General features: G+C 38.9%; 4 protein-coding genes and 1 long non-coding RNA gene across 7 annotated transcripts; all 5 read left to right on the top strand.

The window, feature by feature from the left end:
- The first annotated feature begins 2050 nt into the window (after positions 1-2050).
- LOC119882528 (deoxyribonuclease-1-like) lies at positions 2051-10544 on the top strand. Its single transcript, XM_038692566.1, has 8 exons — positions 2051-2180; positions 5072-5172; positions 5306-5415; positions 6460-6614; positions 7382-7394; positions 7728-7823; positions 7946-7996; positions 10428-10544. Exons 1-8 carry the CDS (start codon positions 2119-2121, stop codon positions 10542-10544), a joined length of 705 nt encoding a protein of 234 aa, XP_038548494.1. The 5' UTR covers positions 2051-2118.
- A 723-nt stretch (positions 10545-11267) lies between these two features.
- On the top strand, positions 11268-16948 carry LOC119883353 (deoxyribonuclease-1-like 1). Its single transcript, XM_038693957.1, has 6 exons — positions 11268-11439; positions 14520-14605; positions 15427-15521; positions 15910-15996; positions 16394-16497; positions 16838-16948. The coding sequence occupies exons 2-6, from the start codon at positions 14525-14527 to the stop codon at positions 16927-16929; spliced, it is 459 nt and encodes a 152-aa protein (XP_038549885.1). The 5' UTR covers positions 11268-11439; positions 14520-14524; the 3' UTR covers positions 16930-16948.
- Positions 16949-18056: 1108 nt separating this feature from the next.
- On the top strand, positions 18057-20153 carry LOC119883354. Its single transcript, XR_005440627.1, has 3 exons — positions 18057-18645; positions 18768-18920; positions 19966-20153. It is a non-coding gene; the product is annotated as an uncharacterized LOC119883354 (long non-coding RNA).
- A 972-nt stretch (positions 20154-21125) lies between these two features.
- On the top strand, positions 21126-29209 carry LOC119883351 (deoxyribonuclease-1-like). Of its 3 annotated transcripts, none has more exons than XM_038693956.1 (12): positions 21126-22056; positions 22143-22194; positions 23008-23090; positions 24123-24255; positions 24371-24459; positions 25314-25400; positions 25644-25756; positions 25844-25956; positions 27006-27160; positions 27237-27333; positions 27420-27552; positions 28337-29209. In XM_038693956.1, exons 4-12 carry the CDS (start codon positions 24175-24177, stop codon positions 28441-28443), a joined length of 975 nt encoding a protein of 324 aa, XP_038549884.1. In that variant the 5' UTR covers positions 21126-22056; positions 22143-22194; positions 23008-23090; positions 24123-24174; the 3' UTR covers positions 28444-29209. The 3 variants fall into 3 exon arrangements, with proteins under 3 accessions (XP_038549884.1, XP_038549883.1, XP_038549882.1); XM_038693955.1 differs by having other exon boundaries at positions 22988-23090; XM_038693954.1 differs by having other exon boundaries at positions 22143-23090.
- A 394-nt stretch (positions 29210-29603) lies between these two features.
- Positions 29604-31812, top strand: LOC119883350 (nuclear factor 7, brain-like). Its single transcript, XM_038693953.1, has 2 exons — positions 29604-29833; positions 29909-31812. Exon 2 carries the CDS (start codon positions 29926-29928, stop codon positions 31306-31308), a length of 1383 nt encoding a protein of 460 aa, XP_038549881.1. The 5' UTR covers positions 29604-29833; positions 29909-29925; the 3' UTR covers positions 31309-31812.
- The last annotated feature ends 30432 nt before the right edge of the window (positions 31813-62244 follow it).

Here is a 62244-nt window from a genome sequence, read left to right as displayed (position 1 = left end):
GAATTGTTGACTTCCTCTGTCAACAAGCAGCAATAACAGTGCGTCATTCACCCTATTGGAAGTCATGCACCATCAGAAGGATTTTGAGCTTGTTAGTTATATAAAGAAATTGCCATACTGTTGCTTTAAATGTATCCAAATGTATTCACACTTTAGGCAAAGCAAGGCAAGTATATTTGTATAGCACATTTCAACAAGTTAATTCAAAGTGCTTTACATAAACATAAAAGCAACAGGGAAATATAAAAAAGTTTAAAAGCAACATAGGGAAATTGAAAAAATACACATTAAAATAATAAAAGTTACAGTGCAGTGTGCAATCATGGTTAAAAAGTTAAATGGAAAATAAAAACAGGCTGAGCAAATAATTGAGTTACAATTATTTTGAAAAGAGAATAAACAGAGAAGTACACTTAATCTACTCTCTCTAGCCAGTCTGTACTCGGGTCCATAGCAATTTTTGGGTCCACTGAAACTCCCAAAACCCTCGGACACTACAGAGACACCAGGACATGTCTGTCAGCAGGCCACTTTTTATCCAGTTATACTCTGCACCCACCTGCATGTTTACAGGTGGACAGATGTTCTTGCAAATCACTCAGGCGTGAGATTTAAGACCACTCTCCTTATCTTTTCACTCAGTTACCTACTCATTTCTCACCGTGTAAATATTTAATTAAAAGCAATGGTAAAAAGCTAAAAACAAAGAAAAAGAAAACAGGACAGTAAATGTTACAGTGCAGTATAAGTTATCAGTCTACTAGTTAAAGACAGTGGTAAAAAGAAAAATCTTAAATATTTAATTAAAGGCAGTGGTAAAAAGAAAAGTCTTCAGTCTTAATTTAAAAGAACTGACAGTTTCAGCAGACCTGCAGTTGTCTGGGAGTTTTTTGCAGATATACGGAGCATAATAACTGAACGCTGCTTCTCCTTGTTTAGTTTTGACTCTGGAGACAGAAAGCAGACCTGCCCCAGACGACCTGAGAGGTCTGGATGTTCATAACGAAGCAGAAGATCAGAAATGTATTTTGGCCCTAAACCATTTAGTGCTTTATAAACTAACAGCAGGATTTTGAAATCAATTCTTTGACATAGGAAGCCAATGTAAAGACCTCAGAACTGGAGTGATGTGATCCACCTTTTTGGTCTTAGTGAGGACTCAGCAGCAGCGTTCTGAATCAGCTGCAGCTGTCTGATGGATTTCTTAGGGAGCCCTGTAAGGACACCGTTACAGTAGTCAAGTCGACTGAAGATAAATGCATGGATAAGCTTTTCCAGGTCTTGCTGAGACATAAGTCGTTTAATCCTTGATATATTCTTCAGGTGATAGTAGACTGACTTTGTAACTGTCTTAATGTGGCTCCTCAAATTCAGATCTGAGTCCATGACTACACCAAGATTTCTGGCTTGATTTCTGGATCTTAACATTACAGATTGAAGCTGAGCACTAACTTTAAATCGTTCTTCCTTGGCTCCAAAAACAATAACTTCAGTCTTATCTTAAACACATTGTCATAACAATTCATTTAAAAAAAGGCTTTATTGCGCATGTTATTTGGTGATTATTTTCTTTTTGTTCATCAATAATGCATCCGGTGAGTTTTAGTCTTTGTTGAAATTATCAACATGTTTAAACTCAAACGGAGAAATGTTGATGACAGAAATTAGAGAATAATGAGAGTTACAGAGACTGGCAGAGCAGACCTGGACTTTGTCCCTATACGGATTAAATCTAGCTTTTCAATAAACTGCAGAATATCATTACATTTATATTTAGCTAACACTCTTATCCAAAGTGACTTACAATTGCTAAGTATGTCACAAACCTCCTTATCCAGGGGTAAAGTGTCTTGCTTAGGGACATATTGGTGGATGTGTCAGAGTGGGGATTTGAACCCGGGTTTCTTACAACAAAGGCATGTCTCTTATCCACAGCGCCATCACCACCCATTCGCAGCAGTATGAATGATGTGACTAAAAACTTAAAATTAAACACTATTGGACCTCTTCACGCACACAAAGCTCCAAAATTAACCAACGATTCAATGATTAAACTGTGTGTTTCAGTTTCATTTGTTTGTGTTGTTTGACAGAAAGAACAAAGGTAATCCATTCTGCATGCTGTGCAGTGAATCTCTGGGACGAACATCCCACAAGGAGAGGTTTGCCTACTTCTACAGGTATGAAATGGATAACTCAATGTCTTTATCTGCTCATCACAGTGTCATGAAGTTTCACAAATGTCCAAAATCTCCAAACTAGAGACCATGGATCACACAAGCCACATGGCTCATCAACATGTTGATGTCATAACCCACTAGCACTCAGTAGTCATGAGAAGCAGTGACTGACAGTCAAAAGCAGTTGGTTGGTTGATTCTGAAAATACCTAATTTTGACTTAAATTAACATTACCTAATGTGAAATATCAGATATTATTGCATATGAGGGGGGCCAGTGGAGCCGAAGCGGCACACCTGGTCAGACAGACATATAATAAGAAACATCCCCCACACACACACAACACACACGGGAAACCAATACCAGCCACGCTGTCACAGCTGCACAGTTATCTAAATCTCTTTGATTCATTAAATATTTTTAACCTGCTTGCCTCTGTGTCTGCATCAAAATGAATAGTTGTGCAAAATTTCAAGTGAGTTATGTTGCTGTAGTGCCACCTATAGGTGAAATGCATAGGCTGTATATAGAGTTTGGCTGATAGGGTGCCGCCATGTTGAGTTTTTGCAACCAGTGGCACCAGACGTGACCATATTTGGACGGGACGGTGGAGCTAACAGCCATGTGCAGAGGTAGCTAGCTTGCTTAGGTACAACTGAAACATACTCTGCTTTATGGTCTATTTTAACATAAATGGGACTATAACATACTAAATGAAGACTTGAAACTCGCGATTGAGATCATAAACTCATTATGAAACTGTTTACTGAGGTAATAAATAGCTGAGAAGTAGCCTCATTTTACCATTATTTCTAATGGAACCCGACTTCTTTTTGCAAACAAACCTGATGGTCGTTCGATAGAATGCAGGTTTTAGGAAACTTCCATGTTTGTCTCAGTTCTCTGACCGGAAGCTTCCCGCTTGGTGAAATTCCATCACATTTGAGTTGATAAGTGCACGTGTGTCTCAAATAGTTCATGTCTACATGAATTTGGTTACTAATTATAGGAAAACTGTGATTTTATTCAAATATTCTCATCCAAAAATGTTTAGTTTTTGTTGGTTTAGGGTGATTCTGATTTGAACCAACGTTCTTTTCTCCCCTTTGGTTCAGGAGTTATGAGACAAAACCTAAAGTGTTTTAAAAATGACCTCATGGTGGTGCTATTGGACCAAACACCTCATACTGGCCATGTACTGTATCTTAATGGTTCAGTGTGTAAGATTTAGTGGCATCTAGTGGCGAGGGTTGTGAATTGCAACCATCTGTCCAGTCTAGGGCCCAATCCCAATGTGCCCCTAAGTTCTGCAGACTTTGGCTGAGGGAATTGCCCAAAGTTCATAGCGGTATGACGTGAAACACGGGGGTTACCGGGGAAGCCTGGAAGCGAGAGAAATATCATGGCAAATCTGCATTATTAGAGAATAAGAAAACAGTAAACAAACAAGCATCAACACCTACGCTGTTGTTAACATTGTTGAAAGTTTTCTTAACTTATGATGGTACATAGACCACATGAAGTCAGATGAATGCAATCATGTTATTACAAACTACTTATTTTAGTTTTTGCTCAATGATGCTGTTTTGACCAATAATAGTGTATTGATTATTGACAAATATATATTGACATTTACCTCTCCTTCACTCTGTAGGGCCTACAGGATTTAAAAATCAGGCAAACACATAAAAGTGTGCAACATTTTCAGCGTACTATATTATTATTATGTATTATATTTACTTAATTATTCAGTAAAACCATATATTATTGTGACTTGGCCCCTGACAGATAAAATGGAAAATGTAAGCCAAGAGTGTGAAACACTGTTTCTGCACCACAGTCCATTGTAAAGCACACATTAAATAAAGTTTATATAAACACTAACAAGGGAAACATTGATTCTCTCTGTGATTGTGGACCATCGCCATAACTACCTGCCAACAATAATATCTGACCCGCGGCCAGATTATGGTGCTTTGATAGCGGCAAAAAATATAAATAAATAAATACTTTGATAGCAGTGCTGAAAAAGATCTCAGATATGACAGCAACTCAGTTACTCACATAATCACTCCCTCTTTAGCAAAATAAAAGCGCAAGAAGCTTGTTTACTGCAATGCAGTATTTGGAGTTGAATTGAGCTTTTACTTTGAAAAATTATGAACGACATTAAAGGAGTCTGTAGCCTGCTTGACACACCTCTTAAAGAGCTGTCAGAAAACATGATTCCCCTAAATGTCCTCTGCCTGGAGACACTGGCGAAATGCAAAGGCGTCCGTAGGTTAGTGGATGAGGATCAAACACCGAAACAAAAACACTGCAGCACATGCCGTGATCTGAGAAACATTCGCTGCAGAATCCAATTGTTGAAGACAGAAAAAAAAATTGTTGTCCTGAGTTGGAATCCAACACTCAACCCTTGGGTTGCAAGTCCTGCATCTTAACGACTGAACTAACCAAGTAATGTTGATGCAGGTCAGTAGAACAAGAAAAAAAGTGCGCTCTGTAGCGCTGTCTTTCTGTTTTCAGCTACTATAGAAACATGACAATGCAATGTGCCGACGTTATGTAGATATAAATGGTTCATTCTAAGGTAATAAAAACATAATGGTTTATTATGAAAGGTTTTTACACACCACTGAAAACATAGTTATGGATCTTATGTTGCATTTCTGTCGATGGATCCTCAGAAATATTACACACTGAACCTTTAAATATAAGTTATAAAAAGATAAAAGAGATACCCTGCTAACTATTAAACAAACAGATAAATAAAATTAACAAACATAAGGAGGTAATCAGTAGTTTCAAAATGAAAAAAGTAATGTCTGTCTGTACATAATGTTTGTGATATGTGTGCATGCATCTGTGTGTCTGTATGTGCTTAACAGAGAGCATGAGGTCAGGATTATCGACTCCTACCAGTATGAAGATTATGAAGATGTCTTCGCCAGAAATCCGTTTATTCTGTGGTTCAACTGTCCAAAAACAGGTAGGCTACTTTTAGGTTCTAGGAAATTTTGTATGTCAGTTAGGTTCCTCATAAGTGTAGAAATGCAAATGCATACTGTATGTGTGTGTCCTCCTATTAAGCCATACCTTATTGGGTGTGTTTGTGCTTCCAGTTGTGCAGGACTTGGTGCTAATCCCAGTCCACACCCAACCAGAGAATACGCCGAGAGAGCTGGACGCTCTGGATGATGTGGTCGAAGCTGTGAGGCAAAAATACACTAATGTGGGTTGGTAATGAACAGAATAAATATAAAGTATGGTTATAGTTGTTACTCGGTGGGTCTGAGTGGAATAATTCATGAAATTGTTCTTTTTGAACTGCAAAACTTCTTTCTGTTACTGGCATTTTACACTTAGGTCTATCTCTAGACTGACCAGACGTCCCGAAAAACATTCGGGACAAACCCGAATTGCGAGCAGATCACCCGACTCCTGTTCTGTTTGTCCCGAAAATCAGACTATATTGATCGTTGTGTGGTTCTCAAGCTACAGCAGGGGCTACAGGGCATCTGTACGTTGTGTCAACAGCATTGTTAAAGCCACAAAGTAACACTTTCTACTTTTTTTGTTCTCTAGTGTAGATGTAGCTGCAGGCGGCCGCTGTCTGACACACACACATTGCGCAGACAGATGAGACAGGCACCGCACTGATAAAATTAATAAAAATAAATAAATTGTATGTAAAAATAAATAAAAAACTCTGTGCCAAATTTCACCTATTCTCATCTGGTCACCCTACTTACATCCCTTAAAGGCTTTCACAGAAGAGGTGGCCATGTTTATAGTTAGCATTACATATTTTTAATTGTAGACTAAAACAGTATGGACAAATGGACAAAGCCAAACAAGCTGTAAACACAACATTGGCGTATTATCACCTTGTAATGTTATGATGAACAGTTGCTTATTTACACAGCAACACGGAGAAACATTCATTTGGAGTCGTGGTTGTGTCGATTATTCTCTCTCTTTTAGCTCTGTTTTTGGTCTCCACCAGCTCCTGAGGGAAATATGACTCCTTAGCTGTTAATGCTCCACTATGCTCGCCAGCTTGTCTCTAAATGTGTCCGTCTGCTGATATATATGTATATTGATGATCGATACCGCTGGTTCACTAGTGCTCCTGGTTGTTGTAAGGACAGTCGTTATGGTCTGATTGGTTTATTGCCCAGAATATTTTCTATATTACTTGTTACTGTATGACTCTGGAGGAATATTGGTTGTTATACTTGTGTTGTTACTGATGATGTTTATGGTTTTTCTGCAGAACATTATGATTTTGGGGGATTTTAATGCAGATAAGCCTTACCTCTCCAAGAGGAAGAAGAAAAAGTTATGCATCTGCCACTCTCCGTATCATTGGCTGATAAAAGATGGTGTCAAAACCACAACCAGTGAAAAAACTGACCACACCTATGACAGGTATTTTTAAATCTTGATCTGTATTTTTATGTTTTTAATTGGGGAACTACAGTTTATTTTACTAAAATATCTGCCTCAACTAAAATTGAGTAGAGGTGAAAGGAAAATATTTCTAGGCAAGAAAATGTTGGTCAGTCTGCCACTTTGGTCCAGACTGAAATATCCCTACAACTACTAGATGGCATGTCATGAAATAATTGCCACTCACATCCCCTTCAGGATGAACCTCACTCTTTGAAACCTTAAGAGATGTGCTATAGCAACAGACGCCCATGTGTTTTAGCCTCCTCGTATGCATGTCTGCTTCCCATACCCAAGGTCGCAAGCCAGTTACACATACTGTACATCACTGCGTTGACTACAACCACATAAAGCTGGCTGTAGACTCTTTTTCAGAAACGGTGTCCCCATTAGCTACATAATCCGAAGCCCTGTTTGGCTGGTTCAGGGAAAAATGTAGGGAAGCGGCTCTGCGCTGCTTTTTGGTGAAGAACTAAATCGTACATGCGTTAAATCTTCTTTTTTTTTTGCAAAACCGAAACATACTTTTTTAAAACACTTCTGATGATAAATCTCACCTTAGCAATAACATAACTGTCATTTCCAGGGTAAACAACTTTTTTCTGTGTAAATGTCTATAGGTATATCTTGTAAATATAATTTAGTTTTCCTTATTCCCTCCCCTTTAGTGCTACTTTTACTTTGTTCTGTTTTATTTTATTCTATTCTTATATAAATTTTTTTCAATAAATGTTTTGTGTGTGTAGCGTGGAGGGGGCTGTAACTGAATTTTATTGTACAATATTGTATAGTATAAGGACAATTAAAGCCAAATCTTGTCCATTTATGATTTGTGCTGTGTCATCTATAGTGCACCAAGCCATATTGGGCTCATTACTCTGCAGTTAATTTTTCCTTAATGTGAGCACCATAAGCAAATGTCTTTCTACCTGCCTGGTAATGATGCAAGTCAGTCACCTCAGACATTTCAGCATGGCTACTAGAGGTACAGTGTCAGGTAGAAAATACTTATTTATTAGGTGAACTGACCCCTGACATTTTACAATTCGACATTTACAAATAAATTCCTGATACTGTATTTTCTACCAACAGGATTTGGTGTTTGGTGATCACATGTATGATGCGGTTGTGCCCAACTCAGCCCAGCCTTTCAACTTCCAGGAAGCCTATGACCTTTCTAGTCATAGAGTAAGACTGTCTGGGAATTTACATGAGCTTTTGGACTGAGATCATTTATAACACACTCATATAATAACGTAATTTCTCCACCTTGATGTTCTGCAAATACATTTGTGACTTTTTTCTTTCAGACTCAAGCCATCAGTGACCATTACCCTGTGGAGGTGGAGCTGAAGGAGGAGGTGAAAGAGGATCAAGAAGAGGAAGAGCTGGAGGAGGAGGAGGAGGAGGAGGAGGAGGAGGAGGAGGAGGAGGAGGAGGAGGAGGAGGAAGAGCTGGAGGAGGAGGAGGAGGAGGAGGAGGAGGAGGAGGAGGAGGAGGAGGATTATTCACTGTTTTAACTTTAGTGGAGAGCGGGGTAAGTTGTCTCGTGTAAGTTGTCACACTGCTCATACTTACTGACTTCTTGTTCTATGGTCAATTTTTTGCTTCAAAAATAAAACATTTGCACTTTACATTTTATGTAATACAACTTTGTTAGGTATGAATGTTAAAATTTTAATTTTGCACAATTTAGAGGAGACAACAATTTGATATTTCAGCTGAAGTGCTATGTTAAGCTAACCCTGAGATTTAGCCAACATTAGCACACGTCAGTTTGGGGCATGTTGTCTCAATGACTTTGGGGCAAGTCGTCACAGGTGACTACTTCATACAGTCATTAATTTAGTTAGGCAACAAGGATCGTAGACAAATAATTAAAAATATTATTAAATAATATATTAAATTTATTTGTAATTGTAATTAGGAAATGTGTAATTAGGAAGAAATTAAGATTGTTAGAAATTATCAACACAATTTCAGACAGTATGTGGGTGAAGTGTGTGAAATGCAACAAATGGGCCCATGATGCTTTCACAGACACAGATATCCCTCGTACAAAAATGCACATTAGTTGCATTAGTGTTTAAACACCACATCTGTTTTGTTAAGAAGTTAAAGGAGACCTATTATACTGAATTTCCAGCGCTATAATGTAGTTCTAGCTTTGAATGATTTGCATGAAAGCATGTGTCATCCTGCGCTGACACATCGCTAGCCATTTCTGTGTGCGAGACTTTAAAAAAAAATACAGACTATGGCCCAAGATGGCAACAAACACAGCGCAATGAAACTGGAAAAATATATATATATTTGGGAAATAATGGGTTATTTAGGGTGATCCGTATAGACAGACTGAGCGTAGCAGTTGCCAGGAGGAGTGTACAAATGACCATATATGAAAAATCGGCTCTGTAGGACATCATAAGTAACTGAGAGTAGAAGAAACAGAAAAACCAAAGCATTCAGAGCAATGGGAAATCAGAGGTTTTGGCTCACAGGGATTTCTTTTAATATGTTTACCTAATTTTTTTGAAGGTTGGCCGCATTTAAGATGAACATCTGACATTGTAGAGCAACATAATAGATATGATAGAAAATACAGAAAAGCATAATAGGTCCCCTTTAAACATTTATGCAAGTTATTTGCAGTATTCCATTCAATTACCATAGATCTATTTGCACTCCAGAGAATGATTTTAAAGTAAGGTGGCCACTGTGTGCTCTGCTAGCATTTTAGTTTTGATTGAAAGGACCGATTTCCAGATTCTCTAGTCAGGATTGTTTTTACTTTTAGTTCTTCTATGAATTTTTAATTTTATTGAAAGGACCGATTTCCAGATTCTCTAGTCATGATTGTTTTTACTTTTAGTTCTTCTATGAATTTTTAATTTATATATTAAATTAATATTCACAATTAAGTAGTTGTATTGTTATTGTTTGATAATACAGTGTGACAATTTACCTGCTGATGGGGCAAACTGTCACAAGTGCACACTCTCGGTTCAACAGTCTACAACTCCATAATGAGATAAGATATGAAGATGTGATGAATACAAAATATGTGCCCAATACTTCATTCTTTGATTTGGTATGAAATTTGTGCCATGTAGATGTACGGTGTCCAGTAAATGTTAGACAGTGTGAAAAGTGTGACAACATACCCCGCTATCCCCTACTATTATTAATTCATTCTTTCATCTGCACTATGTGGGAAACACATAATTTGCTTTGTTGCATTAATAAATTAAAAGTCGGAAGTGACTTGAAGCAAGAGCGTGTTCTGTATTAACAGTTACCATACAGTTAACCATAATCTTATTCTGACCTTAACCAAAGTTTCTTTTGTTGACTGAACATAACCACATGCAGGACTCAGCATATGAGCCTCAAAGTCTTCCATTGTTGTAAGCCAACCATATGAAGTCCCTACAACTCATGTACACAAACTGCTCAGCAGACTATATATATTGCATTCATCAGGTGACACAAACACAACTCTTAATGAATGATCATGTTGGTGTGTACTTACAGTAGGCCTATATAAAGTAGAAGTAGCCTACATAATGCACGCAATAATGGTTTCTGTAAAACCTTATATCATTAGGTCTTTAATGACAATGATTACTGTAAGCAGCCATTTCAGCTCCGGCCTGCTGTCTTGTTAAAATACTGGTCAGGGGCTTTAATGCTCACTTCAGCACAAGAGATGACATCAGTCCAGTCCTCCAAAACCACTGGCTCCCTCTCAACACAGAATCCAGTTTAAAATCCTCCTCATCACCTACAAAGCTCTCTGTAACCTCACCCCCTCCTACCTCACCGACCTCCTACAACGTCACTTCCACCCGCAACCTCAGATCCACAGATTCCAACCTCCTTTCTCCTCTCACTTGCCCCAAGTACTGAACCTGGGGGACAGGGCCTTCTCCATCGCTGCCCCCTTCCTCTGGAAAGCTCTCCCTCATCACCTCAGACGTGTCACATCACTTACAACCTGCTTATTTTATGTTTTATGCTGTTTTACTTCACCTTTTTAATAATTAGCTCTAGTTGTTTTTATGATGATGTTTTTATTGTCTTTTTTACCATGTAAAGTGCTTTTGAGAACCTTTTTAAAGTGCTTTATGAATAAAATATATTCTTATTATTATTATTATCAAACATCCATGGAGGGGCTTACTGTTTTGCTACAAGATCATGGACATATGCAGTTACCCAACAGTGTGTGTTGTGTGTTTTCTCCACTATATTTATTTTACAGCCATAGTTACTAGTTACTTTAAAGACTAAGATTAAAAAATACATTGTAAACTAAAAATAGCATGCTCAATTACAAGTAAACAGATCCCAACCTAGTGGTTGCTACCCTCATATGACCCTCCGAGGGGTCATGAGATGATTAATGGGAGAGTAAAGAAGACAAAAGTCCTGCCAAGCAAATTTAAATTTATTTGACTGTTGCTTTTTCCTGAATTATTGGATAATTTGACCTTTCTGAGCCTCAGACAGATGTAGATTGATATGGTGTTGCCTGAACACAGTACTTGAGTAAATGTAATGACACGCCCCTCTTTTACCTGTACAGCATTCAGCAGAACAGTTCTGACAAAGCTCCACCCTTCACCTAACTCACCTGAAACAAACCAGGAAACATTTTGTTCTCCTTACTCACTACAGAGAGATGCAGACTGAAAAGCAGACGTTTACATTCACCTTCAGACCAAGCTAACAACTTCCTCTAAGTTCAGTTACAGGAGAGAAAAGTAGAAAACTGCTGCTTCAACCTGCCATTTCAACACTGGTGAGTTTGACTAAAAACACCATTCAGAGTGAAAGTTAGTAGAGATGGGAGGGGAGCAGTGACTGACTGTACTTTCTGTCTGCTGTGTTTATTTGGCAGATTTATGCAACCTAGACAACCTCCACATTGTCTACCAGTCATGTGTCAATGATATTAATACACTGAAATTGTTCCTTTATTAGAGCAAGTCAGCACGACTTTAGCAGAAATAACAAAATTGTACACATTTAGGATAATAACTCTTATCAGCTAGTCACAGTATTAGTGTCTGTGACAAAGGAGAACAGGATTATTTCTGTTGTTTCAAACATCCAGGAAGGAGCTTCCTGTCTTCCTGCAAGATCGTGGAAACATGCAGTAACAGTAACTCTGTGTGTGTGTGTGTGTGTGTGTGTGTGTGTGTGTGTGTGTGTGTGTGTGTGTGTGTGTGTGTGTGTGTGTGTGTGGGCAGCAAGGAGGGAAATTAAATTTCAAATCGTTGGACGGTTTCCTCCCGCCACTTTTTAAACAAATCAATTTCCACCTGACGAGACATCCATCCTCACTGTAAAACCTCATAATCAGTTTAATTCATGACCAACTCATTTCTTTATCATGATCTATCTAATCTTTGTAATTTAATACAGTGAAGTTAAATTTAATTGTCTTGTTCTCACATTCATCCATTTCAGAAGTTTTTGACTCAATTTGACTAGTTCATACACTATTACATCTGAGAGGATAAATATTGTAGTTTCTGACTTTCTTTTTATTTTACAGCCATATTTACTAGTTTGCATAAAAAAAACACTTACTAAAAAATAAAGCCTGCTCCATTACAAGTTAAAGGTTCCCAACCTATGGGTCGCTACCCTCATGTGGCCCTCTGAGGGGCTGTGAGATGATTAAGAAGAGGAAAAAGAAAAAGCCCTTCAACACAAATTTATGTTTTGGACTGTCAGTTTTGCTTTTTTCTGAATTATTGGATAATTTGACCCTAATTTGACAGATATTGTAATGAAACCTTTTGAGTTTAGAGGGGAAATGTGTTTTTGGTGAAACGCCGAACATCTCACAGAGATTAGAAACATGACAAGCAGCCCCAGCTGCTTTTGTCAAGTATTTTTATGTAAAATCTCAGCAGTAACTGGGAGCTTTAGCTGTTAAATACATGTATTTCCCTCTGAAATGTAGTAGAGTATAGTAAGTACAAGTACCTGAACACAGATCTTTGTACAGTTTGAGTAAACATACTCAGTTACATTCCACGACTGCTTACAGAACTGGCAGGAAAGAATAATAATTATTTGTCTCACCACATTTTTTTGTTGATATTGCATGGATTCACTGTCAGACATTGATTATGACACGACTCTGTGTGTTTGCGCGCCAACTTCTTGGCTGGCAGAGACACTTCCGGTCTCTCTCAGTTAAATAAGACTCTTGGCAGGAAGTTTTAGTCACATCTGTCTGTGGACACTGCTGTTCCCTGCTGTTTAAACATTTGATTTTGCTCACCTCAACCAGATTGGTGAGTATTTTTGTGTTTGTACTAGTTTTCTTCTAGCTTTCAGTGCTAAAAATACGTTTTAATCTAGCAGATATTTCATTTCTCTGACTTTTCCTGTTATTGCATGATTTCCATGGAGTGATGTATTGGCGGGAAACCTGCTGGACTGACATTAAAAAATTTTTTTGTAGGTTGTAATGATGAAAGTATCACAATCCACTCCTTTTTTCTTCAGGACTTCTTATGTGCATTTACTGGGATGTTAAAAAGATGAACACATTAGGTTTTTTTGTGGGGTTGTTTGAGCATGTTAGCAGATACTCCAGATTTGTACATCTACATATGTTTTTTTTTCTTGGTCTGCGCATGGATATGTGAATTGCAAAAGATTTATTTTCATGGTATTTCTGTGTATTGTGTAAGTGTATGTGCACACATGTATGTCTGTGTAGGTATGTATAAGACAACACATGTATAAAATAACAATAATAAGTACTTTAGTGCCCTAACACTGTTTTCCAGTTCCCTGCCTTTCAACCACAGACAGTGTACAGATTGATAAGAGCAGAGTAATTCAGAGATATAATATGGTAGCTAATGTAAAGACATTGTTATAATATTATGTTTATTATAATGATTTCTTCTTGGGTGAAGGTGGAAGATTTGGGGGAGATGTGTGAGATCTGTGAGAATGATGTTATGTGTATTAACAGTATGATGTTTATACATCTACTCTGTGTATTAAGGGAAATGTTGTGCAAAGGTTAACATTAATATATAAATAGATAAAGACAAAACGAAATCAACCTAACAAGTAGGAAATATTTTCCTCAAGACTTTTATTCAGGAAATGAGTCAGTTTACTAGAAGGAATTTATTTCCTCACTATGAAGTACTTTTCCTTTCCACCAAATATTTCCTGATATTATAGAAGACTTTCATGTGATTCTTGTTGTATCTTTGAACAGCTGGATAAAGTCAACTACTGATGTGGCTTCCCTATTTTTCCTTTTTCATCTGCGGCCCATTTCTTTTTTCTTCTATATCTTATCTTATTGGCCTGATGGTCGGTCCACCACTTTGGTCCAGACGGAAATATTTGACTATTTAATTGATTAAAATTAAATTTGGTACAGATATTTGTGGTCCACGGAGCTCCTCACTTTTACTCTAGCGCCACCAGGAGGTTAATATATTTTGGTATTGAAGTGAAGATTTGGTAAACACATTCATTTCTTTGGTTTAAGACCAAATTCCTGCAAAACAAATGACATTACCATCAGCCTCAGCTGTATATCCATCCATCGTCAACCGCTTATCCTGCGTACAGGGTCGTGGGTTCAGCTGTATGTTTAATGCTAATTAGCAAATGTTAGTATTTTTACACACTAAACTAAGATGTTAGACATGGTAAACATACCTGCATCAGCATGCTATTGTTCTCACTCTGAGCCAGTTAGTATGCTCATGTTTGCATTTATCTTAAATACAAATATATAAGTACGGCCCCACAGCTGCTAGCATGGCTGTAGACTCCTTGTCTTGTTTAAATCTCTGAAATTATGTGGATATTGTTTTGTTTTTTTTTTAGGAAAAATGAAGATCGCAGCCTTCAATGTCCAGAAACTGGGACTGGACAAACTCAATAATCATGTTGTGCGGACAAATCTTATCAAGGTAACTTACAGTGCTGGATCAGGGTGCGATAAAATCCCTGATGTTAAGTATATTGATTTATTATATTTCATATTTTTGTGATGCTCACACTGTGTGAAAATACAATGAAAAAGGAGCTATGTTTTGTCATATGACTACCACACTGTGTGACATCAGCTCAGATTTGGTGGGACACCTGCACAGTTTCTGTAAAAAGTATGTATTGTTGTTAAAAGAGTCAGAACTGAAGAAAAAATGTCTTCTAGTATCTTCTACCAAGTCCAGTTGCCCTTGACCTCAACCTTCTTTGGATAACTATGACCTGGATGACTGAGAACCTTCACAGACATCTTTAAAAAAAATGCTACTCCTACAAACACATTTTATTATTACTGTATTTGGCTCTGTCTCTTAAATATTAGTATTCATTTTCTATTAACCTTTTTCACTGAAGACATTTTGGCATGAAAATCTAAAAATAATGAAAAAATGATGTCTGAATTCCATTTAGCTGCTCACGTTTCAGGGTCCTGGTGTTGTTCATGCTGGCTCACTGGCTCACAGTCACGGCTTACTGGTCAAAAGAACAGAGTTCATCATTAATGTTGTAACACCCGGGCTTTTCCTTCTCCTGTGACGAGTCAAATTACTGCTGTGAAAAAGTTCTATTGTGTTCTTGTTGCTCTTTCAAACATGTTTATTTATTGTTCTATTGTATTCATCTCTATACATCTTCCACTTTCAATTCTAAGTCTGTTCTAAACTAATATGTAACGCTGGTGTTTTTTTCATACTTTGTTTCATTATATGAGCTAGAGGTGTGTTGGCTTTGTTTGTTGCAGATTGTGTCTCGGTACAGCGTGGTGGTGTTGCTGGAGGTGATGGGTCAGGGTGGCAAGGTCATGTACGAGTTCCTCACAGAACTTAACAACGATAGGTGAGTTCTCCACATGGACAGATACAGTGCTTCCCAGGGGCGTTTTTGGAGATAAACAGCTGAGCAGCAGATGCTACCAACATAATGAGATGACATCACTTATAGAAATTTAGTCCTGCTTAAGATTTTGAAGAAGACAGCTTTGTGCAACAGATGCATTAACACATCTATCTGAAGTCTGACTGTTGATTAGATCTAAACTACAGTAAAGGTGTATCTTTGTGAAACCGGCTGCTACTGAGTAAGTCAAAATAGCTGCTGTCATAAAGGTCTATTTTTCTAATGCAAGTGAGACTACTTAAATGCTTCAAAGAGTATTCACACTTTAACATACATTTATCAAGAAAAGCTGTGTGTCGCAGTTCCATTTGTTTGTGTTTTTGGACAGAAAGAACAGACATCAACCATTCAAAATGAAGTGCAGTAGATCTCTGGGACGAAGATCCTACAAGGAGAAGTTTGTCTTCTTCTACAGGTAAGAAGTGAATAAATCACCCCCACTGAAAAAATAAAACTAAATCAGTATCTGTTCATCGCAGTGTCATTAATTTTCACATGTCTGACACGACTCACCTCTGCCAAATCTGCACAATCCTCGAAATCTGTTGACGTAATAAAACATTTCATAAAAAAAAGTTGTAGTTGTAATTTGATCATGCTGCTGTGGCACCACCTATAGGTGAAATACAATCAAATATTTCAGAATGTGTCTCAAATAGACGTCTCTTTGAATATGGTTACTAATTATTGGGAACGATTTGATTAGATGTACTATAATATACAGTAATTGAGATTATGAGCAACAAAATTACAATCTAGTCCATATATGTGAAACTATCTCGCTAGCCACTGTGTGTGTGTCTCTATCTCAGAAAGGATGAGTTGAAGGTGATCAAGTGCTACCAGTATAAAGAAGGAAAAAAAGACGTGCTCGCCAGAGAGCCTTTCATTCTGTGGTTCAAGAGTCCAAATACAGGTAGGGGTGTTCTTGAACGCCTATCTTTGTGAGGACCAATTTCAGTTTTAGATGTTGGGGGAGTGAAGACATTTTGCTGGGTCTTTACTTAGGGACACACAACTTCAAAGGACTGTCTGGAGGTGTTGGTTTTAAGGTCAAGGTTAGAATTAGGTTAAGGTTAGGATCAGGGTTGGTCATTAAATATTAGGGTATGGCTCTATGCCTCATGTCAATAAAGGTCCTCACAAGAACAGAAGTACAAATGCATGTGTGTGTGTGTGTGTGTGTGTGTGTGTGTGTGTGTGTGTGTGTGTCCACTAGCTAAGCCATGCTTTATTGGGTGTGTTTGTGCTTCCAGTTGTAAAGGACTTTGTGCTGATCCCAGTCCACACCAAACCAAAGGATGCGGAAAAAGAGCTGGACGCTCTGGATGATGTGGTCAAGATGTGAGGCAAAATGGCGCACTGATGTGGGTTAATAATGAAAGAATAGAATAAATATAAAGTATTGTAGCAAAAATTTTAAAATTTGTTAACTACAAATCTACTTGCTGTTACTGGCATTTTAAACTTGCATTCCTTAAAACAGGGGTTGGCAAATACTGTAAAATTGGCATCGGCCCAGTTTTGTTTAAGCCATTAGATGCCGACTAGAACATAGTCAAATTATAGTTTAAAACTAATTGTTAGAAGCTCAATCAGCAGTGCACAGGCCTCTAAATTAGGGGAATTTGTGTTCAATCCCCACAGTACACAAATACAATTTCTCTCCCTCTTCAACAAAGGAATTATGAAGAGACTGCTGAGCAGGCTGGCAACCAAACAATAAAGTTGTGGGCCATAAAACCAAAACGATGAGCTAAAAGAAGCTGACAAGCTCTGCAGAGCTGTGGGGTGTGATAATCATCAGATTACATATAATTTTTTTTGTTTGTTTGACATAGAAAATAATTGTGAAGCAATTTCTAAGAATTTTCAGAATGTTTAGGTGTTGTTACATGTGGTCTTCACCGCGAGGCGGATCAGCTGTCCTGCCTGTCTCCCTGTAGCGCTTTTTTAGGCATCTAAATGGTACAGAAATACTAATTTATTGCCCTGGCAACGTCGGCAGTCCTTATGCCTCCTTGCAACATGCCTAAGGCACATTCACGCAAGTGAGCAGAGACCCTTGGTGACCTGTAACCTAACCTACTGTTTTGTTGTAGTAATTTGGATTTTTACAGAATTATCTTTAAAGTATAGTGTCCTGAAAAGGGCATGTTTCTTTTTCGTTGAGTTTAGTTTGGTAGTATGCGGATAGGAGCAAACCCAAATGTCAGACTTGATGTGGGGAGGCTATGGCTATTGGCTATAAACAGTATTACTGCAGATCTGGTAGATAATCTGATCCAAAATGAATCAGTTGTTTGTTATTGTACTTCTGTGTGGATAATATACATTACTTAATGTCCAGAATATTTCCTATATTAACTGTTGACTTATGACTCTGGAGGATTTAAATACAATTGACTGTTATACTTTTATGTTACTGATGGTGTTTGTGGTGATAATTATGTTTATGTTTTTCTGCAGAACATTATGATTTTGGGGGATTTTAATGCAGATGGACGTTACCTCCCCAAGAAGAAGAAGAAAAAGCTGCTCATTTACTCTCCTCCGTACCAGTGGCTGATAAACGATGATGTCGACACCACGACAAGTGACAATACTGACCACACCTATGACAGGTACCTTTACATCTTGTTTTGTAACTACAAGACATTAAACTTCATGTCAACTGAGGAAATATAGTTTCTTTTACTGAACTTACAACACAACAGAAGTAAGTGGAATTTATTATGTAGTGTTTACAGCAGTGAAACACATCATAAAATATTTCTAGGGATTGAAATGTCGGTTCTTCTGTTGGTCCACCACTTTTGTCCAGACTGAAATATTCAACTATTGGATGGATTGCGATGAAATTTGGTACCAATATTTCTGATCCTAAGAGGATGAATCTTAATGACTTTAGTGAGCCCATGACTTTTCATCTAGCGCCGCCATCAGATTGTGACTACATTTTCTGCCAACAATCGTGTTTGGTGATGACATGTATAAAGCTGTTGTTCCCAACTCAGCAAAGTCTTTCGACTTTCAGAACGCTTATAATCTGCCTGATGCCAAAGTAAGACACGTTGCATTGAGGTTTTGACTCAGAGTAGTTACAAAATTTTAATAAAAAAACATTTAAAGTAATTTTTACACCTTACTGGTCTGAAAAGAGATTTTTGACTTGTTTTCTCTCAGACTCAAGACATCAGTGACCATTACCCTGTGGAGGTGGAGCTGAAGGAGCTGGACGGGGATGATGACGATGATGACGATGATGACGATGACGATGAAGAAGAAGAGGATTAACATCAAACAGATGAGCCCAGAAGACACCCAACAAGAAGAACGGTAGTATTTTATTTTAACGAAACTGTATCAGTAATTGATTCCTTCACGTGTGTGTCTGTGTCTGTGTCATTTGTCTGTTTAGACACTCTACAATGAGTTTATCATCAAAAAATCATGGTCTTAGTTTAATTCATATAAAGTTTATAATGAGCAGGAGTGTTTGTTGTATAAACAGGTAGTCGAAACCACAGCCTTACTCTAACTAACCTTACCTAACTAAAGTGCCTTTGTTGACTAAAACTAACCACATGCAGGACTGAGGATACGATCCTCAAAGGCACGTGTTTTTGTACGGCGACCATCCAACCTGATCACCTCCCTACAACACCTGGATCCTACATAAATGCAGCACTTCCAACATTACAAAAATATTACCTATGATCAGCAGTAGACGAAGTATTCAGATAGCAATACCGCACTATAAAAGTACTCAATTACAAGTAAAAGTTCTGCATTGAAAAAGCCACAGTACACGACCTGCTCAGCAGCAAACAGCCGACAGACTCAATTAGCGATTAGCTGGATCATTTAGGTATTTCCCTCATAAGCTGGAGACTAAAAACAGAGCTACAAGAGAGAGAGAGAGATCATGTTTCTCTGTAAATACTGGAGGTCAACACATAATTCAGTTATTGCAAGTTTAAGCAAAAACATGCAGGTTTTAACAGCAAAAATGTATGTAAATATATTTAGGCTACTACAGGTAGTAGTACTGAAATACTGTGTGGCATGAAATGTGAAAGAACCTCATATTTGTAGGTACTTTCTTGAATAAATGCACTTAGTAACATTTTACCACTGCCTGTGAATTATAATCCAAACCGCAAGTTTGGGGAAACAAATACAAGAAGCTGCTTGTTTGTCTGTTTCAGCCTGTGAATGCTGTCGTTTTTTAATTCTGCCACAAGGGGTCATCAAAGTCAGGAGCTTTAATTATGGCTGCTGGTCTCAGATGTTGACTGAGCTTCTCTAAAAAAAAAAAAAAAACTTGACTCAACAGTTTTTTCTGTTTGTTTTTGTCTTTTTGTAAATTAACCACTAACAGTCAGAGAAGGAAGGATGTCCCTACAGCTGCAACGATAACCTCAAGATGATGACACATACGCAGATGCATGGCAGAGCACATTAGCCTAAACACATACAGCATTATATCACTACTTACTTATAATCATCCTCATATTGCTTATGGCTTTGGATTTGTATTATCTGAAATAAACTAATCATGAAAGGTTTTTTTGTGCTTTCTTTGTTTTTATATAAAGACTGTTTCTGTTTCATTGAAAAGTTCTCTGCTGTGTTTAGTTGTTCAAAAGAGAACATGGCTGTTTTTAAAGGCTTGGTTTACTCAAATTACACAAATATCTTTTACCTCTTGTGGTATAAACTGTCCATTGTAAGTTTAGGACATGTGGCTTGTTTAATAAAATCAAACACAGATGCAGGGATATGACCTACACTTAATAGGGATCAGCAACAATACGATCTTACATATTGTAGTACAGTTTTTAACCACATATTGAAGTAATTGTTTCCACAGTTTAGCAGTGACTTCGAGTAAAATGTCGAAACTGCAGAGTGACAACAACTTTTTGAAAAGCAGCTCATAGTTTCTCCTCATAAAACCACTTATAGATTTTACATTTCTGTTCATTTATAGATTAAACAAACATGATACATCATGTTTTTGAGGTGTATGGTGTATTATCAAACTTTGGCTGTATCGGTACTAGCTGTTTCCCCCTGCCTCCAGTCTTTATGCAAAACTGACAACGTCCAGATACAGCTGTGTACACGTGAAATTTATAATGATCTTCTCTCTGAAAGAAAGCAAACATGCATATTTCTTCATGAAGGAATACATTTTAGTTTTGATTAAGGATCAAGGTAATTCATTTATCATGTTATAAGGTTGTACAACGAAATGAATCCCTTCATGCTACAGAAATCTAACATAACAGATAATCAAATATAGGCTAGGCTACATTAAAATATGGGAACATACAGAATAAAATACAAAATAGCCATAAGCTATATTCATACACGTGCTCACGCAGGAAATTATTCTGCAGTAATTTAAATTTTGCCTGGGAGAATGTAAACAGCAGCAACAAGATAGTCATGATAATGTTGTGTTCCCGCCCCATCCAGGCAGCTATTGGTCGGTTTCCACAAAGGTGATATTGAAGACTGCATCGACTTCGTGAAAAGTTGAACATGTTTTAGCAAAAGGACCCGATGAGGCAGACCTTCCGTCCTTGTAGTAGGCTATTTTCTCTTTGGATGCTCTCTACTTTTAGGGTCACAAACGCTAGCAGCTGGTAGGGATGGATTTTACCTTAAGCTTTGTTGTGTTATCATCTGACTCTATTGGTTTGCTCTTTGCGCCGTTTTGGAGCCAGGCTTTGTGAGGTTAATGTTGCTTAGACACGCTGCCGACAGGGAGAAAAGCAAGCTGGCGAGAAGGGGAACAGGTGAGCGTAACGTGGTGCCCCCTGGGTAATGCAGTTTATTTAGGAACCCAAGGAACCTGAGATGGAAAGGGAAGAAAATACAGACAACCTGGGAGAAGCGCTGGAAAAAGTCGCGGTAGGCCTACACCAGAGGCTTCACTGCGACCAACTTCATGAGGTTATCTGATTACCCGTTGCTTGGCCAGCCTGAGTCCTTGACAGGTATCGTCCTCTCCTCCTGGGCGATCAGCACCCGCCTGGTCCGGTACACCTGGCCTGGTGGATGCTACTCCTAAAGCCCCTGCTTTTTAATCCAAAACCTACTTTTCCGGTGACCGTAGGCCATATAGGCCTAGTTTTTTTTAGCACAAAAATCTAATAGACCTGATCCGATTTTCAAGCCATAAATAAGAAACACTGACCGCATTTAATTTTTAATCTGTCCGATGTGTGTAACCAGGAAGTTACTTGACTGAATCAAATAATAAGCCTATAGACCAAACCGATTTTAAGGCAGGCCTAATGAATATAGCCTATGAGCTTGAACGTCAATGTTTTTTTCCCCCTCAATAAAATATTTTGTAAAATGTCGCGTTAAAAATCTTCACTTGCGTGAACAGATAAACTCGTACAAGAAGCAGGAAGTATAGGCTACTGTTGCCTTGGATACAGAGAGACTGCGGAAGGTGAGCCACGTTTTTGTTTACAATGGTGAAAATTAAGTTCGCCGAATTAAACTAATAACACTTCATATCATGCTGTTTGCCATTAGGCCTCAGAGACCAACGGGATATCTTTAGTGTTCCCGTTTGGATACACACACAGTGAGTTAACGTTAACAATGTGTGCTGCAAATTGAGCCTCGTTTTTATTTTCCCAAAATACTTTGTTGTTGAATTGTTCTAAATGTTCAGGATGGTAACTAATAATAGTAGGCTTATCGTGTTGAAGAGATTTTTATTGTATTTGACGTTTTGCACTTCAATACAATATTTTGTCCACACATGTTTACTTATTTTAATTTGTTCTTTTAATCCATGAAGTTGGTGCTTCATACTGTGACTGCATTTGCATTGTTTTCTTTTGTATGTAACCTGCTTTTGGAGGCATAATTTATTTTTGAGGACTGAATAATAAACATATATATATGGTCTACATATGTACGGTTGTTTAGATCTATTTATCTTTTGAATTAAAATTTTAAACACATGAATGTAATAAACTGTAAGATAGGCTGCTGCAATGTTATTTAATGTTAATAATGTAAATAAAGTAGACAAAGAAATGGCAATGCTAGGTTGATGCTATTCAGATGTGTGTGTCAAACAAGTCTGGACACACCACTGAGTTAGAAAGAGCAGCACCTGCATGGCAACCATTGCCATAGTCAAATAAACTGCCAAATAATCTGTTTTCTACAGAGTTTGCAGACAGCAGAGTGCTGTGGTGTTTAAGGTAAAGGCCCAGCAGCTCTTACAGGCAGGAAACACTTACATGTCTTGATAACGTAAAGCGACTGTTTGGTGTGTTATAGATTGCAGCATGCTGTGTGTGTGTTTGTGCATGTGTGTGTGTGTGTGTGTTGATGTGTGTGTATACCAGTTTTGTGGCCAACAGAGACACTTCCTGTTTCTCAGGGCTTCTTCAGTTGCCCTGTTGTCAGCAGAGTTCAGTATCACTCTGTCTGCTGATAGGAACTGCTGCCACTTCAAACAGACTGGTGAGTTTGTTTTACTTTCTACACTTTTCTGGACTGAAAAGTACTTTTGAATCTTTGTTTTTACTTGGTATTTTACACTTGATAAAACCTCTAGTAACTTTGTCCGCGTTCGACTGAATGGAAATCCGAGTACTTACAGAAAAAAAACTGCTTTCAGTTCAGTTTCATTTTAAAGACCGCAAAATGAAACTGAATTGCTCTTTGTTGTTGTATTTCTTTTTAATCATCACAATGTACAGTTTTAAGGGAACTTAGGTATGAAGTACTTTGTTCTTTTACTGTACTAAATTTCAGAGGGAAAAATGTACTTTTCCCTCTGAACCACATTTATTTAACAGCTGTTGTTACTAGTTACTTTACAGGTTTAAGAAGCTAACACCAAACATGCCATTATCTTGTAAAATATGAGATGAAAATGCCCATAAAGTTGTTTAAATTTGCACCAGCTCGACTAGCTGTGATGTTAAAATCCTACTTGTATTTATTGTAATGCAGTATTTTCAAATTGTGGTATTTTTTAAGGACTTCTTCCTCCACCAAGCATTATTAAGGTTTCAAAAAAGCATTCAGCCCTTCATACCTATATCAAAAACAAAAAACTGCTTGAAGACACGTGTTAAATAAATCGTGATCTTACAGAAGTTAAAGTGAAATCTTTTAAAGTCTGATGATGTTCCTACCTGCATGTGGAGGTAGTGTCTCATTATGCATAATACTTCCTCTCAACTTGATTAAGGTTGATTGTAAAACAAATATTCAAAAATGTTTTCTGCATGATTCCCTTTTCACTTCAACTCTTATCTTTATAAATAAAGTCACCTCTGCTGTATGCTGAGGCCATTATCACAGGTCTGACCTAGATTAGATTTACTGTTAAAGTGTCACGCCGACATTTTCACTTCCAACAAAACCAGCTGCAGTGTTTTTTTATCAGTGTTGATTTTTTAGTTTCACATGCCTCAATTTCTTTTTTATTTTGCATCTGTTCCCCATTTTCTCCCTCTATCTATATATTTTTTTCAATTTGTACAGCATTTTCCTTTTATTCATCTTGTAAAACATCACAAATCACCTGAAGTGAAAAATGAAGATAGCTGCTTTCAATGCAAAGAACCTGGGAATGAAGAAAACCGCAGACCAGGCTGTCGTCAAAACCCTCACCAAGGTAACGCCTTGATTATTACTTTATTGATAGGACACTAATGATAATGACAACATATTCACCCAGTAGGCCTATGTGCAATGCGTAGCATTAAAACAACATGTTGTGTTGCTTCTAGATCATGTCTCAGTACAGTGTGGTGGTGATTCTGGAGGTGGTGGATAAGAGCGGTAAGGCCATGGAGAAGTTACTTCAAGACCTCAACAGGTGAGTTCTCTGTGAAACATGAGCTCTTTTTTTCTTACATGTTAAACATTTCTGTTTTCCACAATTTAACAACTTAGAATATTATAATGAAGCCCCAAATAATTGAAAAAAAGTGCGGTTGATTTGTTAGTAAAAGAAACATGATGACAGACAAGGAGCACGCCTGAATAAAAAAAACTAAATGATGTCTGGCAGAGCCTTAATTTCAGGCCAGCAAGTATAAAGAGGCTGAGTAGCTGTAATGTTAACAGAAACATTTTGATCTAACAGAGGAAATACTGATGATATAGCTTTCAGTTTGTCTGGGAGTTGGAACTTCAACACATGAACTCATTAAAATCATCATCAGGTCAAACAGTTTTACTTAAGTTTATGACTAAATAAATACCTACAAAACCAATGACATCCCCCTCTTCTTCAGCTGTACTTTGTGTTTAGTGCTAATTAGAAAATATTAACTATGATGATAGATGTCATTTACACTGGTGGCGCTGGGAAATGTCCCCTCCACATTTTGAAGTGGCTGATTTTTTTCCCCCATTACTTGAAAGCATTTGTTAAAAATGTTCTGAAAAATAACTTGCACCAAGAAATATTAATTAACAAATTAAAATGCTTTGAGAAAGGTGTATTTGCACAATAAGAAAACCTGCAATACAATTTGAATATAGTTTCCCTTCATATAAAAATGACATTTCCCCCGTAAATTGGTGCAAAAAAATGTCACCACCACCATGTCGTTGTGGTATTTAAAACCACAAACTTAGTAAAATGTAATTACACATCTGACACACAATCAAACGTCATGTAACATTATAGAACTCTTCTTTGGTGTTGTTTCTGTTTCCCCTCAGCTCCAACCAAACCCGTCCCTACTCCATGACCTCCAGCAGCCAGCTGGGACGAGACACCTACAAGGAGAAGTTTGTTTGTTTCTACAGGTACGAGAGCCAGCTTCACTGTCTACCCTCTAAAGCAGTAGCTCACTCGAAAATAAAAGCCATTATGAAGTGTAGCCATATGTTTGCAGCACATGTAGTTCTCTGGTGCTGGTTATGATATAGCATGTATTGAAGAGAGGTTGACGGCACTCTAAGCTTTTATTACAGATGGTCTTTGTCAAAGCAAGTTCATGACACGTATACAAATATATCACTGTCTTGTTACATATGTGTGTGTCTCAGAAAGGATGAAGTGAAGCTGACAGATTGTTACCAGTATGAAGATAATCAAGTTGGAGATGTGGACGCCTTTGCCAGAGAGCCCTTCGTTCTGCGCTTCAGCTGTCCAACTACAGGTCGGTGCTCCACACAATCTCTGTAAATATTATATCTTTTTGTCTGAAAGCATTCGTTTGTTTGTATACTGTGTCTGTCTATTCCAGTTGTGAAAGACCTGGTACTGATCCCCGTACACACCAAGCCAGAGGACTCGTTGAAGGAGCTGGACGAGCTGCATGACGTGGTCGATGCTGTCAGGAAGAAGTGGGGAACTGATGTAGGTTTGATAGTTTGACTCTGTACAAACCAAACATGTGAGGGTGGAACGAGTTTGTTGCGTTCGTGACTCAGAATTTACTGCCTGACTCCGATTACACCTTTTTCATGGTATTCAAATGAAATTCAAAGCAGGTTAAATTTACAACAGAATGTTTTTCACTGCTGCTATAACAACAGATTTGCTTACCTAAATTCTTACAAAACACTGAACTCAGAGTCACATTTTGGGCTCTATTTCTGTGTAGCAGCTCAGTGTATCAGGGATGCAATTTTGTTGTGACGTACTTGGATGCAGGGTGGGATCAGAAAGGCTGTGACTTCCATGGCAACACTATCAGTCTCTTTCTCACACTCAAGTTGCTCATCACAGCCACGTTTCTACAGCTGTCGAATGCAACTCAATGTTCATTTACTCAAGTAACTGTACGACTGCAATTTTGACATACTTTTATTATTTCAAGGGGAAATATTTTACTTGACACAATTGACACAAAAAATGTGATATCCTTAAATAATATGATGCAGTACTAAACTACTAATCTAGCCAGTGGTCTAGAAAGTTTCTTAAATTGGCTATAAATTGATGATTTACAACATTAAAATGCATTTATGAATTGTTAGTGAAAAAAATAATAATATAATATACTATATTAAATAACACTGAATAATGAGTACATTTGATACTTTTAATTGCATTTTGCTGATAATACATTATTTTCTGTCCAGCTCTGCAGGACCATGAGTTATTCTGACCCTCACCTGTACACACACACACACACACACACACACACACACAGGCAATCACTGTACAAAAGTCCTGGTACTGTTATTTAAAGACTTAACTTTAAACTTAACTTAACACCAAACCACTGGAGGTCAACAAAACAAGTTTTTCAGGGGCGATTAAGTTAGTGTTTAATGGATGCCAACTTTAGGAATGAGCATCAGCATCTATAGAACAACTTATGATAAAATAATTGAAGTAATAAATTCCCGAAAAGATTTGTTTCTATCATGACATTATTATACAGATTATTTCTTTCGCAGAACATAATGATTTTAGGGGACTTTAATGCAGATGGACGGTATCTCTCCAAGAAGAAGAAGGATACGATCCGCATCTGCTCCGCCCCTTACCATTGGCTGATAGCTGATGATGTCGACACAACGTCTAGTAACCTTAATGACAACACCTACGACAGGTAAGCCACATCTCATTGCATATTTTTATCTTGTGTAATTGATAAATTGTTGTTAAAGACTGTGATGCATCAACAGGATCGTGGTGTATGGACAGACCATGCTGGACGGCGTCGTCCCCGGCTCTGCCAAGTCTTTCAACTTCCAGAAAGCGTTCAACCTGACTGATGAGGAAGTAAGGGTGACTCATGTTTGTGTTGATCACTACAGTTTAACACCAGGGCCAGGGTATTGAGAATATTTCTTTAATTGCTTTACAAGACCCTCGGTGTGAGTGACCACTACCCTGTGGAGGTGGAGCTGAAGACCAACAAGAAACAGAAAGCACCAAGACAAAGGAAGACAGCTGTTCCCGCAAGGACAACATCCACCAAAGGAAAAACTCAGAAGAAAGGTATCACTCACATATACTGTGTTTATATTTGGCTTTCACCTTTTTGCATTTCACATTTTGCATGAGTGGAATAATTAAATGAAAAGAATGAATGCATCATACATGATCACACTTCTATTAGATTCCATTTAATTCAGTTTGATCGATCACAGTATCAATACACTGTGATGCACAGTGGTGAAAGAAGTACTCAGATGTTTTAATTAAGTAAAAGTACCATGCAACAATTTAAGAATACTGTAGTTACAAGTAAAAATACAGAAGTATTATTATATCAAAATATCACAAGTAAAAGAAAAATATGAATTATTATTATTATATTACAGATTGTTAATGCTGATGCATCAATTTTAAAGCAGCATTTTACTGTTGTAGCTGCTCAAAGTGGAGCTAGTTTTAATATATGAAATCATCGGAAAAGTTTAGTGGGGAATTGTATTTGTAGTGGAACATCTGTGAAGGCCAACCAAACACTTTGTAAGGCTGTAATGCTGGAAACCAGTGGTTTAATCTTGTTTCATAAACGTATGTTTATGTATAATCTTAATCTGTATCAGATGTACAACTTTGGTAAAAAATTACTACATAAAATTAAAATAAAATACAGTTACAGTGCAGTAATAAGTTCCCTTAAACATTCATCAGAAACTAAACTCACAGCAGCTTGTGATACTCACAGACAGAAGAATAATTAAACCCACCATTAATGCTTTTAATGTTTGAATTTTCATTATTTACTTTACATTTCAATTGTGTTCTGTTAATGTGAATTAAACACTAACAGGACCACAGAAGAAGAACACTGAGCCAGCAGCACCACAGAAGAAGAGAAGACAACAAAAGGGAACAGAGGACAGTCATCAGACGCACCAACAAAGAGAAGACGTTTGAACAAATGAAGAACAGACTTTAAAGGATGTTGCATCAACCAGTAATTTTAAAGATGTCTTACTGTTTCAACATTATAATTTGGAGGGTGTTGCAGCTTTGATACCAGAAAGTACAAAAAACCTCCAAATAAATCTACTGTGACACTTTGATAAAATAAAAAAGGTTTAAAGATACCTGCTTTAAAAGCATCATCTAGTCAGAGAATACAAAATGACAAAGAATCTGGACATTCTTTGTCAGAAGTGTAAATTATATTTTTTCTAGACATTTGTATTCATGATGAGCTTTTTGTCCAATTGGCAAAATGAAATGTCTTAATGTTTAAACATGCATATTCTGTAAATTAATGTAAAATGGAGACATCCAGGTGGGCCCTGATAGAAATGGTCACCCTTCCAAAATTCTCCTGATCTGTATGTTGATGAGCAGTTGAATGCGTTATGAACGAGAGATTAGTTCTCCAGCTCCCGGAGTTTAAAGGAGGTTTAGATCCTCCAAATTTTCACCATTACCGCTGAACCTGTAACATCGCTAGACTCGTCTGTTGTAACACTTTTTTATTGAACATTCATTCAGTGGTTGTTTGTGCTATTCATCTCAAACTTTGATAAAAAGCTACCCATATTCTTATTTAAAAGAGTTTGTTATTTAGACATCGACAACATAATCCCAGAATGTGGGATTACTGTTGCAGCGTGTTTCTGTTTCTCCAGTAACACACCAAGGTGTCTATAAAAGACAAATAAAATAAGCATACATAAAAGAACGGTTTAAATTAAACAATTGGCCTTTTACTTTGATAATTGTATAAAAGAGACTCATGAACGCTGGGCGAAGTTTAATGTGATTTTGACTGACAAAGACCAAGTCTGGGAAGATGTAGATTTAGAATAGTTTATTGCATGGTATGGAGGTGAGCCGAAATGATGCAGGGATGGGGAAATGTTCGAGGGGTGATGGATGAAAGGAGGAATGGGGTCCGTGGCTTTTGGATGTAGGAGGGGGTTTGGGGAGGGATGTGAAAACTGAGTCAAAGGAGAAGGGAACGAAAAAGGGGTTCTTAAGTACTTTAAGAGCAGTGAACACCATCCGTCTACATTGTCAGCAGTAAATCAGTACTTTGGAATGGACACACCCATGTGAAGTGACAACATTCAACAGAGGAGGTCTGAAAAAGCTCCACCCCTCACCTGCCTACCCAGAGATAAACCAGGAAACAGTTTGTTCCCCTTCTTCACTTCACTTAGCTTCAAGAGAGACACGCGGACTGAAGAAGAGATGATCAGACTCACCTTCAGACCAAGCTAAAGACTTCTTCTGAGCTACAGGAGAAAAAATAAGAAAACTACAACACTGCTGCTTCAACCTGCTGACGCTCCACACACTGAAGGTGAGTTTGACTAAAAACACGATTCAAGGTGAAAGGGAGGGGAGCTAGGACTGATTGTCCTTTCTGTGTTTTCAGCTTCACTCAGAGACAAAATGGCTTCCAGGTCAGTGGAGGAACTCTGTTGTCCAGTCTGTCAGGACGTCTTTAGAGATCCTGTTCTTTTGTCATGTAGCCACAGCTTCTGTAAAGACTGTCTGATGAACTGGTGGAGACAGAAACAAGCACGTGAGTGTCCAGTTTGTAAGAAAAGATCTTCAAGGGAAGACCCACCTTGTAACCTGGTGTTGAAGAACCTGTGTGAGGCCTTCTTTTTGGAGAGAGATCAGAGAGCTTCAGAGGCTCTCTGCAGTCTGCACTCTGAGAAACTCAAACTCTTCTGTCTAGACCATCAGCAGCCAGTGTGTGTCGTCTGCAGAGATTCAGAAAAACACAGCAACCACAGATTCAGACCCATCGATGAAGCTGCACGACAACACAAGAAGGAACTTCAGGAAACTCTGGAGTCCTTAAAGGAGAAGTTAAAGGTTTGTGAACAAGTTAAAGTGAAGTTTGATCAAACAGCAGAACACATTAAGGTCCAGGCTCGACACACAGAGAGGCAGATTAAGGAGCAGTTTAAGAAGCTTCACCAGTTTCTAGATGAGGAAGAGGAGGCCAGGATGGCTGCACTGAGGGAGGAAGAGGAGCAGAAGAGTCAGATGATGAAGGAGAAGATGGAGGCTCTGAGCAGAGAGATAGCAGCTCTTTCAGACACAGTCAGAGCCACAGAGGAGGAGCTGAGAGCTGAAGACGTCTCATTCCTGCTCAGCTACAAAGCTGCAGTGGAAAGAGTCCAGCAGCGCCCCCTGCTGGATGATCCACAGCTGCCCTCAGGAGCTCTGATAGACCAGGCCAAACACCTGGGCAACCTGACCTTCAACATCTGGAACAATGACGAGGTCTCTTACACTCCTGTGATTCTGGATCCAAACACTGCTCATCCAATACTCATCTTGTCTGAAGATCTGACCAGCGTGAGACGAGGAGAGAGACAGCAGCTTCCTGACAATCCCGAGAGGTTTGAGAAATACTGGTCTGTTCTGGGTTCTGAGGGCTTTAAGTCAGGGACTCACAGCTGGGATGTTGATGTTGGAAACAGTACAGACTGGGAAATGGGTGTGTTAGCAGAGTCTGTCCAGAGGAAGGGACTCATACAGTCTGGATTATGGGGAATATGGTTCAATAAAGGTAAATACTCAGCACGGTCACCACCAGCTCCAGTCACTTCTGTAAGAGTCCAGACGAAGCCCCAGAGGATCAGAGTGAATCTGGACTGGAACAGAGGAAAGCTGTCGTTCTGTGATCCTGATACTAACACACACATACACACCTTCACACACACTTTCACTGAGAGGCTGTTTCCATACATTACAACTGGGGATGAACTGAAGATATCCCCAATGAAGGTCTGTGTGACCGTAGAACAAAGCAGTTAGAGATAAAGATTACGGTTATATTCATTATGTTTATTTCTTAAAGGGGAAAGTCTCAGAATTTAACCTGTTCAGCTGCACCAGCTCCCCCTGCTGTCTCATTAACCAAAGATATTTTTGTAACATATAGACAAATATGTCACCACCTAAAACATTTGTGTTGTGTAAAATCATATCCACAAAAATACAGTGTTATTTGCAAATACACACAATTTAATCTGTACAATTTATTTGTGTATATATTTACAGATCTCTGCAGTACACATTGGACATAATTACACAAATGTGTAAAAAGAAAGTTACACATGTAACATGACCCACAAATTGACAGGAAGTAATCTGCAAATGTGTAAATACAGTTTTGTGAGTACACATCACCATGTGTTTTTGTGGATATGATTTTATACATCACAAATGTAAAAATACACATTTGCAGATAGTGAAATATTTGCGCATCATTGTACACATTTGTAGGGGTTACAAATATTAAAGTCCAATTAAAACTTCCATAGTTGTCGACCTTTTCCTATTACAAATTATTTCACTTAGTTTCTGCTCTTTAAGTTTGGTATGTTTAGCCTTTTCTTTAATCAATAATGTGTCATTTTAAATTGGAGCCGTGAAAACCAGCAACTACTTTGTATAAACTGAAAAAAACAATTTCATGTGTTCAATAAAACTTTATTTTAAATGCTAGTCCAAATCATAAAGTTTCCAACATTAAAATGAGTAATTACAAAGTATACGTATGAAATATTTGTACAATGTTCTGTTTGATGTGATAAAGCGATGGCACGGCAAGCGTTTGTGTAATCTTGTGAGACTTGGTGCAATTCAAACACGGCAGTGCACAGCTAAACAAACATTTCATTAAAATAAATAATCCGCCAATTAACAAATAATAGTAGTCAAACCACACTGGAGGACCTCGAGGATGAGTGTTTGGAGGACCTTGAAGTTTACATTGACCAGTGTTTTCACCAAGTGGTCATGGGGAAATGAATGAGAAACCGCACTGAAGACTCACCTGGAGCCATAAGCAGAGGTAGCGTGGGAGAGGTAACTTTCTCTGTCAATGACTGAAGCTAACGTTACTGAAGCTAATATCAAAACACTTACATGAGAGGATGATGTGATAAAAGAGCCAGGAGTTGTTTAAACACATTAGGTGATATATATTATATATTATATATATGGGGGCAAGATGGCTGCTGGTTAGGAGGGCTGTGCAGTTCAGCTCTGCAATCTATCGAATATCTCAAAGACAACTTGACATCCAAGTGTTTGTTCATGATCTGCACATAGATGTTTAAGTAATGCTTGAACTTGCAGTATTATTTCTGCGGTTTTTGACCTTCTAAGCACTTTTTTACAACATGTGCTTGGGTAACCAGCAAAAGGCCTACTGAATTACCTGAAGTCTCAGCAACTAACAATCAGCAACAGATAAGCCTAATGCGTCTGATTGGAGATATGCAACAACTGAAAGCGATCATTAAAGAAAAGGATGAGAAGAAGCGCTGGAAAAAAGAGTGGAGGACCTGGAACAGTACACAAGAATGGTTGATGTGGTGATATCTGGACTTGAGACTACTCATCGCACTTATGCACGGATAACAGCAGGAGACAATGAAGGGGAGGACGCACCACCAGGTGAACTACTCTCACTTGAGCAGCAAGTTATTGAGTTTTTCAGCAGTAAAGACATTTAATTGGACAGCAAAACTATAGCTGCTTGTCACACAATCCCACAAAAAAAGAATGCAAGCTTACAAAAACAGAAAAATAGACCAAATATCATCATCTGATTTGTGAGTAGAAAACATAAAATTGAGCTGTTAAAAGTTGCAAAAAAAACTAAAGGGCACAGATATGTTTGTGAACGCACATCTAACCAAGAAGAATGCAGAGATTGCTCATCAAGCAAGGATTCTGAAGAAGGAGAAAACAATACAGGCTACACGGACTAGGAACTGTAAAATAATGATAAAACTTAATGGTCCACCGGAGCAGGCTAAAGGGTTTTTTCACTGATTCACTTCAACAGCAGGAGCATGCAAAGTAATTTTTTTTTTATTAAAAGTTACTTGCAAACCTTCAAGGAGAAATTTAGTGTGGTAGCGATTTCCGAAACTTGGATCAGTGAAGAAAAAGAACTGTTGGATGGTTTAGATGGATATCAAATGTTTGCCCAGAATAGGTACAATAAAAGGGGAGGTGGTGTTGCATTGTTTGTAAGGTCTGGTTTAAAATGTAAAGTTATTGTTAACATGACATTTTCTATTGATAATTTGATGGAATGGTTATCTGTTGAAATTGAGGGCAATAGATCTAAAAATATGTTAATAAGTTGTGTTTATCGGTCCCCAGCTTCCTGTATACATAAGTTTAGTAAGACAATATCAGAGATGCTCGAGAAGCATAATGAAAAGTTTACCTTTGTTTGTGGAGATTTCAACATTTATTTATTCAAATCTAATGAGCATACTAAAATATCAGAATTTGTTAATACTATGTTTAGTTTAGGTTTCTATCCATTAATATTAAAACCAACTCAAATAACGATAAATAAAGATAGTGCCTCATTGATTGATAATATTTTCATAAACAAATCTAATGTGAAAACAAAAAGTGGACTTTTAGTAACATTTAAGAATGGGAAAACAAAATTTAAATTTAGTTAGATTAAAATTACCTGGAGCTATGAAAATAGAATTATTAAATTATAACTGGCAAAATGTTCATGTTAAAGATGTTAATGATTCATATAATGCATTCTTGTAAATATTTACACAAATTTATGATAATCATTGTCCTTTGAAAAAATGTAAACAAACAATAAAATAGGTTGTCACCTTGGATGACAAAGAGTTTAGAAAAGTCATGTAAAAAGAAGAACAAGCTATATATGGATTTTATTAAGTGTCCAACCAAGGAAAAAGAGGAACAGTATAAAAAAACATATATATATATATATATATATATATATAGACTAACATTAGTACTAAGAAAGCAAAAATAGGATTACTATGACCAGCTATTGCAAAAATAAAGACATGATATAAAGGGTACTTGGAGGATCATCAATAACGTAATGAAAAATCATAAAGACAGAGACTTCCCATTGTGTATCAAACATAATAACACAACAGTAGAAAATAAAGAGGCTACTGTTGATGCCTTTAACCAGTATTTTGTTAATATTGGTCCAAATTTGGCTAATGAGTGTAATGGGAATTCCAAACATGTAACCCTGGACTCAGGGAGCCTCATCTCTGATGTGGCACTGAATCTGTGTAAACGTAACAGTCAAAATATCTCTGTTTTCTGTGTTATCCAGACTTCAGGGACAATGTGTCTCTGTGGGATGATATGATTGACCCTAAAGCTGGATAAATAACAGGCTCACGGAGCTCTCCTCACTCATTCGAGCATACATGTACACGGCGTATGTGTTTTGAGTCCTTCTGCAGAAGACTTGAATAAAATTCACAGAAAGACAAGTGTTTGCCTGAGCTGTTTATTTAAACACGCAATTCCCACATTGCGTGTTATATAATAATTCCAGTAGCTTCAACCAAGTCCAGTTGCCCTTCATTTAACCCTCGTTGGATATAATAAGGGAAGTTTAATAATGAATATATCAGCCCTACATTTAATAATATTAATACGATGTTTCTTGGAGGAGTATGTGACAGTGATGTTTTAGAAGTAGTAAGAAAGTTTAAAAATAAAAAGTCTACTGACTGCAATAATATTGATATGGCGCTTATCAAAGAAGTCATCCACTGTATTATTAAACCCTTCACCTACATTTGAAATAGATCTTTTTTAACTGGAACTTTTCCTGATGAAATGAAAATGGCAAAGGTGTTTCCAGTTTATAGAGATAAGCAAACACTAACTATAGACCTATATCACTGTTACCCCAGTTTTCAAAAATACTACGATGTACTAAGTGAGCACCAATATGGATTTAGGAACAACTGCTCCACATCCTTGTTGAACATGTTGCAGCTGTAGTTGACCAAAAACTCAACACAGTGGGTGTGTTTATTGATTTGCGTAAAGCATTTGACACTATTGACCATGCTTTATTGCTGAAAAAAATGTTAACAATATGGTATGGGGTCACACATCAGTGGTTAAAGAGTTATTTAAGTAATAGATTTCAGTATGTACAAATTAACAATACACAGTCACAATTAGAAACGTAATATGCGGTCTTCCTCAAGATTCAGTTTTGGGACCAAAATTATTAATTTTCTATTTAAACAACATCTTTATAGTATTCACAATGTTGAAATTTATAATGTTCGCTGAAAACACAAATTTTCTGTAATGGAAAAAATATGGATGAATTATTGCAATAAGTTGAAAAAGAATTAACTGTGTTTAAGAAGTGGTTTGACTATAATAAGTTATCTTTAAATGAAAATAAAACTAAATTTATGATATTTTCTGGTAATAGGACTCACAGTAATGCAAAGTTACAGTTAAATGGAGTTGAAATTGAAAGAGTCTATGAAACCAAATTCTTAGGTGTGATCCTAGATAATAAATTTAGTTGGAAACCACATATTGAATACATTAGAAGCAAGGTAGCAAAATCAGTCGGAATATTGTAAAAAAACAAAAGATCTAATAAATAAAAAAGGCTTTAGTTATGCCTTATCTGTCATACTGTTCAGAAATATGGGGAAATGCAAATGAAACATACATAGATGTGTTAATTAAGTTACAAAAAAGAGCTATTACACTTATTAATAAAGTAGGATATCGCGAACCAACCAACAAACTCTTTATTCAAAGTAATACCTTTAAAATTCACAGATATTGTATATAAAAATATTGGAAATAATATACAGAGCCTTTAACAAAAGTCATCCATCTGGTATTCAGAAATTATTTAAGTTAAGAGAGGGTACATATAACCTAAGAGGCCTGTTTATGTTTGAATGTGGAAAAGAAAGAACTACCGTATTTTCCGCACTATAGGGCGCACTGGATTATAAGGCACACTGTCAATGAACGGTCTATTTTCGAACTTTTTCATATATAAGGCGCATTAAGCGAAACAAAACAGTCAGATAAGTCAGTCAAACTTTATTAAAAAACAGGTACAGGTTCCACCGTGAACACGTCACCCGTTCATCACAGAGCACATAGAGACGAACAACCATTCACACGTACGGACAATTTACTGTCACCAATTCATGCAGATACAGGGATGTGTTCAACACACGCACACACACACACGTTAAATCAAACATTAGCTTTTTCACAATAACTCTCAAAATTGTTCAGTTATAACACGTAAAATACAACACAATACACTCACTTTTTCAGCTCATTCCTCGTCCACAAACCCCTCAAATTCTTCATCTTCAGTGTCCGAGTTAAACAGTTGGGCGATCACGGCGTCCCAGCATGCCCGGATCCCTCTCGTCATTATCCGAGTCAGTGTCGTTGCTGTTAGCTGGCAGTTCAGTGACGATTCCGGCCTTCATGAAAGCTCGGACCACAGTTGAGACCGATACCTTAGCTCAGACATCCACGATCCATTGGCCATCTCGCGTTGTTCCCACGGAAACTCTGTGTGGTCTTCTTTACTTGGCGCAGGTCATCTTCTTGCTTCCTCCACTTCCGTACCATTGATTCATTAATGTTGAATTCGTGTACCACACAAAATCGCTTCGCGGTCATTAAGCACAACTAGTCCATATATAGGGCGCTCCGGATTATAAGGCGCACTGTCGTTTTTTGGAAAAAAATAAAGGCTTTTAAGTGTGCCTTATACTCCGAAAAATACAGTATTTTCTCTTCTCTGCCTTCCTCACATTCACCCTCATATTTTCTTTTTCAGTGTCTGTTAATAATGAGGACTACAAAAGGAAGTGCCCTGCCAAAAACAAAAACTAAGACATGTTTAGATTTTTTTGTGAGAGAGTGGGAAGCCACACAGAACTGTAAGGAAAAATCAATCTGCGTCCTGTAGTGATAGCTCCCACTAAGTCTTAGGAGCTAGCGAAGGTTTTCATTTTGGCACCTTGCAATTACAGTATGTTTTTGCCATTATGTTCTTTTGATGAACTTGATGAAAATGATGAATTTGTCTGATTCATTATTATCACTATTTCTTGATCGTTCTATTTGTCTTAGTTGCTATATTTGCCTTTTACAATATGTTTTTCATATATATATATATTTTTGTTTCTCTTTCTGTTGGAGAAGCTCTTCTAGCATCTGATTTGCTTGGTGTGGTAACTTTTATTTTAGACTACAACATCCTTTTAGTCTGATTGTGTCAGGTCTTTCAGACAATGGTAAAACACATTTTGTGAAACTGTTGATTGAAAATGCTGATGAGCTAATTTCAAAAACAGATTGAAAACGTATATATAATTTTTATTTTTTTCTGTGTTGGCAGCCATTGTTATTAAAATTAGAAATTTTGTTGACGGTATACCGTTATCTTTATGCATTGATGAATACTACCTGTAGATAAAACAATTTGCTTATTATTGATGATTTAATGAATGATGCTAGTAATAACAATGAGGTCCAAAGTGTGTTTACAAAATATGGGCACCATAGAAATTTCAGAATTTGTATCTCAAGGCAAAATTAGCCATACTGTTAATTTTAATACCGTTTATCTTGTTTTGTTTAAAAATCCTAGAGATAAATACCAGGTCTTGCTTATGGTTAGACAAATGTTTCCTGGGAAGAGCCATTTTTTTATGGATTGTTTCGATGATGTTACGAGTGTTTGATTTGAAAGCTAAGAAACCTGATGATTTCAGACTCAGAACTGACTTGTTTTCAGACATGTCTGTTGTGTATGTGCATAAGAGAAAGTAAATAAACACGCCTGATGGCATTAATGTCCCTGCCTTGCCTTTTCTTTCTAAATAAAATCTTTTCTATTTTAAATGTTTTGTTTTTATCTAACTTTTTGCATCTCTTGCTCATAAAATGTTCCCTGTAATATTTCGCCATCATAGTCTTTTATCCTGTAAACAGGAGGGTCCCTTGACACGCATTCCTTTACAGTGAAATTTTTATCAGTATAATTTTGCTCTACCTTTTTTTTTTTTTTTTTTTTTTTTTTTTAAAGGGCTGCGTAGTTTTGAAATTCTTACAGTATCGCCCACCTTATATTTAAAACAAATTACTCTTATCTTTTGTTTTATTCAAGTTGTTAAATACATCAATCGGTTTCATTTTAATACTATGATGATAACTATGATTGTAGGAGGTGACTAAATCCTGCAATATATCTACGTATCGTTTAGAATTATTGGCTGTTAAATAACGCCACATTTTAGATTTCAGAGTCCTGTTGAAGCGCTCTACTTACAGATGCTTTAGTCTCATTGGATGTGGTAAAGTGTTCGATACTTTTCCCTCATCTGTTTCGATTTTATGCGGCATTCTACCTTCGTCTAAAATATCTTTAAAGGATGCTGTGACGCATTTACCACTCTTAATTTTTTAATATAAAAGGTTTAAATTTCCTCTTGATATATTTAAGTATTATATTCTGTATACTGTAAAACATGTAAGCTGTCTTGCCAACCGCCAATAAAAGAATAGCAGAAGCTTTCGCCGTGGAAGATACCGTTGCTTTTTACGCACTTTTTACGGCGTGGATACCTGGCAAAGTTATTACAGCATCTAATTCGCCCTAACTTTACTAACGTTGTCATTCTGGCATCGAGTGATGCCAATCAAAGCTTTATATCGGTCGTGACAGTGACTGTTAATTTATTACCGATTGAGATGTTTTCTGTTTGTGTGATTTCTCCCATTGAGTGCTTTAAATTATGTATCGTATCATATTATGTATATATCATCTGTTGTGTGCACTTCTTTTTCCAGGATAGACACGTCTTTCTCTTTAGAGAAGCTTTGTGGTTTAATGTAAAATATGATAGGACAGTTCACAGTGCTTCAAAGATCTATATTTGGTTTTCTCACTCAAAAGCAGATTTTAAGACTTTTAGGTTTGGTTTTATTTCTTCCGTATTTCAGAATCAGCTAGGGCAAAAAATGTTCTCATTTAAAAAAAGTCTAATATCATTCAGCATCAATAATTATCATGAAAAATGTCAAATTCTTTCAAGTTCAATTTCTATCAAAGCTGACCTTTGCTTCTAATTGAAAGTTGGAAAAAAAACCATATAGTTTATTGTGGTTTTAAACTTTTCTTTATGGTCAGTACATGACAAGAACCTGTTAAACGTCAACAATTATGATCAAATCTTTTTCCAAAAAATGTAAGTGAAGGTAGGCATTAAAATAATTCAGGAAAAATGTATGCACACCATGGACTCCAAATAATAATTCTTGTGAAAGCAATGGTTTGATCCGATCTCATAGATCAAAACACAGAGATGGGGACTCGGGTTAGAGACTCGGACTGAAGTGCGACTTAAGTCGCACACACAGTGACTTTAGACTCGAGGCGCGGGACTCGTGAACAATGTTTATTTTTTAGGACACGTCTGATGAGCTTGCCTTTATTCCGTTACCTATAACCTGCCTACGTAACACGTAGCAGCTGCTGAGCCAATCATCATAAACTTTGGCTTTAAAACACCATAAATGATGGCCCAAACAAAGAACCGCTAAATGCAAATATGTGGTGAGTGAACATGTTGAGCTCAGCATTGGCCATCTAACGTTAGCTTGCTTCTTGCTTCAGCTACGAGCTACGGGGATGTTTACTCTGACTGTCGTTTGTTATGAAAAGCTGAACGAGCATTTGTTTACTTGCCAAACTTGTGGTGGTCGATTAACGTAATCATTTACGTCCCACTGGCTGCCGTCATGTTAATTATTGCTGTTGGATGGAAAGAGGTTACAGGTTTATTGTTGATCATGTAGCCTAACCCTACAGTTTTATTTAGTTATAGCCTAACATTACACTGGTTTGAGATTCTGCAGGGTGTGTTGACTTAAAGTAGTTTAAACTGTCATTGATTGCATTGCACATTATAGTTGTGCTCTGTAAGTCTACACATTTAATAACCTTGTAAATCTGATCAGACCGCTACTTAAACTTATTTTGTTTAATCTACCGATGGTTTTCTCTATTACATTGGGTTTGTAGAATGTCAGCAAATAGCAATATGTGTTCCCAAAGTCCAAGCTGACATCTTCATATGTCCTACTTTGTTTGACCAACAGTCCAATATATTCAGTTTACAAAGAAGAACAGAAAATATCCATTATTTATAGACTGGAACCACTGAAGGGTTGACATTTTTGCGGTGATCAAAATAGTTGCTGGTTAACTTTCCGACAGTCAACTAATTGATTAATTAACTGCTCTAAGATTTACATATTTAGGTGTGTCTGTGACTGAAAGATATAAGAATTTGTTTCGCAATAATTTTAAGATAGCCCTGGATAAAGCCAAACAAGATATTGAGTAGTAGCCAACCCTTCTTTTGTTGCTGGCTGGCAGATTTAACTCTGGTGATTAATACATTTTTTATACCAATACTATTCCTATACCAAGGTCACTTTTCAAGGAATTAAATTAACACACGTGTTTTCAGAATGGCAGAAGGGAGATGGAGGACTGTTTCTGCCGAATGATATGTATTATTATTGGGCAGCCAACATTTGTTAGGTGGTGTGCTGGGTCCAGGAGGAGGTGGATGAATAAATCCACACAATTCGTACCAGTGGCAACCTTGTTAAACTGAGCTCTGGGGCTCTTAAGATTTAGATTCTTTTTAACTTTAAACAGCTCTTTCATAAGGCTCTTATTTTGCTTTACCGTATTTTCCGCACTATAGGGCGCACTGGATTATAATGCGCACTGTCAATGAACGGTCTATTTTCGAACATTTTCATATATAAAGCGCACTAAGCGAAACAAAACAGTCAGATAAGTCAATCAAACTTTATTAAAAAACAAGTGCAGGTACACCGTGAACAAGTCACCAGTTCATCAACATAGAGACGAACAACCATTCACATGTACGGACAATTTTCTGGCCATTAGCCTGGCAACCGAGAACTACAGTGAAGGATGACTTCTCGTTCCCTGTGGTGAGTATAGACACCGTTCTGATCCCTGTTTTCTCCACAGTGCGGTTCACGGGGATGTCAAAGGTGAGCGGAACCTCGTCCATGTTGGTGATCCACTCTGGCTGGATCTTCTTTTCAGTGATCTTGTTCTTGCAGTATGCGCGGAAAGTGGCCAGCTTTTCTTCGTAATGTTTTGGCAGTTGCTGCGAGACGGTAGTTCGTGTGCGGATGGAGAGATTACGTCTTTCATAAAACGAAAGCAAACGAAACGCCTTGAAAGTCATTGATATTAATGTCTCGTGCTAACGCTGTTGCCTTCATTCGAATCAAGACTGTAGAGACGCTTCTACCTGCTGCTCTCTGTTCAATAACCCACTGTTCAATTTTGTCCTCTAACTGTGGCCATCTCGCGTTGTTCCTGCGGAAACTCTGTGTGGTTTTCTTTACTTGGCGCAGGTCATCTTCTTGCTTCCTCCACTTCCGTACCATTGATTCATTAATGTTGAATTCTCTTGCTGCTGCTCTATTTCCTTGTTCTACTGCGTGAGTGATAGCCTTGAGTTTAAAGTCTGCGTTGTAAGCATGTCTCTTGACAGGTGCCATTTTGGGGTCACACTGTAATATTATGGTGAAGCACAGTAGGCCTACTGTATGTATTACTCCGCGACACTCATGACTACGAGCGCCGTGTACCACACAAAATCGCTTTGCGGTCATTAAGCACAACTAGTCCATATATAGGGCGTTTTTTGAAAAAAATAAAGGCTTTTAAGTGCGCCTTATAGTCCAAAAAATATGGTAATGTAAAATCTAGATATGTTTCAGTTATGGGTGTGAAATTATGGAATTCACTAAAAGATGATTTGAAATTATGTACTTCTCTGTTTAGCTTCAAAAGATCTTTAAAAAAGAAAATTGTTAATGATTATTCAGTTAGTATGTAAATCTTGTTAATACTATGTAAAAAATGTATGTGCAGTATTGTATAATTATGTATACTGTTTTTATAATTTATAATGCTGATTCTTCAGGTATATGGTTAAATAGGGTAGGCAAATATAAGCCTTGGCTTCAGCCTACTCCTTTTTTGGTTATTTCATTGTAAATTTACCAAATAAAATCACTCATTCATTCATATTTCTGCGTGGAACACAGCTAAGTAATCCAGCTAGTAGCAACCAAGCAACGAATGTTAGTTAGCATTACCGCGCATGTTGGTGACGTATATTGTGCGAGACGAGAGATGTAGTTTGTTGAACAGTTTTCACACAAAACGACATGTAACTTTACTGTTTTAAGACAAACTGCAACTTTCTTGACTTGCAAAATTATATTTTAAATTGACCAACATCATATGTGTAATTAAAGACTCAATTCTAACGGGATAAAAAGATAATTTGTACTACCGTACATATTTTTCCCGAAATAAGGTCCCATGAGCCGGAAGTGGAAGTGAGTGACTTAGGTTCTCTATTACCAACAAAAACACTAAATTCCAAGGAGACACATTTTAATAAACATAAATCATCAAGTAACATTTGTATTTCAAACAAATGGCAAACCTATTAGCACATTTAAACAAAACTCCCTTCACCCTCATGCATCATGGGAATTCTGAGGGAGGGGCGTAGACTGCATGTGCGCAGCGGTTTATTTACGGCATCAATTTCCACTGGAAGCCTGTCAGTGTTTCAGCAGTGCAGCGTGTAGCCTGCCCCACGTTACTGACTTGTTTTTAACTGTCCTCAAAATTAAATAAAACCTGACTTGCGATTGTTTAAAAAACTGAGAGGAAGTTCCAAAGGTTGTTTTCTTTTAAATTATTTTTTTTACTTTGAATTTTAGAATGTCATGACATCATTAAAGGTCCAATGCCTTTGATGATGAAATCTGGTCTGCAGGCTCATAAGACCCAAGTGTTGGTTTAGTTGCAGTTTTTCTCAGAAGATCTCTACCTGCTAACACGACAGCACTGATAAAAAAAGCTCGTGGCTAAAAAAAATCATCGGTTACCCTCTGGCCCCCCTGGTAAAAATAGTTCCCTCCTATCTTGGTCACCCCTGTTCAATCGCCTGCCCTCTGGTAGACGGTCAGGTGCATCAAGAGTTGGACAAGCATACTTAAGGACGGTTTCTTTCGCCAGAACTCTTAATTCCACAAACGTTAAGAACACTTAACAGATTCTGCTGAGCCTTTTAGTATTAGAAGAGAATAGAATAGATTCTTTATTGTCCCAGAGGGGGAATTTATCCTTTGCACAGTGCTACTCAGCAAAGTGCATCATATTTCTTTTAAAATTTTGTATCTTATTTATTACATTCAAGTGCAAGTTCAGTGTTCCTTTTATATGATTTGTTTTTCCAAAGAGCAAGTCTTTCATAGAGCAATTTTATTTATTGCCTTTTGTTTGTTTTAACTGTTTTCTAGTTTTTTTGTGCAGCACTCACATTTTAGCTGTATATTTTGTAGATTCACAAAGGCTTTCTAATTGTAGAGACAAGCCGATACAATGCCTACAATAAGCAGACACAAGATCATGCATCAACCCAGAATGGAGCTGCTTCGTCCAATCGTCCAAGTACACCTGGTCAAGCTGGTGTCGGATAACTGTATCATGGTGCCATTCGAGTGTATTACAAAGGCCACAAAAAATATCCTACAGGACATGTGTGTGGAGATTATGAACATTGTATTTGTACATGTTTATAAGGAATTCGGACAAAGTCTGGCACAGAAGAGGCTCTTGCATTTGACTCATAGCTGTTCCAAATCAGCCAGACGGGCTCCTGTTTATGATCTGGTAGAGGGGGAAATCCTAATATCCCAAAATGTGGGTGACATTGTTCCACTGATTCTTGCTGATGTGATGGGTATTAAAGATGCCATTAGGGTGTGTAACAGCCCTTATGCAAAGAATCTAGCAATGATCGTGGTGAGTGAAATAAAGAACAGGATAGCTGCAGAGCTCAAAGATTGTGGGAGCGGCAGTGGCAGTACTGGGAGAGCAAACAGCTGGGGCTTACGTCTATCCTGCAGGAACAGACATTAGAGTTACTAGTTAGAGCTGTCTTCAATGTTCTTCAAATATGTAAACTAATGATCTCTACACCGACCCCAAATTGTAACATGACTGGTCACCAAAGACCAAAAGAAGAATTGAAGATAGAGCAGGACCAGGAGCTGTCTGAGGAGGAGGAGGTGTGGTACGACACCTTTACTGACCTGGAAGAGGATGAACCGGAAAAAGTGTCATCTGGGGAAAACCTTGTGGTTACATCCACCAACGCTGTAACGAGCAGTGAGGGGAAGATGGCCGATGAGAAACACAATCTGAATAAGCCCAGCCCCTCCGAGGATGCAGTCAAGGCAGCTGAAGCTGATGAAAGTGCTTGTCACAACACAGCAACTACCAGCGCTACTAAGATCGTCTCCCAGGAAGCTGCAATCACTGATGAACCAGCGCACCCAGTCCAAGAGTGGGACAAATTTAGATGCGACCTCCTGGTATCTGGGGTGATCCTGCATATAAAGCAAAATATGTCCATTAATCTGCCTACTGATGATATTAAAACCATCATCACTACACTGACAGACATGCTTTGGGCAGAAACAGCAGGCTCTGGCTTTGATGTCATGCCAAATGTTACACGAACATTGAAGGCCGTGCACAAGGATCTGTGCAAGAAGGAAAAGGCACAAGTGCTGCTAAATAATACATTGACCTACACTGACATAATTGAAACTCTAAACAGACACCTGGTGACACCAAAAAGAGGAGCTGTGTTACCCGTTTCTTCAGATCTGTTTTCAAGCCATTCTCAGCCTGCTTCAGATGTGTATGCCTGGACTAATCATTGGCAACACCAGCTGGTTACATTGGTGCCGCGACCTGGATGGGAGTGAGGTTTAGGGGGGTGAGTGTGACGGAAGCCAGCAAAGCTGTGCAGTGAGTAGACCTCACTCCCCTAAACCTTAAGAGACGCACTGGGGACCAAGGCTAGTGCCCATGGATATAAGCCTCCTCGTTAGCGTGTCCACCTCCGTATCAGAGGTCACCGGTTCGAGTCAGGACTGTGCAGCCTGGACACCTCTTCCTCTAGTGAGGAGGAAACTTTGATATGTAGTGGCAGAAACACTACATATCAAAGTTTCCATGAGATGCGATCTCTCTCTCTCTCTCGCCCATCGCCATGAATGTTTGTTGTTTAGGTTGCAATGTTTCCAGAGCACAAATTCACAAATAAACAATAAAAATATATAATTAATTAATAGTGTGATAATTAAGTTACTTTGTACAAACAACAATGGTTCTCTGTTTGTTGCATGAGGAAATGCATTTAGCTGGAATGATATAGTACTAAGTAGGAGAGTACTGATCATTGATTTTTCCATTTATGTATCCTAAAGTGTTATAGCTTTATATACATGATTGACTTTACCCAAATGGACAACAGCAAAGATGACTTTTTGAATAATAACCTTGTCATTCTTGGGAAATTTTAGATTCACAAATTCAAGTTTTTGAGAGTGAATCCTATGTTGTGTATTTCACAATGAGTTTCTTTTGTATACAAAAGCCCTTAATGTCGTGGAAATGAAAAACGTATTGAACATTTTTAGTATAATAGCAGAATTTGATTTGCATAAATGGCCCTAGCCTTTGCTCCTTTAAAAAATAAATTAATAACTTGCGTTTCGGACTGTGAGCTGCACATAATCAGAGCTTCTGAAGTAAATGTGTGTCTGGCTTTGCGGTGAGATTCCTGCCTGATCACAAGTCAGTTAAGTTTCGTTTTCCCCTGGCATGAGCACCTCCTCGTCTCATCCAGCTCGGTCCAGAGGTCTCCTCCGTCGGTGAGACGGTCCAGAGGTCTACCAGCGAAGCAAAATTTTCATTAAATGGTGACATTTGTCTCATAATTTTATGACTTTTTTCTTTAAATGTCAGAGAACACAGAAATGTGGGAGCGATTCTGAAAGTGCAGAAAGTTTTGAACATGAGCAGAAAACCTTCTAAAAAGATGAGCTTTTTAAAGTCCAGTCAATAACTGAATTAAAATGAATAAATTTATCGCTGAGATGAAAAGGAGCCACAATGAGATTTAAAGTGGGAGACTCGACAGGGATCATATTAAATAAGTTGATCGACAGGAGAAACTCACTAGAATATATTTTATTATCTATATTTTGAATTGTCACCTGCCATCTCAATTTTGTGTTTCCCTTTATACAATTAAAAACATTTCCACCTGACATGGATAATGGAAAGAGGGGCGCTGGCCCAAATAAGGTTGAGAACCACTGTCTTAGTGTGATATCGTCCTTCACTAATAAAACGGTAACTTTTTTAAATTTTGTCTTGTATTAATTATTTTTGATTATTTACTCGTCTTAATAAAACACTGTTTCCACTTTAGTTCCAGTAGCTGTAAAGGAGCATTGTTAATGTTTAATAAGTGCATAATAAAGGAGCTATTAGGCTTTATAAAGCATTAATATAAACCTGTCATAGTCTGATTACTGTCGTTAAACATCTATTTACAAGTGGTCTACAAAGTGCTGACACATTTACTGCTCATCATAAGCAGAAGTAGCGTGGGTGCATGGGGGCAGCATGTCCCTATCCATGAGTAAAATATTAGTCAGATTTGCAGTGACGTAATCTGTACTCTGCGCATGCGTTGGCGTCTGTAGCCACCTGTCGGAAGCGCCGCCTTAAACTGGACTCTTATACAGTTTTAATCCACACTTTTTCGTTACTTTTTTAATATCCTTTTTATTTAACTTAAGTTTTTAACTTAAGTTTTACGTGGGTTAAGGATTTTAGTCATCCGACATGGATTTTAAGCTAGATGACCGTAAAAACGCCATCAACGCCACTGACCACAACAAAGTTCCGGTGACTATGCTAGCCGAGATAACTCTGCCCCATGAGAAGATAAGAAAGCGAACAAAAAGATTGCTGACCTTATGGAAGACATCCGACTTTCAGAGGAACTCAAAGAGAAAGATTCCCTGCTGACTGGCCTTATGGATGTGGCTTCAGTACAAGCCAAACAGATTGTTTCTCTTAGCGCAACCGCTAACATCCAGGACACCGTGTTTTGGGACCCCTTTACCCTTCCACGGCTTTCCTCTTGCTCGACTCCGAAGCATCAGTCAACCTGGGCTGAAGTGGTGGTCCGTGGCTGCAAGAGAGGCTCAGATAGGGCTGCCTCTCCTCCGCACATCGGCCTCTCCAACCGCTATGCAGCCCTCTGGTTTTTTACTACTAATACTCTGGTTTTAAATTATGACAGAATTGTTCTTTGTGGCGATTTTAATATTCATGTTGATGACCCCACCAATCTTAATGCAACTGACTTTTTAAATATGGCCACTTCTTTTCCACTTTTCCACTTCAAACAACATGTCAAAGGGCAAACACATAACCGTGGTCATACACTGGACTTGGTTTTTACCCTGGGTGTCTGCATTTCCTCTGTGGAATTAGTGGACATGACCATATCTGACCACAGATGTATTGTTTTTAGCTGCGATTCGCCTGTTACTCATGCCGCCTCACCAAGCTCCGTGTGTTGTCGCATCTTTAATGTAAACAAAGTGTTTCAAAGTTTTGCACATTCTTTCAGAGCCAAAGCCAACACCTGTCTGATTCCAACACCAACAATCTGGTCGATCACTTCAATCATATCTGCTTGTCGTCACTAAATATTACTGCTCCTCTAAAGGTTAGGCCTACGTCTAAAGCTAGTAAGCAACCCTGGATAAATGACAGCATTCGCAGCCTAAAAAGGGGATTCTGCAGACAGAGAAACACACATGAGCACATCGCTCTCAAACACTGCAGGTTGTTCACCAGTCACGAGCTGTGAAACAACAGCACGGCTCTGTTGGTAAATAAAAAGGTAAAGTTACGTTGCGTTCTCTGGTGGACCTGGATCAGCTGTTAGCTGTTCACATGGCTAACGCTAACGTTGCTACGTGGCTGTGTTTTAATTTTTTAATGACCGGGTCTGTTTGTTTTATACGGTGGCTCCCAGGGCTCAGTGAGGAATATTTTTTTGAGGACTATGAACTTTTGCATTCCCTCGCAATACTTTTGTGTTACCTCGCAATACCTGTCTTCTTCCGTTAGCCTATTTCCGAGCCATATGCTCAGCTGGGCTCCCAGGGCTCAGTGAGGAATATTTTTTTGAGGACTATGAATTTTTTTTGAGGACTACTTTGCGTTACCTCGCAATACTTTTGCATTCACTCGCAATATGATTTGTATTCCCTCGCAATACTTTTGCATTCCCTCGCAATATGTTTTGCGTTCCCTCTCAATACCTGTCTTCTTCCGTTAGCCTATTTCCGAGCCATATGCTCAGCTGCTCTTAGCGCAACACTCCAGCTTATTGAATTTTACTTTGAACGGAGAATTTCCTACGTTGATATAGTAGCCTGCTACTGCTCAATAGGCGTATTTATGTAGGCTTTAATCAAAAAGGACCAGGCACCACAGCGGCTGATCGCTCCAGAGGAGAGGGAAGACAGCCGGGATAGAGCCACGCTGGCCCAGCTTAGACGTAAGGCTGCTCCCGGTAAACGTCCGGTCTGGAGGAGATGGGACGCGTGCTGCCAAACACCGGAAAATTGAAGACTGTTAAGCCGACATCTTTACACAGACCTGCCCCTTCAATGTCCTGGAGCATGCAGCGGGCACACCGTGTTCCGTCAGAGCGCAAGGCTCCGCCGAGATGAGAGGAAGCGGATTCTGTGTTTACATCAGTGACGCTTGCATGGTGCTTAAACAGTCAAAGTGGATGGACACTGTTTCCTACATGTCAGACTTCATATGGAGGCTACATATCTCACATTATGCAATCCTGTCCACTCACTAGCCTATAGGCTAAATGTTCATGCTGCTACGGCACTTCCACACTGTTTACATAGCCGACTGTTATTAGGCTGCTCCCGCTACTGGCTTATATTTCAGAAGCTTGTAGCCATGAGGGCTCTGCTAATGTTAAGCAGCCTACTTCTGATGCTGCTATTATTTCAATAGGTTAGAAAGTGGAGCGGACCCAGAACAGCTCTAGATTCCAAGGAGACACGTTTTAATAAACATAAATCATCAAGTAACATTTGTATTTCAAACAAATGGCAAACCTATTAGCACATTTAAACAAAACTCCCTTCACCCTCATGCATCATGGGAATTCTGAGGGAGGGGCGTAGACTGCATGTGCGCAGCTGTTTATTTACGGCATCAGTTTCCACTGGAAGCCTGTCAGTGTTTCAGCAGTGCAGCGTGTAGCCTGCCCCACGTTACTGACTTGTTTTTAACTGTCCTCAAAATTAAATAAAACCTGACTTGCGATTGTTTAAAAAACTGAGAGGAAGTTCCAAAGGTTGTTTTCTTTTAAATTATTTTTTTTACTTTGAATTTTAGAATGTCATGACATCATTAAAGGTCCAATGCCTTTGATGATGAAATCTGGTCTGCAGGCTCATAAGACCCAAGTGTTGGTTTAGTTGCAGTTTTTCTCAGAAGATCTCTACCTGCTAACACGACAGCACTGAAAAAAAAAGCTCGTGGCTAAAAAAAATCATCGGTTACCCTCTGGCCCCCCTGGTAAAAATAGTTCCCTCCTATCTTGGTCACCCCTGTTCAATCGCCTGCCCTCTGGTAGACGGTCAGGTGCATCAAGAGTTGGACAAGCATACTTAAGGACGGTTTCTTTCGCCAGAACTCTTAATTCCACAAACGTTAAGAACACTTAACAGATTCTGCTGAGCCTTTTAGTATTAGAGCAATTTTATTTATTGCCTTTTGTTTGTTTTAACTATTTCTAGTTTTTCTGTGGTTTGCACTGATAAGGAGTAGCACTCATATTTTAGTTGCATATTTTGTACATTCACAAAGGCTTTCTAATTCTACAGACAAGCCGATACAATGCCTAAAATACACAGACACAAGATCATGCATCAACCCATGATGGAGCTGGTTCGTTCAATTGTCCAAATATACCTGGTAAAGCTGGCGTCGGATGACTGTACCATGGTGCCATTCCAGTGCATTACAAAGGCCACAAAAAATATCCTACAGGACATGTGTGTGGAGATTATGAACACTGTATCTGTACATGTTTATAAGCAATTCCGGCAAAGTGTGGCACAGAAGAGTGACTTGAATTTGACTCAAAGCTGTTCCAAATCAGCCAAACGGGGGGAAATCTTAATATCCCAAAATGTGGGTGAGATTGTTCCACTGATTCTTGCTGATGAGATGGGTATTAAAGATGCCATTAGGGTGTGTAACAGCCCTTACGCAAAGAATCTAGCAATGATCGTGGTGAGTGAAATAAAGAACAGGATCGCTGCGGAGCTCGTAGGTTGTGGAAGTGGCAGTACTGGGGAGAGCAAACAGCTGGGGCTTACGTCTATCATGCAGGAACAGACATTGGAGTTACTAGTTAGAGCTGTCTTCAATGTTCTTCAAATATGTAAACTAATGATCTCTACACCGACCCCAAATTGTAACATGACTGGTCACCAAAGACCAAAAGAAGAATTGAAGACAGAGCAGGACCAGGAGCTGTCTGAGGAGGAGGAGGTGTGGTACGACACCTTTACTGACCTGGAAGAGGATGAACCGGAAAAAGTGTCATCTGGGGAAAACCTTGTGGTTACATCCACCAACGCTGTAACGAGCAGTGAGGGGAAGATGGCCGATGAGAAACACAATCTGAATAAGCCCAGCCCCTCCGAGGATGCAGTCAAGGCAGCTGAAGCTGATGAAAGTGCTTGTCACAACACAGCAACTACCAGCGCTACTAAGATCGTCTCCCAGGAAGCTGCAATCACTGATGAACCAGCGCACCCAGTCCAAGAGTGGGACAAATTTAGATGCGACCTCCTGGTATCTGGGGTGATCCTGCATATAAAGCAAAATATGTCCATTAATCTGCCTACTGATGATATTAAAACCATCATCACTACACTGACAGACATGCTTTGGGCAGAAACAGCAGGCTCTGGCTTTGATGTCATGCCAAATGTTACACGAACATTGAAGGCCGTGCACAAGGATCTGTGCAAGAAGGAAAAGGCACAAGTGCTGCTAAATAATACATTGACCTACACTGACATAATTGAAACTCTAAACAGACACCTGGTGACACCAAAAAAGAGGAGCTGTGTTACCCGTTTCTTCAGATCTGTTTTCAAGCCATTGTCAGCCTGCTTCAGATGTGTATGCCTGGACTAATCATTGGCAACACCAGCTGGTTACATTGGTGCCGTGACCTGGATGGGAGTGAGGTTTAGGGGGGTGAGTGTGACGGAAGCCAGCAAAGCTGTGCAGTGAGTAGACCTCACTCCCCTAAACCTTAACAGACGCACTGGGGACCAAGGCTAGTGCCCATGGATATGAGCCTCCTCGTTAGCGTGTCCACCTCCCGTATCAGAGGTCACCGGTTCGAGTCAGGACTGTGCAGCCTGGACACCTCTTCCTCTAGTGAGGAGGAAACTTTGATATGTAGTGGCAGAAACACTACATATCAAAGTTTCCATGAGATGCGAACTCTCTCTCTCTCTCTCTTTCTGTCTATCTCGCCCATCGCCATGAATGTTTGTTGTTTAGGTTGCAATGTTTCCAGAGCACAAATTCACAAATAAACAATAAAAATATATAATTAATTAATAGTGTGATAATTAAGTTACTTTGTACAAACAACAATGCTTCTCCTCACAGACTTTACTGACGTCACTTGGAAAGTGATTGAGTGCAAAATAGTGATGGCAAGTTCGAGTCTTTTGACAGACTCGTTCAATCAAGTGAATACATTTTTTTTGAGTCATTTCGTTAATTTCGTTAATTTGAACTAGGCTGGTTATTGGGGCGCTGCAGCCCTCTAGTGGGTGATTCAAAAACATCGCCGTTGTCAAACACGGAAGGCTGCCTGGCTTGCTTTATTTGACAAAGTATAATGCACAAATTCACCTCTTGATTACTGTATATCATCATTATATAACCCCCCTGGGCCCACAACTAAATTCAAACCATGTAAAAACCACAGAAATATGCTGTCTATATGCAATCCACTACTCCGCCTAAATCCTTCCATTTTCACAATCTTTCCCAGTATACAAGCAGACCAGCCATATAAAGGCTTATGTATATAATTACTATCATTATCTCTAAAGTGCTCATTCATACAGTAGCCTAACGTCCCTATCCCTGAGTAAAATATTAAAATCAGATTTGCAGTAGATATATTGAGGTAATAAGCTTGATTCACTATATGAAGAAACACACTCTTATTAAAATTCAACCAATTTAATAATAATCTGGATCAAGCCACCAAGTTCTTAAAAGAACTCCTGCACAGAGACTGGAACAAAGTAATAAACAGCAGTTTGGCAGGTCTGGACGCAGGATGGGCCACATCAGGTCCTGATTCTGCAGACAGAGAAACACACATGAGCACATCGCTCTCAAACACTGCAGGTTGTTCACCAGTCACGAGCTGTGAAACAACAGCACGGCTCTGTTGGTAAATAAAAAGGTAAAGTTACGTTGCGTTCTCTGGTGGACCTGGATCAGCTGTTAGCTGTTCACATGGCTAACGCTAACGTTGCTACGTGGCTGTGTTTTAATGTTTAATGACCGGGTCTGTTTGTTTTATACGGTGGCTCCCAGGGCTCAGTGAGGAATATTTTTTTGAGGACTATGAACTTTTGCATTCCCTCGCAATACTTTTGTGTTACCTCGCAATACCTGTCTTCTTCCGTTAGCCTATTTCCGAGCCATATGCTCAGCTGGGCTCCCAGGGCTCAGTGAGGAATATTTTTTTGAGGACTATGAATTTTTTTTGAGGACTACTTTGCGTTACTTCGCAATACTTTTGCATTCACTCGCAATATGATTTGTATTCCCTCGCAATACTTTTGCATTCCCTCGCAATATGTTTTGCATTCCCTCGCAATATGTTTTGCGTTCCCTCTCAATACCTGTCTTCTTCCGTTAGCCTATTTCCGAGCCATATGCTCAGCTGCTCTTAGCGCAACACTCCAGCTTATTGAATTTTACTTTGAACGGAGAATTTCCTACGTTGATATAGTAGCCTGCTACTGCTCAATAGGCATATTTATGTAGGCTTTAATCAAAAAGGACCAGGCACCACGGCGGGTGATCGCTCCAGAGGAGAGGGAAGACAGCCGGGATAGAGCCACGCTGGCCCAGCTTGGACGTAAGGCTGCTCCCGGTAAACGTCCGGTCTGGAGGAGATGGGACGCGTGCTGCCAAACACCGGAAAATTGAAGACCGTTAAGCCGACATTTTTACACAGACCTGCCCCATCAATATCCTGGAGAATGCAGCGGGCACACCGTGTACTGTCAGAGCGCAAGGCTCCGCCGAGATGAGAGTAGAGTGATTACATCAGTGATGCTTGGTGCTTAAACAGTCAAAGTGGATGGACAGTGTTTCCTACATGTCAGACTTCATATGGAGGCTACATATCTCACATTATGCAATCCTGTCCACTCACTAGCCTATAGGCTAAATGTTCATGCTGCTACGGCACTTCCACACTGTTACATAGCCGACTGTTATTAGGCTGCTCCCGCTACTGGCTTATATTTCAGAAGCTTGTAGCCATCAGGGCTCCGCTAATGTTAAGTAGCCTACTTCTGATGCTGCTATTATTTAAATAGGTTAGAAATAGGCTATACAGGTGAACATACTTCAGATTTGGGGTTGCACTATTAGGCTACGCACTTTATAATGCTCCAGCCCTGCATGCCATTTTCACTCCCCTGACAGTATACAGATCAGCTGTCTTGTCTAGTGTCATATTGTAAATTACCATCTTATTTGTGCGGGCCTGTCTAATAGTGAAAAGCTCATAAAATAACCTACTAAAGATGCATTAAAAATCACAAATGATTCAAAGTAACTTTGGTTTAATGACTGCTGCATTAAACAATAAATGCCATTCTTTCTTTTGGCTGGCCAGCATGTCTATTTTTTGTTTTGTGTCTTGTAAGTTGAATAGGCTATTGTGACTTTGTTTTTAGCACATTGGACCGCAGGAAACGGCGTTCCGTTATTATTCGGTATGTGGATCAAGACCTTGCAACTCACATTATGCAATCCTGTAGGCTAAATGTTCATGCTGCCACGGCACTTCCACATTGTTTACATAGCCGACTGTTATTAGGCTGCTCCCGCTACTGGCTTATATTTCAGAAGCTTGTAGCCATGAGGGCTCTGCTAATGTTAAGCAGCCTACTTCTGATGCTGCTATTATTTAAATAGGTTAGAAAGTGGAGCGGACCCAGAACAGCTCTAGATTCCAAGGAGACACGTTTTAATAAACATAAATCATCAAGTAACATTTGTATTTCAAACAAATGGCAAACCTATTAGCACATTTAAACAAAACTCCCTTCACCCTCATGCATCATGGGAATTCTGAGGGAGGGGCGTAGACTGCATGTGCGCAGCTGTTTATTTACGGCATCAGTTTCCACTGGAAGCCTGTCAGTGTTTCAGCAGTGCAGCGTGTAGCCTGCCCCACGTTACTGACTTGTTTTTAACTGTCCTCAAAATTAAATAAAACCTGACTTGCGATTGTTTAAAAAACTGAGAGGAAGTTCCAAAGGTTGTTTTCTTTTAAATAATTTTTTTACTTTGAATTTTAGAATGTCATGACATCATTAAAGGTCCAATGCCTTTGATGATGAAATCTGGTCTGCAGGCTCATAAGACCCAAGTGTTGGTTTAGTTGCAGTTTTTCTCAGAAGATCTCTACCTGCTAACACGACAGCACTGATAAAAAAAAAGCTCGTGGCTAAAAAATCATCGGTTACCCTCTGGCCCCCCTGGTAAAAATAGTTCCCTCCTATCTTGGTCACCCCTGTTCAATCGCCTGCCCTCTGGTAGACGGTCAGGTGCATCAAGAGTTGGACAAGCATACTTAAGGACGGTTTCTTTCATCAGAAATCTTAATTCCACAAATGTTAAGAACACTTAACAGATTCTGCTGAGCCTTTTAGTATTAGAGCAATTTTATTTATTGCCTTTTGTTTGTTTTAACTGTTTCTAGTTTTTCTGTGGTTTGCACTGATAAGGAGTAGCACTCACATTTTAGTTGCATATTTTGTACATTCACAAAGGCTTTCTAATTCTACAGACAAGCCGATACAATGCCTAAAATACACAGACACAAGATCATGCATCAACCCATGATGGAGCTGGTTCGTTCAATTGTCCAAATACACCTGGTCAAGCTGGCGTCGGATGACTGTATCATGGTGCCATTCCAGTGCATTACAAAGGCCACAAAAAATATCCTACAGGGCATGTGTGTGGAGATTATGAACACTGTATCTGTACATGTTTATAAGCAATTCCGGCAAAGTGTGGCACAGAAGAGTGACTTGAATTTGACTCAAAGCTGTTCCAAATCAGCCAGACGGGGTCCTGATTCTCATGCGTTACGGGGGGAAATCTTAATATCCCAAAATGTGGGTGAGATCGTTCCACTGATTCTTGCTGATGTGATGGGTATTAAAGATGCCATTAGGGTATGTAACAGCCCTTACGCAAAGAATCTAGCAATGATCGTGGTGAGTGAAATAAAGAACAGGATAGCTGCAGAGCTCAAAGATTGTGGGAGCGGCAGTGGCAGTACTGGGAAGAACAAACAGCTGGGGCTTACGTCTATCATGCAGGAACAGACATTAGAGTTACTAGTTAGAGCTGTCTTCAATGTTCTTCAAATATGTAAACTAATGATCTCTACACCGACCCCAAATTGTAACATGACTGGTCACCAAAGACCAAAAGAAGAATTGAAGACAGAGCAGGACCAGGAGCTGTCTGAGGAGGAGGAGGTGTGGTACGACACCTTTACTGACCTGGAAGAGGATGAACCGGAAAAAGTGTCATCTGGGGAAAACCTTGTGGTTACATCCACCAACGCTGTAACGAGCAGTGAGGGGAAGATGGCCGATGAGAAACACAATCTGAATAAGCCCAGCCCCTCCGAGGATGCAGTCAAGGCAGCTGAAGCTGATGAAAGTGCTTGTCACAACACAGCAACTACCAGCGCTACTAAGATCGTCTCCCAGGAAGCTGCAATCACTGATGAACCAGCGCACCCAGTCCAAGAGTGGGACAAATTTAGATGCCAGTACATGGGTCTTGGGTGATCCTGCATATAAATCAAAATATGTCCATTAATCTGCCTACTGATGATATGGAAACCATCATCACTACACTGACAGACATGCTTTGGGCAGAAACAGCAGGCTCTGGCTTTGATGTCATGCCAAATGTTACACGAACATTGAAGGCCGTGCACAAGGATCTGTGCAAGAAGGAAAAGGCACAAGTGCTGCTAAATAATACATTGACCTACACTGACATAATTAAAACTCTAAACAGACACCTGGTGACACCAAAAAAGAGGAGCTGTGTTACCCGTTTCTTCAGATCTGTTTTCAAGCCATTCTCAGCCTGCTTCAGATGTGTATGCCTGGACTAATCATTGGCAACACCAGCTGGATACATTGGTGCCGTGACCTGGATGGGAGTGAGGTTTAGGGGGGTGAGTGTGACGGAAGCCAGCAAAGCTGTGCAGTGAGTAGACCTCACTCCCCGACACCTTAACAGACGCACTGGGGACCAAGGCTAGTGCCCATGGATATGAGCCTCCTCGTCAGCGTGTCCACCTCCCGTATCAGAGGTCACCGGTTCGAGTCAGGACTGTGCAGCCTGGACACCTCTTCCTCTAGTGAGGAGGAAACTTTGATATGTAGTGGCAGAAACACTACATATCAAAGTTTCCATGAGATGCGAACTCTCTCTCTCTGTCTCTCTCTCGCCCATCGCCATGAATGTTTGTTGTTTAGGTTGCAATGTTTCCAGAGCACAAATTCACAAATAAACAATAAAAAATATACAATTAATTAATAGTGTGATAATTAAGTTACTTTGTACAAACAACAATGCTTCTCCGCTTGTTGCATGAGGAAATGCATTTAGCGGGAATGATATAGCACTAAGTAGGAGAGTACTGCTCATTGATTTTTCCATGTATGTATCCTAAAGTGTTCTGGCTTTATATACATGATTGACTTTACCCAAATCTCTTTTCTCTGAAGGACATCATCTATGGTTCATCATGGACAACAGCAAAGATGACTTTCTGAATAATAACCTTGTCATTCTTGGGAAATTTTAGATTCACAAATTAAAGTTTTTGAGAGTGAATCCTATGTTTTGTGTATTTCACAATGAGTTTCTTTTGTATACAAAAGCCCTTAATGTCGTGGAAATGAAAAACGTATAGAACATTTTTAGTATAATAGCAGAATTTGATTTGCATAAATGGCCCTAGCCTTTGCTCCTTTAAAAAAATTAATTAATAACTTGCGTTTCGGACTGTGAGCTGCACATAATCAGAGCTTCTGAAGTGTGTGTGGCTTTGCGGTGAGATTCCTGCCTGATCACAAGTCAGTTAAGTTTCGTTTTCCCCTGGCATGAGCACCTCCTCGTCTCATCCAGCTCTGTGTCTGTGAGACGGTCCAGAGGTCTACCAGCGAAGCAAAATTTTCATTAAATGGTGACATTTGTCTCATAATTTTATGACTTTTTTCTTTAAATGTCAGAGAACACAGAAATGTGGGAGCGATTCTGAAAGTGCATAAAGTTTTGAACATGAGCAGAAAACCTTCTAAAAAAGATGAGCTTTTAAACTCCAATCAATAACTGAATTAAAATGAATAAATTTAGCGCTGAGATGAAAAGGAGCCAAAATGACATTTAAAGTGGGAGACTCGACAGGGATCATATTAAATAAGTTGATCTACAGGAGAAACTCACTAGAATATATTTTATTATCTATATTTTGAATTGTCACCTGCCATCTCAATTTTGTGTTTCCCTTTATACAATTAAAAACATTTCCACCTGACATGGATAATGGAAAGAGGGGCGCTGGCCCAAATAAGGTTGAGAACCACTGTCTTAGTGTGATATCGTCCTTCACTAATAAAACGGTAACTTTTTTCAATTTTGTCTTGTATTAATTATTTTTGATTATTTACTCGTCTTAATAAAACACTGTTTCCACTTTAGTTCCAGTAGCTGTAAAGGAGCATTGTTAATGTTTAATAAGTGCATAATAAAGGAGCTATTAGGCTTTATAAGGCATTAATATAAACCTGTCATAGTCTGATTACTGTCGTTAAACATCTATTTACAAGTGGTCTATAAACTGCTTATAAACATTTACTGCTCATCATAAGCAGAGGTAGCGTGGGTGCGGCTGACCCAGGGCCCACACTGGTACAGGGGCCCACTGCTTGAACTATGAAGTTTAGTTTTGCTGATTATAGTGGACAAAAACTAACAACCACAGCGTGTGGAAGTATGTTTTTCCCAGGAGAATTCAGCAGCTCTTATCAAACAGTCCCTTCACTCATGGTTTCAAACCACCACAACGACAACAACAAACACACTAGATTCCAAGGAGACACATTTTAATAAACATACATCATAAAGTAACATTTGTATTTCAAACAAATGGCAAACTTATTAGCACATTTTAACAAAACTCCCTTCACCCCCATGCATGGGAATTCTGAGGGAGGGGCGTAGACTGCATGTGCGCAGCGGTTTATTTACGGCATCAACTTCCACTGGAAACCTCTCAGTGTTTCAGCAGCGCAGCGTGTAGCCGACCCCACATTAATGGCTTGTTTTTAATTGTCCTTTTTGTGCTTCTACTACGGGCTCCTGCTGACGTATTGCGGTAAGCGTGTCGACTCATTTCCGTTTCCGGTGCTTGTGTGTTGGTACCGTGTTGTTGCTCTCGCTAAATAACAGTTACATTTGTTTGATTACAGCGGCCAAATGTTCGCTAAACACTTATTCTTTACAGTAATTTTGCCTAAGCACTCACAGCTCTTTCCATCTTTTAGTGACTGCTGTTCAATCTCATAGTTGTTCTAAAGTTTTGGTAACTGACGCTACAGTACTTTAGCTTAGCCGTTAGCGACTTTAGCTTAGCAGCTAGCGATGGCTTCTCCTTCTCCCTCTCTCTCTCCTACTTTCTCCTGCTCGGTGTGTCAGATGTTTAGTTACTCCTCTGCCTCCTTTAGCGGTAATGGTACATGTAATAAGTGTAGTTTATTTATAGACATGGAGGCGAGGCTCGTGATTTAGAAGTCCGGCTCCGCACCTTGGTAGATCAGTCTTTAGCTACTGTAGCTAGCCAGTCCCCGGTAGTCGGTGCGGAATGGCCTGAGTTAGCCTCTGGTAGCCGTCCTCCAGCATCCCCTGTGCAGCCAGGAAAGGGGGGCTGGGTGACTGTCCGAAGGAGGAATAGTCGTAAGCATTCAAAGTCCACGGGGCATCATCAACCTGTTCACGTTTCTAACAGATTTTCCCCACTCAGCGACACACCCGCTGAGAAACCAACTCTGATCATTGACAGCTCCATTTTGAGAAATGTGAAGTTAGCGAAGCCAGCGGCCATAGTTAAGTGCATCCCTGGGGCCAGAGCGGGCGACATTGAGTCTTATTTGAAACTGCTGGCTAAGGATAAACGTAAATACAGTAAGATTGTTATTCACGTCGGCGGTAATGACTCCCGGTTACGCCAATCGGAGGTCACTAAGATTAATGTTGAGTCGGTGTGTACATATGCAAAAACAATGTCGGACACCGTAGTTTTCTCTGGACACCTGCCAAATCTGACCAGTGATAACATGTATAGCCGCATGTCGTCATTCCGCCGCTGGTTATCGAGGTGGTGTCCAGCAAACGATGTGGGCTTTGTTGATCATTGGCAGACTTTCTGGGGAAGACCTGGTCTGATCCGGAGAGACGGCATCCATCCCACTTGGGAAGGAGCAGCTCTCATTTCTAGAAATCTGGCCAAGTTTATTAGTGGACCAAATCCATGACAACCCAGAGTTGAGACCAGGAGGCAGAGTCGCAGTCTAACACACTTCTCTGCTCCTCCATTTCAGGAGTTACTTAGTGAAAATCCTATAGTGACGGTGTCTGCCCCCCGACCATCGAAATTATTTAAAAAGGTAAACAGAAGAGGAGCTGTGCATAAAAACCTCATAAAAATTAAAACCACAAGAGCAATAGTGCAAACGAATAGGAGAGTTAAATGTGGACTCTTAAACATCAGATCTCTCTCTTCTAAAGGTGTACTAGTAAATGAACTAATATCAGAGTATGATATTGATTTATTTGGTCTTACTGAAACCTGGCTGGGTGATGGAGAATATGTTAGCCTAAATGAATCCACCCCTCCCAGTCATATTAATACTCACATTCCTCGAGGCACAGGCCGAGGAGGTGGAGTTGCAGCTATCTTCGACTCTAGCCTACTAATCAGCTCTAAACCTAAACTAAACTATAACTCATTTGAAAGTCTTGTTCTTAGTCTTTCGCACCCAAGTTGGAAATCACTGCAACCAATTCTTTTTGTTATAGTGTACCGAGCACCTGGCCCGTACTCTGAATTCTTATCTGAATTTGCAGAGTTTTTGTCAACTTTAGTCCTTAAAACGGACAAAGTTATTATTGTAGGGGATTTTAATATTCATGTGGATGCTGAGAATGACAGCTTTAGTACTGCGTTTATCTCTCTGTTAGATTCCATCGGCTTCTCTCAGAGTGTTCATGAACCGACTCACTGTTTTAACCACACCCTCGACCTTGTTTTGGTGTATGGTATTGAAATTGAACATTTAGTGGTGTTCCCACAGAATCCCTCTTTATCCGACCACTGTTTGATAACTTTTGAGTTTGTATTGCTGAACTACTCGCCATTGGGCAAAAATTTCTATACAAGATGTCTGTCTGATAGTGCCATAGCTAAATTTAAGGATGCGATTCCATCAGCTCTAAATACATTATCTAGTCACAAAGTAACGGAGGACTCCTATGCTAATTTCAGTCCCTCCCAAATCGATCATCTTGTTGATAGTGCTGCAGGCTCGCTGCGAATGACACTCGACTCTGTAGCCCCTCTAAAAAAGAAAATACTAAAACAAAGACGGTTAGCTCCATGGTATAATACTGAAACTCGCAAATTAAAGCAAATATCACGGAAACTTGAGAGGAATTGGCGTTCTACCAAAGTGGAAAATTCTCGTTTAATTTGGCAAGATAGTCTTAAAACTTATAGGAAGGCCCTCCGTAATGCCAGAGCAGCGTACTACTCGTCATTAATAGAGGAAAATAGGAACAACCCAAAGTTTCTTTTCAGCACTGTAGCCAGGCTGACAGAGAGTCACAGCTCTATTGAGCCAAGTATTCCCATAGCTCTCAGTAGTTACGATTCATGAGCTTCTTTAATGATAAAATTCTAGCTATTAGAGACAAAATTCACCAAGACCTGCCCTCAATTGGCACCGACTTATCTCTTAATTCAGGAACCTTAGAAACAGCTGTAGAACCAGATACATGTTTAGACTGTTTTGCTTCCCTCAATCTTTACCAACTAACTTCAATAATTTCTTCATCTAAACCATCAACCTGCCTCTTAGACCCCATCCCGACTAGGCTGCTTAAAGATGTTTACCCTTAGTCAGCACCTCTATACTAGATATGATCAATCTATCTTTATCAACAGGCTATGTACCACAGTACTTTAAAGTAGCTGTAATTAAACCTCTTCTGAAAAAGCCCAAACTTGATCCGGATGTTTTAGCCAACTATAGACCTATATCTAACCTTCCATTTCTCTCTAAGGTTCTGGAGAAAGCAGTTGCTAAACAGCTGTGTGACTTTCTACAGAGCAATAGTTTATTTGAGGATTTTCAGTCAGGATTTAGAGCTCATCATAGCACAGAGACAGCACTGGTGAA

The sequence above is a fragment of the Micropterus salmoides genome, unplaced genomic scaffold (assembly GCF_014851395.1).
Source record: "Micropterus salmoides isolate LMB-PRFRI ecotype aquatic unplaced genomic scaffold, ASM1485139v1 Ms_hic_scaffold_3, whole genome shotgun sequence".
Classification (NCBI taxonomy): domain Eukaryota; kingdom Metazoa; phylum Chordata; class Actinopteri; order Centrarchiformes; family Centrarchidae; genus Micropterus; species Micropterus salmoides.
The sequence above is the reverse complement of the archived record's forward strand: the minus strand, read 5'-3'. Positions and strand labels throughout refer to the sequence as shown.

Coding starts and splice junctions, on each gene's coding strand:
- LOC119883350 (XM_038693953.1), top strand. CDS start 29,926: ATGGCTTCCAGGTCAGTGGAGGAACTCTGTTGTCCAGTCTGTCAGGAC.
- LOC119882528 (XM_038692566.1), top strand. CDS start 2,119: ATGCTGTGCAGTGAATCTCTGGGACGAACATCCCACAAGGAGAGGTTT. Junction 2,181..5,071: donor AGGTTTGCCTACTTCTACAG/GTATGAAATGGA, acceptor TGTGCTTAACAG/AGAGCATGAGGTCAGGATTA. Junction 5,416..6,459: donor TGAGGCAAAAATACACTAAT/GTGGGTTGGTAA, acceptor GTTTTTCTGCAG/AACATTATGATTTTGGGGGA.
- LOC119883353 (XM_038693957.1), top strand. CDS start 14,525: ATGAAGATCGCAGCCTTCAATGTCCAGAAACTGGGACTGGACAAACTC. Junction 15,522..15,909: donor ACAGAACTTAACAACGATAG/GTGAGTTCTCCA, acceptor GTTTTTGGACAG/AAAGAACAGACATCAACCAT. Junction 15,997..16,393: donor AAGTTTGTCTTCTTCTACAG/GTAAGAAGTGAA, acceptor TCTCTATCTCAG/AAAGGATGAGTTGAAGGTGA.
- LOC119883351 (XM_038693956.1), top strand. CDS start 24,175: ATGAAGATAGCTGCTTTCAATGCAAAGAACCTGGGAATGAAGAAAACC. Junction 24,460..25,313: donor TTACTTCAAGACCTCAACAG/GTGAGTTCTCTG, acceptor GTTTCCCCTCAG/CTCCAACCAAACCCGTCCCT. Junction 25,401..25,643: donor AAGTTTGTTTGTTTCTACAG/GTACGAGAGCCA, acceptor TGTGTGTCTCAG/AAAGGATGAAGTGAAGCTGA.